This window comes from Xenopus laevis, chromosome 4S (assembly GCF_017654675.1).
Source record: "Xenopus laevis strain J_2021 chromosome 4S, Xenopus_laevis_v10.1, whole genome shotgun sequence".
Classification (NCBI taxonomy): domain Eukaryota; kingdom Metazoa; phylum Chordata; class Amphibia; order Anura; family Pipidae; genus Xenopus; species Xenopus laevis.
The window spans coordinates 2764587-2834641 of record NC_054378.1 but is presented as its reverse complement, the minus strand read 5'-3'; the positions used below and the strand labels follow the sequence as shown (position 1 = coordinate 2834641).

Sequence of the window (70055 nt, the reverse complement as noted above, 5' to 3'; positions counted from 1 at the left end):
ACGGCTTGTGCTAGGGCAAGGCAACGGTACATTATCTTTAGATGACGAATATGTTTGGATTCAAGCCCACCCCCCCCCGCTCAATTGCTTCATGCACTGCATTGTCCCACACGGTTTACCTTTTAGTTGCTTTTACAAAGACCTCAAGATACCAACCACAAGAGACGCCAAGTATTCGTACTGGAATGAAGTCTTGCACATGCAGTTCGGGACAGAGTTATGTTCTTGAGGAATTTTAAACCAGAGAGACCAGAAAGAGAAAGCATAATTGTATTGGAGGGCACTTTTTACACAAATGTGTTGAATTTGTTTTGTTTGTCAAGTGCTTGGTTACACTATTCATGCAAGCTTACGCTAAACCTCGGCAGGCATGGTCCAGTTATATATGCATACAAATTCAAGCACTGCTATAAAACAAAGCAGTAGTAAAAACTGTCAAATATACACTATTGGCTAGGGAGAGGCCCGATAGGTTTACAGCCAGACTATTGTGCTCAGACCATGACTATAGCACACATGCAGGTATGCATATAACAAAAACTTTCAGCTACAAATAGAGCATTCCCTGTGTGACATGTATGTATCCCATGTGCAGGGCGGAGAGACCTTACTTAGCAAAGGAACCGCTAGCACACTGAGGCCAAACCCTGACAAAGAAAAGTCATAACCTTCCTGGAATAGGACGTACGGAAAATGAATTTGAGCGACTGTTCATTCGGGTTCAGCCCACTTTAGTGCTTTGGGAGTTTTCATCTCCATTTAGGATGTGCAACCTGCCCAAGGAAATGAAAGTAATGTTCAAATATTACTACTTTCCCCTGTAGAATAGGCTATGCCAGAGCCATTATGTAACCCACCCTGTATTAGTGATCCCGTTACAAAATGAGAAGCTTACAGTAACAATGGGGTGACGCTGTATTAAGCATTGCTTACTAGAACCATATTTGAGTACTTAGCATTCAACAGGAACAGCGAGTCAGAGTAAGAAGCTGAGAGAAGAGGCCGTTTTTTTCCAGGGCACTTCATTCCCATCTGAAACACAGTTACTAAAAAGTGTTCATAACCAAACCATAAAAGAATGAGACAGTGAAACATAAAATCAATCTGTAAATTTAATTCAGAAAAATTGTTACACATCACACATGATAGTCTTACTTGCAAACATTGTTAAAAACTTTGCAGATGTCACAAGAGCCACTCAATCTCTCACTTATCTGAAAAATAAAATAAACTTCCTATGGAAACATTGAAAATATTAATATTCCTTCATTTCATTAACTGTTCCGGGTGGATCCATTTATTGTTTTAAGGCAGTGACAAATACATTGATGACAACCTAAAGAACTATTCTGCTTTTCAGTAAAAAACAGAAAGTAATTGTATGAGCCTGTAAAAATGGCATTAATCTAAAAGGGAGACAACAGTAGGTTTGTAAGATAGTAACAACGTGCCACATTTCCCCAAGGGACTACAATACTCTCCTTCAAGGAATAATACCAAATATTTCCCATTAGTTTGATAGTTATGAGCCGTGTGGGTCCTACAAAGGAGGGGTTACATAAAAAAAGTTATATGGTCAGGCTGGTTTAATTTTTAAAGTCACCTACTACAGGTTTAAATGGGTAAAGGTTAGGGGGGCTTTATTGCTTACCACAGAACTGTACACTGCCATCAGAGGGTTCAAACGCCAGTGATATCAAAAGAAGCTATCCAATGACAACTGAACAAAATGGAAGTAAACTTGGTTAAAATCTGAAATATAATTCCATTTCTTGGGAGTAAAGGCTGAGCTGTGGATTAACATGATAAAAAGGTGGGGGAAGTATGCATTAAATCACAAGTGTCCTGCCTCCTCGAGGGTGGAGCTTAAACCCCATCGTTCTGTCTCCCCCTAAAGACAACAGAATTATTGTTATATAGCAACATGAGCTGATCTTGTTACTTGAAATAGCTCTTGCTGCACGCCTTTGTCAGACTGCTTTATGGTTGTGGAAGATTGTTATACATTTTATTTATGTAATCTTCGTGGTAATTAAATCAAATAATTTAACACAATGCCATGTTTTACCAAACATATCAAGCAACAAATGCTTGTAATAAATTTTCTGGTCTAGGATAAAAGGGGAGATTAAGTACTAGAGAGCCCATAAGCAACGCAAGTCTTCTACAGACAAGGGCTTATTTATATAAAACATTGTAGGGCTGGTGGGTTTTTTTTAAAATAAGGACATCGGCAACACCTTTGAATGTGCCCATAACAACATCAGCTGAACAAGACTGCAACAATTATATATTTCATTAAAAAAATGCAAGACAAAAATACATTGTATAAATAAAATATTTAAAAAAAAATAAAATAGGAATAAAAGAAATTGAGATATGGTCAGTCCATAGATGGGTATTTGGTTTTGGTTCTGCTTAATGAAGTCCAGTGAGGCATTACATTGCTTGAGTCTTTTCCATCCATTCTGAATCCAGCGGCGTTGGAAGGAGAGATACTTGAAAAAAAATTCTGTCAGCTACTTTAACAGGACTTGTTTGTCAAGGTAAATAACTATGCGATTGTGCCTTGGGAGCCCCGACCCTATGTAAACCTATCCATAAAATGTTTAAGCTCATCATAATATATAGTTCAAGCTTCACGTTATAGCTTTGCAGCATATTCTAGCCCCACCCACAAAAGAGTCTGTGGCGGCCATTTTGAATTCAAGAGCTATGCCATCTAAAATGGTGAACAGTTCCCTAACCACACCCATCTAAGCAGCAGGAGCCGCCATTTTGTGTAGTATTGACAGTCCTCGTTATAGGTAGCACATAAGCCCACACTAATATAGCATTTGGCTTGAAAAAAGTAACAATCACACTGGCTCTCGCTCTATATTTACTAGGGGAAAACGTTATATAAAAGGTTTAAGCCCATCTTAATATAAATATATAGAATGAGCTTCACTACATTTTTATATTACAGATTTCCAGCACATTCTAGCCCCACCCACAAAAAAGGCTGTGGCAGCCATTTTGAGATCATCTAAAATGGCAAACAGCACCCTAACCACGCCTGTCTAAGCAGCATCAGCCGCCATCTTTAGTATTTTCAACAGCCCTTGTTATACGTAGCACATACCCCCACTCTAAGGGTGGTGACACACGGCAAGATTTAGGGAGAAATAGTAGCCTGGCAAATCTTTTAACGAGTAATGTCACTGAAATGCCTTCCCGTCGGCTAGAATCTAAATCACCAATGGGATGGAACTCTGTGCACTTCATTTCTCAAAATTGCCTCAAGAGGAAACTTCGGAAAACGAAGCGCTCAGAGTGCCATCCCGCAGGCAATTTAGATTCTAGCCGACGGGAATGCATTTCAGTGAGATTACTCGTCCAAGAAGGAGATTTGTCAGGCTACTAAATCTCCCCAAATCTTAACGAGTGTCATTATCCTTATGCATTACAGAAAGATAACATTTGGCTTGAAAAAAGTAACAATTACCACAGCCCTCACGCTATATTTACTAGCGGAAGACATCCACAAAATGTTTAAACCCATTATAAAATATATAGTTTGAGCTTCACTAGTTACACTACAGCTTTCCAGCATATTCTAGCCCCACCCAAAAAAAGAGGCTGTGGCGGCCATCTTGAATTCAAGAAATGTCGTCATCTAAAATGGTGAACAGCTCCCTAACCACACCCATCTAAGCAGCAGGAGCCGCCATTTTGTGTAGTATCTAGTCCTTGTTATACGTGGCACATAACCACACTAACATTACAGTAAGACAGCATTTGCCTAGAAAAAAAAGGTATCACGCTAGCTCTCTATATTTACTAGTGGAATCCACTCCATAAAATGTTAAAGCCCAATATAATATATAGTTTGAGCTTCTCTAGTTACACTAGATTCTTTTATACTACAGCTTTCCAGCATATTCTAGCCCCACCCACAAAAGGCTGTGGTGGCCACCTTGAATTCAAGAAAAATGCCAGTCATCTAAAATGGCGATCAGCTCCCTAACCACGCCCATTTAAGCTTCATCAGCCGCCATCTTGTGTATTATCCACAGCCCTTGTTATACGTGGCACATAATCCCACACTAATCCATTAAAGCAAGATCGTATTCAGGCTTGAAAACAGTCACAAATCACCCCCTAAAACTGTCTCTATACCGTTAATTACCAAATACCAATTTTAAAGGTACTGGTCAGACATAATCAAGTCTAAAGCCGAAATAGAACTAAAAGGAAAACTCTACGATCTTCACTGAGAGAAGACCCAGTAGTTTACCACAGAGACAGGGAGGCACAAAAGCAAAGTTTGTTGTAGTCAATTATAAATACCTTCAGGTAATTGCAGATTCGCAAAACGCGTTAAAAGAGCTGACAGAACGGGGTGCGATGAGTTTGAGAGAAACAATGCTGAAAACAAACAAAAAATATATATCAGTGGAAAATTCTGGCTGCGTTGCTCCTCGAAGTCTTCGATGTTTCCCTCAGCAAACTTCTACGAGAACTGAGCGAACGACGTCTCACAGAGGTTTATAAACCCCCTCCTCCGTGACGTACACGAAGTGACGCAGGTATTCCTCCGCGCGAACTATCAGACTAATAATTCGCACTATTTGACTTCATATCCGTATGGCTTATGTGATTCCATACATATATTATGTTTGCGTTGATGCGTCGTGGTTTATTTGTGTATTTATTTTTAATTTATGGACACGTCCTCCTCCGCGGCGCATTGATATCACCATCGCTGAGGTAAAAAATGAGGTCCGTTTGGAATACTTGTTTCATCCGGTCCTAACTGGTTTCAGTGACGCTCATGTTGGAATGTTGCCGCCTATTTACCGTCATTAAACTCGTGAATCTGTTTGTTTTCGATGATTTTATCCCATTTTAGAAGTCCTACCTTGCTTTGCTCTGAAATATGACACAAAGGCATCTCTTTACCTCTGTTCTGTGGCAGCCAGTCACGTGGGAGTGTTTGATGAAACAATACAGTTTATGATTATAAAATAGTTACTATCATTTCAGACCTTGTCATTGGTTTTGCACATATGGGTTATTAGAAGACATTAGGGCAGAGACACGCTGCTATTTACGGAAATTAGTCGCTCAGCGATAAATCGCTTCTTCCTGTCGGCTACAATGGAAATCGCCGGCGGGATGGCACTGGGATCGTTTCAGCTTTCTGAAGTCGCACGAACTTTCCTTGTGAGGCAACTTCGGAAAAGGAATCGTTCCTCCCGTGCCATCCCGCCGGTGATTTACATTTTAACCAGCAGGAAGGCAGTTGGAGATTAGTCGCCCGAAGAAGAATCAATTTGTCCCCGAACGACTAATCTCCCTGAATCTGATCATGTGTCTCAACACACGCGAAGATTCGGGGGAAATTTAGTTGTCCGGTGACTAATCGCCTCTTCTTTGGGCGATAAATCTCCTCGAAAAGCCTTCCCGCCGGCTAGAATGTAAATCCCAGGCGGGATTGCACTAGGGTTGCCACCTGGCCGGTATTTTACCGGCTGGCCGTTAAAAATGATGGTTGATCCCGATGTTATAGATAGGGAAAAAAGATAAAATATAGGAAAGCCGGTATTTTTTTCCAGAAAAGGTGGCAACCCTAGATTGAACGCTGATCACTTTGTTTTTCCAAAGTTGCCTCCCGAGGAAACTTCGGGCGACTTCGGAAAGCCAAAGAGATCCGAGTGCCATCCCGCCGGCGATTTACATTCTAGCCAGCGAGAAGAAGGCAGTTCGAGGAGATTAGTTGCCCGAAGAAGAGGAAATTAGTCGCTGGGTGACTAATCTCCCGAAATAGCAGCGTGTGTCTCTGCCCTTAGAGGGAATGTTTTCTGTCCTAAAACCCACGACTATATTTCCACACAGTATTAGAGTAAATAGCACAGCGCTAAAATCTTTGGTTATTGTTGAAAAGGTAGATATTTGCCAGCACAGAGCAATGTTCTCAGACAAGAATTGTTTTTCAGTTTGTATTTTTTTTTACAGTTCAATTACTTGCCTTCATCATATGACTCTTTTCAGCTGTAAAATCGGGGGTCGCTGAACCTCGTAGCAGCCAAAAACCTATAGCTCTGTGAGGCTACAGTTTTAATATTCCTACTTCAAGGGGCAGATTTATCAAAATGAGAGATTAGAACTCACCACAGAAAACCCCACGTTCTATTCATTCCACAGGAAATTTTTAGGATCGTATTTATCAATGGAGTTCACATTTTGATAAATATGCTTTTAAAAATCCCATTGGAATGACTAGAAAGCGGGTGAGTTATTCTGTGGTCAATTCTAATCTCACATTTTGATAAATCTGACCCCTAAAACGAAGGTGTCTATCTCACACTAAACCTCAATGTAAAGGAAAATACTTTTTTTAAAAAAAAAATGTACAGTTAATGTAACGGAAATAAATGTTCAGGTGGTGGCACTGTTGCTACAGAAAAGGCAAGGCCTTATGTAAATATCCAGTTTTTTCTAGTGCAAACAGGATGACTGACGTCACTTAGAACTGAAGACGAGGCTCCACAGGGGCATTCAGACATCCCATTCATTAGAACTTTATTAAAACTGGTTCCAATGTCTGATGTGATTGGCTGCCCTTCTACAAAGTTGAGGTACATAGCAAACTAAAAGTAATAAATTGAATCTGTCTTCCGTGCAAGTCAGTCATTTTTCGTTTTTTTGAAGGCCCCTACATGCTCTCACATCTGACATCTTTATACGAGCAGTGGTTCTCATTGAAACTATATGAATCAGAAATGTGCACAAATTCGACATATATTTTTAAAAAAATGGCCTCTGGCAAAGTGACAATGGAATTTACTGTAGTTGAAAGAGCAACAACATATCCGGGTTTGCAGGAAGTCTTGTAGCGTAGCCAAAATCAAACAGAAATCTCGCTTGGTTTGAGGCTGAAGGCCGTTACTGCCCCAAACATCTTAATTTCACTTAGCTGTAAAATGACTGGTGATGCTCAATACAGAATTTTCTTGTTAAAAACAGCCAGTACTAGTCTAGCTCTGTCAGGAGTTTCTCGGCTATGTGAGGTACTAAAAATACTCCATGTACCTTTGCTATAAAGGCTAATGCCACACACAGCTAATTTTTGGCCACTGGCGTGTGTGAGACAGCCTTGATGTAGACAACAAAGCATACTCACGCAGTTTTATGCCGAAATCTGCTCTGTGTGTCTTCACCCAGGTCAACACAGTGACTCTGGGTGCAGATAGACAAGTAAGCAAATGCCAGCAGAGGGGTTGTTTCTTGACCTGTGTGATATCAGGCCTGGATTTGTGGAAAGGCCACCAAGGCTCGGGCCTAGGGTGGCAGGATTTTAGGGGGCGGCATGCTGCCCAACCACACCCACATTGCTTCAGAAACACTGAGGATGAGCAGGAGATAAAGTCGTTTTTGAAATTTCCAGTGTGTCAATCCCCATTGCTCCGGTCCCGATGGTGAAAATTTGCGCGAATAAAAGGGAGGGGACGGTGGTGACAAACGTCAGCGGGTGCCTGTTATGTAAATCCGGCCCTGGGTATTAGCACAGCCTTGTGCATTGGCGGAACTACTGAGGGTCCAGCACCCCATCAATCAGGGGCATAACTATAGATGAAGCAGACCCTGCGGTGCAGGGGGCCCAGGAGGTATAGGGGCCCATGAGGCCCTAATTCATATACACTCAATAAATATTGGTAAAACAAGTCAACCTTTTGGGTGCCTGAAAATTAATTTGCTGTGGGGCCCAGTAATATCTAGTTACTCCTATGCCCTCAGGCCCGCCACGGTTCACAAGAATGCAAATCTGCCACAAATATCTATATTTCGGAGGGGGGCCCAGCTGCATGGCTTGCACCCAGGCCCGGACTGAGAATTAAAAAAGGCCCTGGCATTTCAGGTACACAGAGGCCCAATCAGCCCACAAAGAGGCCCAAACAGCTCCCACCAGCCCACTAAATACTGACTTTCTATGGGACCTTATAGCAGCCCCTCTGGCATTTGCCAGAACCCACAGATTGCCAGTCCGGGCCTGCTTGCACCCAGGCACCGGACTCTGTAGTTACGTTATTGGCCCCGTGTGGCAGTACCCTAAGGGAGAGTCCTGGTTTCTCATAACTATCACTTGGATCTCACTATCAGACAACCTATAGTTCCCTAGGTACTAGAAAAATAAAGTTGAGGGAGCCACTCACAACTACACGTGTATCCCTGTCCCTCAACAGGCTGCCACACGCATAAAATTATAGAAAACACGGAGCACCAAGAAAAAGCAATAAAAATACAATTTCACCTTTAATAGTCAATATTAAAATCCATCACAGCGCAAGAGCGTATTATGTCTTGAACCACACGCTTTACTTGTTTTGTGGCATCTCACCACTTCTACAGAACCTATAGTTCCCTGTTCTGGAATTATCAGAGCATCGATTCACTCCTGATTTGTTTATCCCTTCATTCTGAGAGATTTCAGCTTTTGTACATACAATGTCTATTGTACCTGCTGTGCTGAAAGCTTTGTGTCTCACACTCTCATGGGCGGGAGATTCTTGGTGGAGCTGCCGTTTTACATTTTTACAATGGAGCACATCTTGAATCCACTTTGTACATAACAATCTGCTAACACTGCTCACGAGCAGTTTGTTTAGATGCACAATAGGTGGTTGCTATTTAGACTGTAAATGAAATTCAGTTGCTAATTAGGCAAGTGTGATGTAGTCAGGCAGTCATTGTCTTGTATGTACAGGAATTTACACCTACAACCAGGGCTAGGCCAAGGTAGTTTGGCACCCTAGGCAAGGACTTCAATTAGCGCCCCCCCCCCATCCTGTATTACCATTTCCCTCCTTATCATTACAGTTTTTTAATAAACAAACCTTACAACACATTGATGACACTTTTAATTTATATAAATATTGTACCTGTTGTGCCAGCAATAAACATTTCCCCCATGTACCTGTGCCAGCAGGAACCAGGAAGCATCAAAAAATAAGGCCAGCCCAGTCGTCTGATTTTCTCCAGCTCCAGTTCTCTTCATTTGTTAATAAACAAACCTTACAACACATTGATGACACTTTTAATTTATATAAATATTGCCCCCAAATCTGTACCTGTGCCAGCAGTCAGCCATAAATATGCCCCCAAATCTGTACATGTGCCAGCAGTCAGCCATAAATATGCCCCAAATCTGTACCTGTGCCAGCAGTCAGCCTTAAATATGCCCCCAAATCTGTAATTGTGCCAGTAGTCAGCCTTAAATATGCCCCCAAATCTGTAATTGTGCCAGCAGTCAGCCTTAAATATGCCCCCAAATCTGTAATTGTGCCAGTAGTCAGCCTTAAATATGCCCCCAAATCTAATTGTGCCAGCAGTCAGCCTTAAATATGCCCCCAAATCTGTAATTGTGCCAGTAGTCAGCCTTAAATATGCCCCCAAATCTGTAATTGTGCCAGTAGTCAGCCTTAAATATGCCCCCAAATCTGTAATTGTGCCAGTAGTCAGCCTTAAATATGCCCCCAAATCTGTAATTGTGCCAGTAGTCAGCCTTAAATATACCCCAAAATCTGTACCTGTTGTGCCAGCAATAAACATTGCCCCCATGTACCTGTGCCAGTTCTCTTCATTGCGCGCCGGCGCCACACCAACGCGCCAGCCCAGCTCTCCTCCTTACTGTTGGTGGTGACGTCGACTGGATGCACCGCTTCCAACAGCGCATACACCACCGCTCGTTGAAAAGAAGTACGCCGCTGGAAGCCAGCACGTTAGAGGGAGGTTGGGGATCTCTGCAGGAGCCGGAGCACTTGCACTAACCTTCCGGAACCAATCGTGTGCAGCGCAGCACCATACAAAAGTCACACACGTAGATCAAATTGCATAATGCAACTTTTATAAAAAAAAAAGTTTAAAAAAAAAAAAAATTAAAAATGCACCCCCTTATGAATGCGCCTACTCTGCCTACCCCTAGTTCTGGCCCTGCCCACAACCATTGCCATGTGAATCATTTATGTACCATGAGTTCCATGACCTGTATAAAAATACTCTGCCTTCGGCCTCGTACTTTTATATGGTCATGAAACTCCTCAGTGACTTAAGGATAATATCCTTATATTTTACAAGAGGGGGTATTTTATTCACTATATAACACACACACACCTTTCTGTTAGGGACACTCTGAGGTGAAATAAAACAAAATGGAGCCGTTTGTGCCACTTGACAGCAGGCAGGCGTTGGAGAGGAATGTAAACTGACCCTCGTGGGATTCTTTATGCGGCAACTTATGTGTAACTTGTATAATTCATGTGTATGAACTTCTTTATAAACATATGATTGTGATGAAAATGAAACCCACTGAATTGCATTGCCCGTAAAACTATAAATGTCCGTGGCAACCACAAAAGTGATGATGGGAGTTGTAGTTCATCTCCACAACTGATATTTAAGAAAAGTATGAGATGAAAAAGAGGAGCTAGTGTGGTATTAAGCGTCACGGCTGTATTTTTAACCAGCATTACTTTCCCTGCCCCCGCGCATCACATGTCACAAACACCACATACACACGACTAGAGTGCAAGCTCCACTTCAACAGAGGAAAAAAAATACTAGGCAGGAGGCGTTGCACATGTGCATTCTCTCTATCTCTCTCGCTCTCTCCTCTTTCTCTCTCTCGCTCTCTCTCACTCGCTCTCTCACTCTTGCTCTCTCTCTCTCTCCCCCAGTGAATTTTCAGCTGCGACATAAGGCCTTCCGACTGGGTTGAACTGGTTTGAGCACAGGAATGAAAGAAGAATATTCATCCACAGAGAAGCCGGATCTTTGTTTACTAACACTAGTCGGTGGGGTTATGGCTGTGGCTGAGGAAAATGACAGGACTGTGCACGTATTTAACAAACAAGCAGTGCGTTACGTGACACAAATAGAGCCGGATCAGGGTTGTCAGGTTGGCAGTTTTCCTGCCAAATTGGGCTACTGATTTAAAGCCCAGGCGAGTTATGATAGTACCAACTAGCCAAGGTACAGATTTGGGCTACTTTTTGGGCCTTTGGTTGGTTTATACTTTGGAAACCAGTCAATGTTTTCCTTTCCCTAATGTGCCAAGCCTGTGTGTCCCAATGCATGTTGGGTAATGTGGTTTTTGTGGCAAGTTGAATGTAAGACTACAATACCCAGCATGCAATGGGACTGACTTGTGTAGAAGTCGGGAGTTCCCACATTTTGGCCTCTGTACCCCAGTCTCCCGTCACTCTTAAGCATTCTCACATTTTCCACTCACTTTCCTCCATTTCAGACAATTTTGGGGCAAAACTCTGCTGCTGGCCACTGAAATGTCTAGAGGTTGATTTTTTACCAATATTTAATGAAATTGTCTATGTATTAGGGACCCCTATACCTCCTGGGCCCCCTCTGTACTTACCCCCCTGGTGACGGGCAAATCTGTCCCATTTTACTTCATGGCAATATTAGAAAAAGGAGTATTTCACATATATTCATTTATTTATTAGACTTATTTCTCACTGCACATATTAGGCTATTTTTTGGCTACCTTTGAAATGACTCTTGCCGTTTTGTAGCCGACTTTGGCTGGTTTTAGAAATTTGACCTGCCACCCCTGAGCCGGATGTACACGAGGCACGTTGTAGGTCCATGATTTATTGGTTACACTCACGGGTGACTTTCATCTCGTGTATACAAAGGAGAAGTAAACACCAGAATGACACGCAGATATAGATAAATAGGAAAAATCAAGGTTCACTGCTAATTGTGACGTACAAACACTCGCTAGAACGCATTCAGCTAAAATGTACAGACTCTTACCTGTCTGGCTCATACAATGCTGTGCTGACTGACGGCTATTAGGGAATGCTGGGACTTAAGTTATTATTTTTAGTTAGGGTTGCCACCTGGCCAGTAAAAATTATGACTGATCCCAATGTTATTAATAGGGAATAAAGATAAATATATAGGAAGGTCAGTGATCCCAATGTTATTAATAGGGAATAAAGATAAATATATAGGAAGGTCAGTGATCCCAATGTTATTAATAGGGAATAAAGATAAATATATAGGAAGGTCAGTGATCCCAATGTTATTAATAGGGAATAAAGATAAATATATAGGAAGGTCAGTGATCCCAATGTTATTAATAGGGAATAAAGATAAATATATAGGAAGGTCAGTGATCCCAATGTTATTAATAGGGAATAAAGATAAATATATAGGAAGGTCAGTGATCCCAATGTTATTAATAGGGAATAAAGATAAATATATAGGAAGGCCGATAATTTTTTTTCCAGAAAAGGTGCAACCCTATTTACAGTGGGGCTTTCGCCAAGGGTATGAGCCATTAAACACATCAGTTAATAGAGCTGCTCCAGCAGAATTCTGCACTGAAATCCCTTTCTCAAAAGAGCAAACACATTTTATTTCGATCCAACAAATCAGTCAAATCATCGCACAGAAAGATTGTGCATCTAACGATTTTCCACCCGACATTGGTTAGAAAATCGGTTGGGCAGGTTAGAAGATTTTCATCGTTCGCCGTGAAATGTATCCGCTGTCCCAATTGTTTGCAGGGCCAAGCAGGCAGCTACACACCGTTTTCCTGGCTTCAACTAGACGATAATCGCTTGAAATGGTCTTTTTATTTAATGGACAAATCATACATTTAAACAATCGTTTTTGGATAAGCTTGGTCTTACGATAACGAAAAGATCTTCTAAAATCTTAACACCTTAAGTCTCAGCAGATTATCTTATTAAAGCATTATGTACAAACAAGCAGAGATACTGCAGGGATTTGAACCCCATCCTGATTATCAGGAGTGCCGACCACCAGTGCCTTTTGCTCAGTTTGTTTTTGTTTAAATTTTTATACTTGCAGGTCAAAAGTAAAACCTAAGGAATAACTGGGATTAAGATCAGACCTGAGGCTCTCCTGCACTCCATCCAGCCTCTAAGACTTGCTAGTTTTGTATAACAGCCAGATGCTTATACAGGTATGAGACCGGTTCTCCAGAACGCTCGGGACCTGGGGTTTTCTGCATAAGGGATCCCAGATTGCAGTGCTCCTCCTCAGGAAAAAGAAAACCTGCAGGTGATTAAATCCAACATCAGCAAGTCATCTAGAGAAATATAGATAAGTTGGGGGCCCTAAAATAAATTTGCTGTTGGGCCCAAGTAACATCTAGTTCTAAATATAGAGCCAGCATCCAAAACAGACAAATTAGCAGAAAAATAGTTTCCTTTGAATGGTAGCGCAGCAGTTTGCTTACATCAGCCATGTGCCTCATACTTGCAAAAAACCTATACACACACACACATATATACATATATATATATAAAAAAGGGACCTTTATATAACATATATATTAAAAATATTTATATTTAAAGAGCAAGGAATATCTTAATCACTAGGCTTTGGCAATTTGTTAAGCACACAGTGAATTTTATTCCTAGCCTCAGACTCTGCATTGTCACCCCTCAGGGTGTCCAGTAATCTTTTCAGCCATGCACATCTATCTTTGTCTTACCCCTGCAATCAGTTGTGGCTGCTCGGGGCCACATACACTGGCAGATAATCTGCCAAATCAGTCTAAAGGACCCTTATCCAAATCTGCTAGTGTATGGCCACCTTTACTTGGCCCTTTAACAAGCAGGAACCGGGTTAACACAACGTTTAGCTGTAGACACCTTCCCATCAGGGTCTCATGCACATATGACTTGCTTTCACAACAAGGTGCACACAAATGGCTGCTAGGAAACTACTGCTAGGTTCAAGGTTATAAATAAAAACAGAATTAGGCACCCTTATTAAAAATTACCCTCTGCTCTCCCCAGGGATTTCACCCACTTTCCCTCCTGGCCCCTGCAAAGGCCTTTTAGCAGCCACAGGCTGAACTTCTTACCCACACAAGTCATCCACAATATCTCGACTTCAGACACTATGGGGCAGATTTATCAAGGCTTGAATTGAAATTTAGAAATCAAATATAAATTATACAATTTTTTTATGGTCAAATCGCAAATTCGACTAGGGAGTCATTCAAATTCTATTCTTTTTTTTAAAAAAAAAATTTGAATTCGATATACTACTCTGGCCCTTAAGAACTAAAATTTGACTATTTGCCACCTAAAATCTGGCGAATTGCTGTTTAAGTCAATGGGAGACATCTAGGGATCAATTTGGAGTGGTTTGCAGCCTTCCTGACATTCGAATTGAGTTTTTGAAGCAAACACACCAGTTTTACCAGTATAGTATGACAGTACCAGTTTTACCAGTATAGCATGACAGTACATTAAATGGTAGTTCTTTTAATACAGTTCTGTTTGTTGGTGTTACAGTTCCTTTAAGACATGAAAAATATTTATTTAACTGTGGGGTGCCTCTTATTTTGGCACTCCCAGATTTAGATCAGATAAACCTACAATACATCTGAAACTACTTTATCAACAAATTCAAGCAAATCCTGAAGTATTGCAAGAAATTTCAGTTGACATTCCAGATATGATCCAACAGCACAAATATAACTTTTTCAATCGAAATGAACAGTAATTTTCATTAATGGCAGTTTTGTAAGCCACTACCATCATCTACAACCTGCTAAAACATTGTTAATGAATTAAACAGCATGGCATACGTTAACCAAGCAATATAGGAATAAAAATAAACAGTAAACACACTTACCGATTAAATCCAATCAGCTACATCAGAAATGGTTACAAAAATATTGCCAAACAACTTTTAATCAGAAACTAGACTTTTATTATGGCCGTGCTGCAATACATTAAACTTCAAATCTCAAGCTTCAGTTGACACTTTGAAAGTATGAATATTGGGTATTAAACCTCATAAAAGCAGTGTAGTAGACAACTCTATCCTTTGTTAGTTTTATTCATTGCAATTATACTGAGGCACTTAGTTAATGCCGAGGAATTAGTTTTTGCCCATAAATTCAACCTTCAATACAGTGTTTAAACAATACTGACCCACACATCAGGCCCTCTTTTAACATGCTGTTTAACAAAATGTCGATTCAGAAATATACACGGATACCAATAATCATCTTGTTAGAAACGTGGTTTATACACTTCACCCTAGTTGCATTAATGGTCTGTGCTTCATTTGCTTTCACCGCTCTCATCAGTTATGCGGGTGTATCTCTGTAAAGCAGACCAGATTGATGAACAAGGTATTAAGTGATGGTAAATGCTTTCATAGAGTATTGAATAAAAAAATACTCTCATACTGTATTGAATGAAAAAATACCCTCATAGGGTATTGAATTGAGAGAACACCCCCATAAGACACCAAATGATAAATACCCTCAATCTCTCCCTGAGCTTTTCAATACCATCAGAGCTTATAGGTTGTAAGGTTTTTAGACCAAAACACTAAACGCTGCTTATTAGGTTTATAACGGATTTTACACTCTGCTGACCGTGGTTTAGGTCCATACTGGAGAACGTGTAGGTGTGTTTTATATTGCGCTCCCAGAATAACGACCAATTGATAAAGAAGCCAATGTAGCAACGCATCACTGTAACAAGTTGGTCCTTTCCTTCCACAGATGATCACCATAACCGCCTTTTGCAGATGGCTTTTCTCAGCAGAGTCCAATCCTTGAGGTGAGGCGACACTGCATTTTTAAGTGGTTTATGTGTTGTACTATATATCATTTGATACCTCATTCACCAATAATTATTATTATTATTATTATCCCCATACCCACCCCATATCATTAGGCCAAAGCAGTTTAGGAACAAGACACAGACTAAAATGCCCCAGCTACAGGGCAAAAAGGCCTAGAATTAAACACAGGAGGCATGTGCAGTACACAGAGATCTGAACATAAAGACATGGCACTTCGATAAGCAAACCCTAAACACATACAAATATTAGATTACTGCATAGTATAGGAGTGCACAGCATAATATTAAATATACGTACAACACCTTACAAGCAAAAAAACAAACAAAAACGAAATGTATAATTACTGAAGCACAATTTTCAGCACACGGCTTGTACCATCGTCCAGGTTGTTATTATTCTGCAACACTTTATGTAGAAATAAACGACATAAGTTCAGTAAAGGGGCCATACTTCTGTTATACTTAGTTCATTTTTTTTCCTCAACTAACGCCTTTCCAAGAACAAAGGGCCTCCACACCTATGTCCATCTTTATTAGGAATGAAGAACTAAGGCAACTTGGTGGCAAGCAGGAAAGATGATCTGTCCTTTATGGGAGGAAGAACTGATAATGGGGCTTTTTATGATGAAGTAACACCAGACGTACGCATATGTTAGGCAAAAGGAGGGACTCCTGATCCTAAAGGGACACTGCAGCCAGACGTACATCTCAGGCTATGGGGACGCATCAAGTAAAGGTTCCACTGTAGCCATCTGCTGGAGACGCATGAGCACTCTGAAAAGGATCTAAAAACATATCCATTTTATAAAATCCCCTCCCCCTTCAGTAAATTAAACCCCAAAACATAGGCAAGATCAAGTTACAAGGTGTCATGTTAATTGAATATTAGTTTCACCCCTTCCCCCCCAGGCATCACTGAAAAAAACAGTGTTTATTGCAATATTTCCAAAGTACACATCACATTTAGCTCAAAAACCTATATAAAGTAATAGATTGGACGATGAAGCCTAGGCAACTTCATTTAAAGTGATCTCAAGGCTCAGCCATACCTGGAAAATAAAATCAGAGGAGTCTCATTGCCCTCCCATCAAACCCAGAAATAGATCTTGTCATTACTGCCTTATATAACAGTGCAGTTAACTAAACCACACTCAGTACACCACCTAGTGGTTATTCATAAGCACTGTTCTTACTAAGGAACTAGATATGCCTCAATCTAAGATACTGGACACACCCCTTGCCTCCCACATTCTAAAATACTGGACACACCCCTTTCCTCCCATATCTAAATGTAGCATATACGTCATATGCGTCATATACTACACCCTACCCAAAGGGAATAATCATGTCTGATATCCGCTGCAGTCCTAAAAGGCTATAGTCGCTAGTATCTCTGAGCTTGCCTGACCAACCCTAAACTCCACGATACATGTGCGTACACCCAAAATACTGCGGTTTTCACACTGTTCTTCAGTTTAGGTGTTATGTAGTCCATGGAAGTGAAATGAATCTTCACAAAGACGCGTCTTCCCTTTCAAGGTACTCTCTTGCTCTTTTTAGAGGCCTGAGAATTATAAGACCCAGAGAAACAGACAGCAACCCCAAAAGCCAAGAGCATGTGCCTATAGCTTTATGTGTTGCACATTGACAGGTTTAAACATGCTGTCGCCAATGAAACGCAGCATTGTACTTAATTCTGGTTAACGGCTAGTAAGGGGTTTAAAATAAATGAGCTGCATTGAAATATCGTTACATTTTACATAGCCTACAGAACCAAGTTTTATCACGTGTGCCTTTAAGAAAGGACTCCATTTAGAATTTATACAGGGGAAAATGTTCTATTATAGTAGCAGCTCTTGTGGCTCCTTAGGGAACCCATAATGCACAGGGAATCTATAAATACAATAAGTCGTGGACATAAGATCGTCCAATAAAACTTGTTTTGGGTGCAGACTTTGTATTATTAATATTACAAATGTAAAGTAATGTGCACATCAAACGATGAAAATGTTCATCAGGATATTTGATCAAATAACATTTTTTGTATGGGATAATTGCTATATAATACATAGAATATTGCTAATACAATTAGTGTAAGCCATTAGCCCGAGGATTGCAGTAAACTTACCACAAGGCTTAGCCATTATACATACCACAAACCAGTTCTGTCCTGTGCCTATATCTCTACCTTCTTCTCTTCTCGCGTCCAGCCGATTAGTCACGTTAGCCGTGGTCCCCTCTTTTTATAGACTTGAACACATAACACCTTGGTGACGAACGAATCCTTCCGCTGTATGAAGTTAGTCCCAGCACCGCCCATTTCGAACGACCAGGGCTTTATGTAAAAACCACAAACTGTAGTCTGGCGTTGTATTTCATAAAGAGAATCTATTTTATAAAGGCTTTCGCAAAGTTAGTTACAGAGTAGTTGCAAGCTCACAAATAAAGGAACGTTGAACATCACGCATGCGCACAATGACTTACACGACTGAAAATGAAGTCCATTAACAAGTAAAAAGGGATCAAACTGCTCCGTGATTTAGAGCTTCTTCTTATAAAATAAACGCAACAGAACGACACCAGGGATTGAATACGCGGCCAATTAAAACTGACGGTTATTTTATTCAAAGACAATCGGCGGAATGATACTAAAACACGTAACTAGCGGATTGATCTCATTCGGTCTTCCTAGACATTACGTCGGTGCTTGGGGTGCTGCGGAATGATTTCTGTCGTGTAGGTCCGGCCAAAGCCGGTTAGAACCGCATTATGACGAATGTTTAATAATAAACAAAGGAAGGCGCGGTCGAGCGCGTTCTAGAATCTCATGGAAAGTCTGAGTCAAATACTTTTTCAAGGCGGTTTGTGAAAGGAATTTTTTTCTGACTCCATGTTGGATATTAAGGTTCAGTGAGAGAAGATGCAAAGCAGACAATATAATTCCCTTGTGAGGAAAATCTAATAAATAAAAACCCCAGGAAACAGTTGTGACAGGGAAATTAGTAGGAATCAATTATATGAGACTTTTAATGCCAATAACTGGGATATCAGGCATTTAGCTGCTGTGGTAGGGGTAGGGTTGCCGCCTTTTCTGGAAAAAAATACCCGCTTTCCTATATTTTTATAGCATCAAATAACATTGGCATCAAGCAACATTATTACCGGCCAGGTGGCAACTAGTGTTACCAGCCGGGGCCCGTATTACAATTTTACCGGCAATGTAGCTAGGGTTGCCACCCGGCCAGTGTTTTACATGCCTAGCCGGTAAAATACCTGCAAAGGCCGCGGCCGGTATTACAAATTTACCGGTAATGTAGCTGCCGGTAAATTTGTAATACGATCAGAAGGAGCCCTCGGCCTGCCCCCAATCCCCTGCAACTTACCTTTTCTTTTGCCTCTTCTAGCGTCCGCGGGTCTCCGTTGCGTGGCCCCGCCCCTTTTGACGTCACGCCCGCCCCTTTCGACATCACGTCCCGCCCGTTTGAGGCCCCGCCCCCAGCAGCCGGTAAAATTTTTTATAAAAGGTGGCAACCCTAAATGTAGCTGCCGGTATATTTGTAATACACCTAAAAAAAGCCAGTGGCCTGCCCCCAGCCTGCTCAAAACTAACCTTTTTTTCCTGGGCTTCTTTCCAAACGAGCGCATTGGCTCCGCCCTCCTTTGATGTCCCGCCCAGCCAATATCGCATCACGGCACCGCCCCCTTTAGCGTCACAACCCACCCTTTTAACCCCGCCCCCTCCACCTGCCGGTCAAGATTTTTTTAGAAGGTGGTAACCCTAGTGGCAACCCTAGCTGTGTGGCCTGTTTAGGCCTCTGTGTGCCTGAAACGCCAGGGACTATTTTGAATCTCAGTCCAGGCTTGCCGGTATTTCACCGGCCTAGCCAGTAAAATACCAGCCAAGGCCGGGTCCGGAATTACAAATTTACCGCCAATCAGGGTTGTCGGGTCTAGTTTTGAAAACCAGCCAAGTCGGCTACAAAACCAGCCCAAGAGGCACTTCAAAAGTAGCCCAAAAATAGCACAATACATGGGGTGAAAAAAATAATATATATGTGAAAATATGCCTTTTTCAAATTTTCATTGTTTCGCTCGTTTTTCCGTGTAGTAAAATGGGACAGATTTGTCCCTCACCAGGGGTGTATGTACAGAGAGGGGCCCAGGAGGTATAGGGGCCCCATAAGGCCTAATACATATACACAGGGTTGCCACCTTTTCTGGAAAAAAATATCAGCCTTCCTTTATTCTTGCCAATTTTTCCTATTAATAACATTGGCATCAAGCATCGTTTTTACCAGCCAGGCTGGTAAAAAACCGGCCAGGTGGCAACCCTATGTATACAATTTCAATAAATATTGGTAAAACAGCTCAACCTCTAAGCTGGCCATAGACGCAAAGACCTTGTGAGGCAACTTTGGGCGACTTCGGAAAACGATCGAACGATTGTGTGAAAACTTAGAAAAATGGTCTAGAAGGTCCCCATAGGCTAACATAGCACTTCGGCAGGTTTAATTTGGTTTGGATTGCTGAAACTGCAAACTGGTGTGCTGCTGAATAAAAAGCTAAATAACTCAAAAACCAGAAATAATAAAAAATGAAAACCAACTGCAAATTGTCTCAGAATATCACTCTCTATATCATACTAACAGTAAATTTGAAGGTGAACAACCCCTTAAAGTTATATAAAGGCCTGTGCAGGACTAAGGAAGTCATAATGGCAGAGGTACAGGCAGGATCTTTATTGTGCTCACATTACGCAAGTTGTTTTCAAAGCCGAAGCCTGTGGAAAATTCCATCTTGCCCGAATTCCTCTGCTGCCTCTCTCCCCCAACAGCCCCACCTCCAACTTTCACTGCAGCAAAAACAAGATTAGATTACAATGCGACTCCTGCTAAAGGCAAACATGGGGGTGGGTGAGCTAAAAACGCTGTTTGTGCTCAAATAAAGTGAATAGAATGTAAAGAGTAGAATTATAGAACGATTAGTTATCTGTATTTTTAGGGCAGAGACACATGCCGGGGGAAAACTAGTCACCCGAAGAACAGGCGATTTGTCGATGGACGACTATATCTCCCCAAACTGCCTTACCGGCTGCTAGAATCTAAATTGCAGGCGGGATGGCACTCGGATCGCTTCGCTTTCCGATATCACCCGAAGTTGCCTCACGAGGAAACTTTGGATAAAAGTAGAATTAAAGAACAATTAGTTATCTGCATTTTTAGGGCAGAGACATACGCAAAGATTCGGGGAGATTTAGTGGCCCAGCAACTTCGGGCAACTAATCTCCCCGGACTGCCTTGCCGCCGTAATGTAAATCGCTGGCAGGATGGCACTCGGAGCGATTCGTTTTCCAAAGTTACCTTGCGAAGAATCTTCAGACGACTTTGGAAAATGAAGCGATCTGCCATTCTGCCGACCGGTTTACATTCTAGCCAGGCGGGATGGCACTCGGATCGCTTCGCGTTCCAATGTCACCTGAAGTTGCCTCACGAGGAAACTTTGGGTGACTTTGGAAAACGAAGCAATCTGAGTACCATCCCGCCGACAATTTAGATTCTAGCCGGCGGGAAGGCTTTTTGGGGAGATTATTTGCCTGAAGAAGAGGCGACTAAATCTCCCCGAAATGCTGGAATCTAAATCGCCAGCGGAATGGCACTCGGATTGCTTCATTTCCAAAGTCGGCCGAAGTTGCCTCAGTGTAGATGTGCAATGCATCGCCATCCAGTCATCTGAGCTATTTCTAAAGTGTGATGAGGTTATGTTAATTTTATAAAGGTGTTTATTTGTTCTACATGGTACTGCATGAAAAAAAAGCTAAATACGGACATCTAGTGGTATTCCTGCACATGACAATTAATATATGTAATGCACACATTCAACATTATAGTTTACTTTTGAATTTCTTTGTTTTTACATATATTAGTAAACATTTAGGGGATTATTTACTAAAACTTATTTTTTTCTCAAATTTTACCAGAAACAAACTCTACCCAACTACCAATTTAAGGCTTAAATACCTCAAATTTTTCAAGTTTAAAGGCTTAAAACCCTCAAATACATCTAACTTATCACGTTTTTGAGCAAAAACCAGCATCAAACACCCCAAAACACCCAAAAATCGTGAAGACAACAATCTTCATGTGGCTTGGTTTCATAGTGTAGTGGTTATCACGTCTGCTTTACACGCAGAAGGTCCTGGGTTCGATCCCCAGTGAAACCAGCTCTTTGTTTACACCCGTGATTTAAAAAAATGGGCGGATCTTTTCCCAATATGCCCGCATTGATGTCGGCGATATCGGGCTGATCTGATCATGTGCCATAGGGCCCAACAATCGGATCAAAATGCAGTCGGTTCGCAGTACCACGTCAACGAACAGATGCAGCAGACGGGATTTTTAATTCTGGCTGACTCGGTCTGTCGGCAGCTTTTATCAGCCCGTGTATGACCAGCTCAACAACCCCTTGCATGTTGCTCCCAGTGGCCTCAAAGCAGGTGCTTATTTGGAAGCAAGTTTTGGTTGCATAAAAAGCAGGTGTACTGTCAGAGTCTCCTGTAGGCTACCAATCCCTATAGGGGGTGCCAAATAGCCAATCACAGCCATCATTTGGCATCCAAGGAATTTTTTTCATGCCTGTGTTGCTCCCTAACTCTTTTTACATGTGAATGTGGCTCACGACAAGTAAAAAAGTTGGGGACCCCTGATTTACACACCATCCCTTCTTTGGAATCATTTGTCCTGTCCTATGAAAGTGTCAACTACACTACATTACCTGTCTATAGATGTTTATCACATGTGTAGAAAGCCTATAACAGCATATAAAAACATATATAAACATATATAAATAATAGTTGTAAACTATGCTCCCTGTGTGTGCCATACACTGCTTGTCCTACTCCGCCTGTGTGTGCCATACCTTGCTGGCTCTGCTTGTGGAAGGTGAACCTGGTTGGGTTCCCCAACGTGTTTAATTGTGTGCTAGGGGTTGCAGCATTAATGTGCTACCAACACAACATGGATCAGGCCGAGAATCAACTGCCCCATTGTTTCTTCTGCTGAGCTGCCTGAGCTGCAATTTTTCTGGCCGTCTTTGCAAAAATGAAAGATCTTGCATATTGGTGTCATAACTAGCCTGCACCCGAGTGATGGTAATTATTCTGGGCATGGGCAGCACAGGAGAAGAAGAGCAATGGATAATCGGCCTGTGTTTTTTATATGCAGGTCGAGATATATGTAGTGTGACCCTAGCCAAAGAGTTTGTCTTAATATGACAAACTTTTTTCACATAAGTAGTGAGCATTAACATTTGGATTTGGTTGGTATGGCCTGAACATTTCTTGTGATAACATGGGTGTAGTTTTAAAAGGGATCGGATGAAGAGGCGATTTTTCACCGGGTGACTAAATCTCCCACGAATCTCCACGTGTCTCTGCCCTTATAATAAACAAATTTCAATAGCTCACCTGATGTACAGGCTATTCACAGCTCATGTGTATTTTATATATATATATATATATATATATATATATATATATATATATATATATATATATATAAAAATAATATAAAAAAGATATATAGCTATAGATATATACACACTCAAATGAACCAGCAACACAGGGATATTTTTCAAAAGTAGAAAAGTGTATTAAGTGAAGCATGTTTCAGCCATATATATAAATATTTGTATTTTTCAAATGAGAGATACCAAACTGCTATTTTACGCATTATTATACTTTTTATTATATTATATTTTTACTCATTACTGTGCAGCGTTTGCCAGTGGTTTCACAATGTAGTGGTTATCATTTTCATTTCTGCTTAATATGCAGAAGGTCCTGGTTCAATCCCCAGTAAAATCATTTTGCCAGTCCTATGAATGTGTCACTACATTGCTGGCTTATAGATGTTTATCACTGGCATGTGAAGAAAGACTACAAACTAAAGATAGCAGATTTCTGTGTCGAAATGCGAATTCTTGTGTTATGACTCCCAAATTCGCTATATGTGCTGTACAATGGATCCAGGTGGAGGCAAGGAAGGGACTAATTCTCGTCAATAGGAGTTGATTATCGGCCTATGTCCAAGCATGAAGGCTGAGTGCTTTTATACAGTACATGGACCTCTAAGGTTAATTTTAACATCTTCATATTTTATTTTAACAGGCAGTACATTATTTATTATAGAACACACATTTCAATGAATCATGTGACAGAAATGACATCACCGAGCACCGATCATAACTGATGACATCACTAAGGATAGTCAAGGCTCTTGTGTTTTACATTAAGAGTCAGAGATCTACAAGCCTATTAACAGTTTGCTACAGTTTGAACCAAAAGTTCTGCAGCATGGTTACGGTATCTGCTACCAGAAGGCAAATGATGTGGAAGCCGAAGGAAAACCAAAAACTGGTTTCATTGGGGGACGAACCCAGGACCGTTTGCGTGTAAAGGAGACGTGATAACTACTACACTACGAAATCAAGTTATTGCCAGCTGTATAATATCGTAATGAGTAGGTATGCACCAAATTCAGCATTCAGTTTGGGATTTGACCAAGATTTGGCCTTTTGCAGCAGGATTTCGATACAGATGAATCAAGTGCTTTAAAACAAAATAAGCACCTGCTTTGAGGCCACTGGGAGCAACATGCAAGCGGTTGATAAGTAACATGTTACTTATGAGCCACTGGTCAGGGATCACTGGTGTAAACAAAGATCTGGTTTCACTGGGGATCGAACCCAGGACCTTCTGCGTGTAAAGCAGACGTGATAACCACTACACTATGAAACCAAGTGATATCCAGTGCCATGGCATCATAATTAGTAGGTATGCACCAAATTCAGGATTCAGTTTGTAATTTGACCAAGATTTGGCTTTTGCAGCAGGATTTGGATACGGATGAATCAAGTGCCTTAAAACCAAATAAGCACCTGCTTTGAGGCCACTGGGAGCAACATGCAGGTATTTGATAAGTAACATGTTACTTATGAGCAACAGGTCGGGGTTCACTGGTGTAAACAAAGATCTGGTTTCACTGGGGATCGAACCCAGGACCTTCTGCGTGTAAAGCAGACGTGATAACCACTACACTATGAAACCAAGTGATAACCGTGGCCATGGCATCATAATTAGTAGGTATGCACCAAATTCAGTATTCAGTTTGTAATTTGACCAAGATTTGGCTTTTGCAGCAGGATTTGGATACGGATGAATCAAGTGCCTTAAAACAAAAAAGCACCTGCTTTGAGGCCACTGGGAGCAACATGCAAGAGGTTGATAAGTAACATGCTACTTATGAGCCACTGGTCAGGGATCACTGGTATAAACAAAGATCTGGTTTCACTGGGGATCGAACCCAGGACCTTCTGCGTGTAAAGCAGACGTGATAACCACTACACTATGAAACCAAGTGATAAACGCCACCATGACATCATAATTAGTAGGTATGCACCAAATTCAGGATTCAGTTTGGGATTTGACCAAGATTTGGCTTTTGCAGCAGGATTTGGATACGGATGAATCAAGTGCCTTAAAACAAAATAAGCACCTGCTTTGAGGCCACTGGGAGCAACATGCAAGCGGTTGATAAGTAACATGTTACTTATGAGCCACTGGTCGGGGATCACTGGTGTAAACAAAGATCTGGTTTCACTGGGGATCGAACCCAGGACCTTCTGCGTGTAAAGCAGACGTGATAACCACTACACTATGAAACCAAGTGATAGCCAGTGCCATGACATCATAATGAGTAGGTATGCACCAAATTCAGGATTCAGATTGAGTAGGAAGACAGAGCAACCCAACAAGCCCAACACCAACCCAATACCTGACCCCCCACACTCCATACCACCACTATTCATCTACATACCCTAGCCTCCTGTCACCACCCTGCCCCCAGTGCTATGGCCCTAAGGCTAATGGCACATGGGTAATTTCATCCTTCCTTAAAAGTAATCATGGGTTTGTAGTCTCACTACACATTGCCAAAAATTGTCTACAAGCACATAATGTAGTGTAGATGACACTTTCTAAGAACTTGCCAAATCATTTCATGGGGGTTTTCTCAATGAAAACTTTGGTTTCACTGGGGATCGAACCCAGGACCTTCTGCGTGTAAAGCAGACGTGATAACCACTACACTATGAAACCAAGCCACAGGGAGCCTTGAACATAGTAATGAGTAAAATATATTTTAAAAAAAGTTTAATCTCTCTAATTTGAAAAATACCTATCACACTGTTAATAGGCAAGTAGATCTCTGACTCATATAATCTTTTGTATATACAATACACAAGAGCTGTGTCTATCCAGTAAATTATATCCTTATAATACACAAAAGCCATGAATATCCTGTCAATTATATCCTTATAAACGGTGATTAGTGATGTCATCATAAACGATGAGCAGTGATGTCATTTTTGTCACTAAAACTTGTGTATTATAATAAATAAAGTACCCCTTATTGGAAAATATGAGGATATTAGAAGTAACCTCGGAGTTCCATCACCTGTATATAGGGTTGCCACCTTTTTTGGAAAAAAATACCGGCCTTCCTATATTCTTGCCGTTTTTTCCTACTAATAACATTGGCATCAAGCATAATTTTTGCCGGCCAAGCCGATGGCAACCCTACCTACTTTTATATGGCCGTGGAACTCCTCGGTGACTTATATTTTAGAATAAGGGGTACTTTATTCACTATATAAATGTGATTAATGATTTTATCACTTATAAACAGTGCTTAGTGATGACATTTCACAAGCGACATTAAAACGTATGTATTATAATAAATAATGTACTCTCTGTTGTGAAAGATGAGGATATAGAAAGATATGGATATGGTCATGGAACGAGGATAGGGAATGTACTTTGGACTTCAGAAGGAACTGCATTCCTCAGCAAGCTGAAATATGGACATATAGAAGAGCAGTGAGACCCAAACCACTGTGCCTCTTTTCCCTACCCCTAGTTCTGGCCCTGGAGTCACATATAAATGCCAGTTTGTATATATTTATGTCACTGCATTACTTAAAGATTAAGAAGAGATAAATACGATTTCAAAGCTCCATAAAGGGCTCCCTAATTAAATAGTAGTAGTTACAAAGAAATTCAAGCTGGTGTTTTATTAACTAAGCCCTTGTTAAACATCTTGTCCGGTGCTTATAGTGATTCAAAGTTCAAACAGTGCAGTCTAAATATGGTTCTTTAGTAAAGGCTTTAACTGGATTTAGCTGGATTTGCAGAGATGCCGGTTGCTGAATTCATCGCGGGATGGATTTCAGGTAATATTCCTTAATGTATTATTATTTCACTGCTAGGAATGGTCTGAATATAATTACACAGTGCCGGATATATGTGCAAAAAGATGGTTAAAACATCTGGAATTGGATTAGATATAGAAAATTATCCAAGATACAATGTTCCTTCTAAGCCATGTGCTAGTCTGTGTGCACACATGTTTTCAGGCCAGTGCATCAAATTTTGGTGCACACAAAGAATTTGGTGCAAAAACACAACATTTTGTATATATTCTGACCTGAGCACACACACAAGTTTAAAATGTGCACACAAAATATTTTTTAGGGTTGCCACGCGGCCGGTATTTTACCGGCCTAGTCGGTAAAATACCTGCCAGGGCCGGGGCCGGTATTACAAATTTACCAGCAATGTAGCTGCCGGTAATTTGTAATACCTATAACAAAAGCCCTCGGCCCTCAGGCAGAAACTTACCCCTCCTTCGTCTTCTGCCTATCTTGGGATGGGGCCCCGCCCCCTTTTGCGGCACGCTGCACGTGGCTCCGCCCCTTTTGTGTCAGACTCCACCCATTTACCCGTGACCCGCCCCTTTTTTCATCACGGCATAACCGCCCCCCCATCACTGGCCGGTAAATTTTTTTAAAATAGGTGGCAACTCTAGCACATAGCCAAGAAGGAATCAGAGGGAACATTGCTAAGAATTCCTTGTTTTTCAGGATGAGTGTATTTGGTGGAGGAGCAGAAGGAACAAGCGCTAAAGGCCCTTAGGGACAAGTTTTTGGGTAGATCTGAGGAGCTCCGGCAAAACGCAGGCGTCAAGTCGGATGTGCCCGAAATAAGGTAAGAGAAAGAAATGTCAGATGAAGTTGCAGCATGCAGCGTCTGCATCCGACAGACATGTAGTAACAGATGCACGCTGCGACTTCAGCCCACATTTCTTTCTCTTACCTTATTTTGGGCGCATCCGACTTGCGCGTTTTGCTGGAGTGTGTCGGATTGGACTGAAAACGCTTGTTTAGTTCTATCCTTTAACATACTTCACCAAAGCCCAAGGGCGCTTGAGACAAAGGGGGTTGTTAACTTAACTCCGGTCCGGGCTTCTTGGGACAAAACTCAAATTTTTCAAGATTTATTAAAGGAGAACCAAACTGTTAATTATAAAAAACCCTACCCCCCCTACCCTACATAGACCCCCCTCCCTGCTCCCCCCAGCATAGGTGTTACCCCTGGTAAATGACCCTACCTCTTTACTTACCCCTCGATGCAGAGTCTGTGCAGCAGAGTTCACGGGCACCATCTTCTCTTCGGCAATCTTCAGGAAGAGAGCGGCGTAACGGGGCATTTGGAGCAATCCTCCAGTTTGTTATTGAGTTTTTACCCAAACCGATTAAATCAAGCTTTTTTTTAATAATAAATAAGGTCAAATCTTGGATTCTAGTTTGGTCCGACTTTTTTCGTTTAAAAAATCTGAAAATGTCCGATTTTGATAAATAACCTAATTGAACAACTATTTAAAGTGATGTTTTTTTTAATCAATATCTTTGGTTATGGCTTGCCTCCATTGCGTTCTGACTACTGTAATACTCCCTGAAACTCTAACAAGGGTGAAATATATTTGAACCTAAATTGAGTTTTAGGAAAAGATCCAAGGCAATGGTCTTATTGATGAGCTCTACATTCATGTAGGACCATCGTTTTCTGAATGGGTGTCCATGGGCTGCATTACAGAAGCGGCATAACTCAGGATAAGATAAAAACAATTATATAACCAGGTTTTAATATTTAATAAAGTGCTATAGATGTTTTTTTTCTTTATTTCCTTAGGAGCACTTGGCCTGGTTGTTGGACATCCAGTAGACACGGTTAAGGTGACTCGACTGGTGGAAATGAAGATGGGGCAGATTTACAAACATAGATGGCTAAATTGCAGCAGTGCAGTTGTCAATAGCTACCAATAAGCAATTGGCTTTGAGTGGCAGAATAATGACTTGGGGCCCCTAGGCTACATTCACAAGCCCCACTTCTAGGCTACTGTTGCAGATACAGGCATGCATGAACCCATCATAGACAAATCACTCTGCAAAGTGGCAGCATCCTGCATGGAACCTATAGTTCTGCACAATTTAGTCTCATCTGCAAAAATAGAAACAGTACTTTCAATTAATAATAATTAATAAACAAGTTGAAAAGCAAAGGAGCAAGTACAAAGCCCTGCGGTACTCCACTAACAACACTGGTCTAATTAGAAAATGTTCCATTTACCACCACTCTTTGTAGTCTATCTTTTAGCCAGTTCTCTATCCAGGTACAAATACTATGTTCCAGGCCAATATTCCTTCTGTATGGCATGGTATCGAATGCTTTAGCAAAGTCTAAGTAAATCATATCCACTGCCATCCCAGAATCGAGGTCCCTGCTCACCTTCTCATAATAAGAAATCAAGTTAGTCTGGCAAGATCTATTACGCATAAAACCATGCTGGCAAAACTCAAACTACTGGTAGACCTTTTGAGAAAATAAAACATGTACTACAAAAAAAAGAACAATCATCATCAGTGAACAAACCCATATACTGTATGTCCTAACTATACTAATATATCCCCAATTCTGCTAAAGGTACGCCTGCAGACCCAATCAAGGTACCGAGGAATTCTGGACTGTGTCTTTCAAACATACAAGAATGAAACGGTTAGATGCATTTTATTATAATACAGTACTACTGAAATGGCAGGTTTAAATCTAAATTCTTTGTACTAATAGGTAAGAGTTTATATCACCTTTCTCTTACTGGTGTGTAATCATTTACACAAGATATATTTGTAAAGTAAAACTGTTAAGAGATTGTATTTTTTAACATTTGTTTAATTTCATTGATCAACATTAGTCTGTGTATGGGGGAAATATAATTGACTTGCCTATTCAAGATCAATTCAAGGCCAGTGTGTATGAATGGACTGAAGTGTAGCTAGCATTAGGTTTTTAAATAATGATGCTATAATGTACTGACACCAACTGATTCATTTAGTTTTTGGGTTTGTGGTCTGACCCCTGAACTTATTCCAACATGTATTTGAGGCCCGTGTACCCATATTTTTTGGCATTCCATTAAATAAACCCTATGTTTGCTAGAGGTAGCATTTAAGATAAAACTTTATGGTTAATCTGTCCTTTTATTCTTTTTTAATGACATCACTGTATATGTCATCTGTGACTTCACCTTCAATTTTGTTCTTTTTAATTTCAGATTTTTGGATTTTTTAAAGGTATGAGTTTTCCAGTAGGGAGTGTGGCAATTAGTAACTCGCTAGCATTTGGATCATATACTAATGCATTGCTGTACCTAAGTGAGAAAGAGTTTAAAGACTGGAAGGATCCCCCTCTTAATTTCCATATTTTTGTGGCAGGATGCTTTTCTGGAATGGTACAAGTAAGTATTTATTGAACTTTGCTGAGTATTGACTATGCCATTAGATACTGTCCTTTGCAGTCTATCCAGTTGAATAATTGGTTATTGATCCCTAATTTTGTTTGTTTGTCTTTCACTGCCTGGACCTTGCATATTAGGGCAGAGATTCGGGGAGATTAGTCTCCAAGTGACAAATCTCCTCTTTTTCAGGGCAACTAATCTCCCTGAACTGCCTCCCGCAAGATAGAATGTAAATCGCCAGCGGGATGGCACTTTTAGCGCTTTGTTTCCTGAAGTCGCCTGAATTTTCCTGGTGAGGCAACAAGAAAGATAGTGGATTACAGTCCATGGTCCTAGTTCCTTACTTGTTTTCCTAATATTAAAGTCACAAACACCAGGCTGCTGCCTTTACTATGAAGGCTTCTATTGTTGCTATAACCATTAGAACATTGCTGATCCTCTTCTTCAGGGGTCCCCAACCTTTTTTACTCATGAGCAACATTAAAGTGTAAAAAGAGTAAAAAAGTAAAGGAGAGCAACACAAGCATGATAAAGTCCATGGGGATGTCAAATAAGGGCTGTGATTGGCTGTTTGGTAGCCCATATGAGGACTGGCAGCCTATAGGAGTCTCTGTTTGGCAGAACACTTGGTTTTGATGAAACCAAAACTTTCCTCTAAGCCAGGAATTCAAAAATAAGCACCTGCTTTGAGGCCATTGGGAGCAACATCCAAAGGCTTGGCGAGCAACATGTTACTCAAAAGCTACTGGTTGGGGATCACTGTAACTAACTTCACCATGGGAAATTGACAATATGTCTAGCCCCATGTCAGATTTCAAAATTGAATATAAAAAAATCTGTTTGCTCTTTTGAAAAATGGATTTCAGTGCAGAATTCTGCTGGAGCAGCACTATTAACCCATTCATTTTGAGAAAAATGTTTTTCCCATGACAGTATCCCTTTAACACCCACAAAGGAAGCATTAATGCTGCCACAACGATGGCTTTGTGCTCTAGTGTCTTATTTGCAAGGGGTCTTCCTGGTTGTTGAAGCTCGAGAACAAATGATTTATAAAAAGAATCCCACGAAAGTATATGAACAGGCTCTTAATTTGAATGAAAATGAAAAAACAGCAAATAAATTGTTAGAAATAAATTGTTAAATCAGTTTATGTTTACTATTACAGCTTTCTTTTTCGGCTCCAGTTGATCTTGTGAAAGTAAGGCTTCAGAACCAGACTGAATCATTTGGGAGCCTAGCAAGGCCTGGCAATTTACAAGCTCGATACCAAGGTCCTGTTCACTGTGCTGTTTGTATCCTCCGAGAAGAAGGCATTTGTGGCCTCTACAGAGGATTTCTAGCATTGGCATTAAGAGATATACCTAGTATGGGTCTTTATTTCCTAACCTATGAAGTTCTTTGCAAATGGATGACCAAAACTTGTGACGAACCAAGTACGTTTTGCAAAATCCTTCACCTGATGTGGGAAAACAGGGGCTTAAAATAGGCAAAGAGATGCTGTGACTGCCATTGGGCCAGATCACTCAGAGGGGATATGTATGATGAGCAATATTACAATATGTTTGAGAAACATGTCGTTTATCTGAATATTGATTTTGTTGAGACTCATGGTGAGCTCCGAATGTGCTGCCTCAAGGGCACAATTATATGATAAATGATATTATTTTTCCATTTACTTAACACAAATTCCAGAATCATGTTTTCCTGAATTTAAAAAAACGTGTCCCCTAATCCATTATGTAATTTTGAACTTAGAAACAGAAAATGCTAATTAGTATTATGGTTCATTCTTACTGTATCCACTTCTTAGAATAAAATATTCTTTGCTTAATTTGCAAAGCCTACTTTTAAAATATAATTGCCTGCATTCTCTCTCTCTTGTTTCCAGGTGCATGGACAATGCTCCTTGCTGGAGGCTGTGCAGGGACAGTTGGATGGGCTTTTGCCAATCCAATGGATGTTATAAAGTCTCGACTCCAGATGGATGGAATGCACGGGGTGCAGTATTTAGGAATGTTGGACTGTATCAGGAAAAGCATCAGACAGGAAGGGGTGAAAGTGTTCTTGAAAGGTCTTACTATCAACAGCCTTCGAGCTTTCCCCGTTAATGCAGTTACTTTTTTAAGCTATGAGATGCTTCTAAAGGTCTTCAGGTGAACTATAACCTTACTTGGACACATACAAATTGACAAATATCTTTTGGACCTTGGGAAACACTTTTTGAGCTTGAGCTTTCTGATGAGCTTGAGCTTTCTGATGACAAAAACAGAAAAAAATAGCAGAATCATATTATATCTCTATTTGAAGGGATTGCTTTGAACTTTTTAAAATATGTATAAAACTATGTGCAGTGGTCTAAATGGAACCAACAAAACTGAAAGTACTACTCGAATAATAAAAAAAACTTCAACCAAACATTATTTTTGGGCTTTAACCATGATTGTGGAAAGTTCATGTTTTTGAAAACTTCTTCTTTGTGTAGATAACTGAAAAGTTTAATTTAAGAACAAAGTGGGAAGGTAGGGGAAGGCAGTTCGGGGAGGTTGTCACTCCGAAGAAGAGGAGATTTGTCGCTGGGGCGATTAATCTCCCCGAATCTGCCTGTGCGCCCTTACCCTTTAAAAGGTTGTGATGTGGAAAAGAAACTGTCCAAAGCAGCTGTTATCATCAGGGAAGAAGAGGGAATGAGCCACTTTATAGGGTGTTCCTCTGGTACCTGAATGCTTGGTTACATTTATTGGTGTCTCGTGCATTTGCAACTTTATGACTACTTGCAACTAAAAACATGTTTTTGAAAATCTTTGCCCCTCCCATGACAGTTGTATAGTGATTGCAAATTTGAAAGTTTGTGATAGTGTGCAGTGTATGTGATAAAACGTCTTAATGAAAAAGTTGTTACGTTTCTGCCAAAAGTTTACACCACGGTCAAGCCGGTATTAAAGGTTCACAATGCACAATTAAGCTTTGTAATGCAATAAAAAGTCTTTAAAAAGAGAAGAAGATGGCGCCCGTGAGCTCCGCTCCATTTCTAGAGGGGTCAGAATTCAGGGGTAAGACTGTGCAGGGGGAAGGGAGGGAGGGGGTCCAGCGGAGGGGGGCAGTGGGGACTTATCACCATGGGGGGGCATAGTTCTTCTTTAGGGTGGTGTCACACGCTAAGATTTGGGGAGATTAGTCGACCAGCAACAAATCACCTTCTCTTCAGGTGATTTATATCCCCAATATGCTTTCCCACAAGCTAGAATGTAAATTGGCAGCAGGATGGCACTCAGAATGCTTCATTTTCCAAGGTTGCCCAAAGTTTTCTCATGAGGCCATCCCACCAGTGATTTACATTCTAGCCAGCGTTAAGGCTTTCGGGGAGATTAGTTGCCCCGAAGAAGAGGAGATTTGTCACTGGGCTACTTATCTTCCCCGAATCTTAGTGTGTCACCACCATTAAACCTCAACATTGATAAATTAAACCTCAGCTTGAGATATATTTCTGCAAGTTCCACAGTGTTTTGAAAGGACTCTGGCCCCTTGCCTGCCCTCCTAAATTTTACAGTACTCTGTATTCGCTTGATCCCCAAACTGCTTGAAACTTTTGACGGTGGGTGGTGCTGGCTCAACTATACTCTGGTGTGATATTCAGTGATATTACTTTTTTCTTTCAATCTGTCTGCAAAATCTATTTTTTGAAAATTAGATTTTGAAAATATACATTGTCACTTTTATATTCTAATTTTCTTTTTGCTTGATAAATCTCGAAAATTCAAATTAGAAAAACTCAAATTCATGGTTGAGTTTTTTGCTGCAGAAACCTTGAAACATGGAGGAAAAAAACTTTTTGCTCCATATAATCTGCCCAAGATGGGTTTCAATGCACTTAGATACAGAAAATTGACAGCTTTCAAGCTTCAGTATCAGGTATAGTGGGAGCCATTTTGGGCAGAGATTTGGAGACTATTAATCATTTATTTTCAGTGGGAATGGGACTGTATACTAGTTACATTTCCAGCCCTTACATGTGAATATTTGGTGATTCAATAGAGCCACATTTTTGTTTTCAAAAAAGTTTTGACCCCGACGTGATTTGAACACGCAACCTTCTGATCTGGAGTCAGACGCGCTACCGTTGCGCCACGAGGTCCTGTACAGACCTTCATGATATTGCTATTAATGGTAACTATCGAATTGTATTTCCATTGTAAATATATTTCTTGGCCTGCTGTAATACTTGTTAATTTTCAAGGATTAATTTCTACTTCCAGCTGTCCCAAATTGTCCGCCAATTTGTCTGCAAAATCTATTTTTTTTAATTCGAATTTTAGTTTTGAAAATATACATTGCCACATTTTTCTATTCTGATTTTATTTTGCTTGATCAATCTCAAAAATTACAAAACCTCTAATTCGTGGTTGAGTTGAAACCTTGAATCATGGAGAAAAACTTTGTTTGTAATGTTGATAAATAGTCTCCAAGGTGTTTGAGTCTATAGGCTGGGAATGTAAATTAAGCCAAAAACAAATATTTTCCCAGATAGGTAAATGTAGGCAGTATTATGATAAACTACTGGCCAAACAAAAACGACACCTTTGCTCCTTATGATCTGCCCAAAATGGGGTTCAATACAATAGATATAGAAAATTGACAGCTTTTAAGCTTCAGTGTCAGTTGTAGTGGGAGCCATTTTGATTAATTATAAAAACTCTAATTTGTGGTTGAGTTAAAACCTTGAATCATGGGGAAAAAAAACTTTTTCTGTAATGTTAGTAAATAGTCTCGAAGGTGTTTGAGTCTATGGGCTGGGAATGTAAATTTAGACAAAAACAAATATTTTCCCAGATAGGTTAGTGTAGGCAGTATTGTGATAATCTACTGGCCAAACAACAATGACACCTTTGCTCCATATAATCTGCCCAAGATGGGGTTCAATACACTAGATATAGAAAACTGACCACTTTCAAGCTTCAATATCAGGTGTAGTGGGAGCCATTTTGGGTAGAGATTTAGAGACTATTAATCATTTATTTTTTACAGAGAACAAAGAAACCTTTCTATCAGTGGGAATGGGACTGTATACTAGTTATATTCCCAGCACTTACATATGAATATTTTGTGATTTAATTGAGCCACATTTATTTTTTCAAAAACAAATTGACCCCGACGTGATTTGAACACGCAACCTTCTGATCTGGAGTCAGACGCGCTACCGTTGCGCCACGAGGTCCTGTACAGAAAGTGGTTATATTGCTATTAATGGTAACTATATAATTGTATTTCCTTTGTAAATATATTTCTTGGCCTGCTGTAATACTTTTTAATTTTCAAGAATTAATTTCTACTTCCAGCTGTCCCAAATTATCCCCCAATTTGTCTGCAAAATCTATTTTTTTTAATTCGAATTTTAGTTTTGAAAATATACATTGCCACATTTTTCTATTCTGATTTTATTTTGCTTGATCAATCTCAAAAATTAGAAAAACTCTAATTTGTGGTTGAGTTGAAACCTTGAATCATGGAGAAAAACCTTTTTTGTAATGTTGATAAATAGTCTCCAAGGTGTTTGAGTCTATAGGCTGGGAATGTCAATTAAGCCAAAAACAAATATTTTCCCAGATGTAAATGTAGGCAGTATTATGATAAACTACTGGCCAAACAAAAATGACACCTTTGCTCCTTATGATCTGCCCAAAATGGGGTTCAATACACTAGATATAGAAAATTGTCAGCTTTCAAGCTTCAGTGTCAGTTGTAGTGGGAGCCATTTTGATTAATTACAAAAACTCTAATTCGTGGTTGAGTTGAAACCTTGAATCATGGGAAAAAAACTTTTTCTGAAATGTTAGTAAATAGTCTCGAAGGTGTTTGAGTCTATGGGCTGGGAATGTAAATTTAGACAAAAACAAATATTTTCCCAGATAGGTCAGTGTAGGCAGTATTGTGATAATCTACTGGCCAAACAACAAAGACACCTTTGCTCCATATAATCTGCCCAAGATGGGGTTCAATACACTAGATATAGAAAACTGACCACTTTCCGTATCAGGTGTAGTGGGAGCCATTTTGGGCAGAGATTTAGAGACTATTAATCATTTACTCTTTACAGAGAAGAAAGAAACCTTACTATCAGTGGGAATGGGACTGTATACTAGTTATATTCCCAGCACTTACATATGAATATTTTGTGATTTGATTGATTGAAATTTATTTTTTCAAAAAACATGTTGACCCTGCATGATTTGAACACGCAACCTTCTGATCTGAAGTCAGACGCGCTACCGTTGCGCCACGAGGTCCTGGACAGAAAGTGGTTATATTGCTATTAATGGTAACTATATAATTGTATTTCCTTTGTAAATATATTTCTTGGCCTGCTGTAATACTTTTTAATTTTCAAGAATTAATTTCTACTTCCAGCTGTCCCAAATTGTCCTCCAATTTGTCTGCAAAATCTATTTTTTTTAATTCGAATTTTAGTTTTGAAAATATACATTGCCACATTTTTCTATTCTGATTTTATTTTGCTTGATCAATCTCAAAAATTAGAAAAACTCTAATTCGTGGTTGAGTTGAAACCTTGAATCATGGAGAAAAACTTTTTTTGTAATGTTGATAAATAGTCTCCAAGGTGTTTGAGTCTATAGGCTGGGAATGTCAATTAAGCCAAAAACAAATATTTTCCCAGATGTAAATGTAGGCAGTATTATGATAAACTACTGGCCAAACAAAAATGACACCTTTGCTCCTTATGATCTGCCCAAAATGGGGTTCAATACAATAGATATAGAAAATTGACAGCTTTCAAGCTTCAGTGTCAGTTGTAGTGGGAGCCATTTTGATTAATTACAAAAACTCTAATTCGTGGTTGAGTTGAAACCTTGAATCATGGGGAAAAAACTTTTTCTGTAATGTTAGTAAATAGTCTCGAAGGTGTTTGAGTCTATGGGCTGGGAATGTAAATTTAGACAAAAACAAATATTTTCCCAGATAGGTCAGTGTAGGCAGTATTGTGATAATCTACTGGCCAAACAACAATGACACCTTTGCTCCATATAATCTGCCCAAGATGGGGTTCAATACACTAGATATAGAAAACTGACCACTTTCCGTATCAGGTGTAGTGGGAGCCATTTTGGGCAGAGATTTAGAGACTATTAATCATTTACTCTTTACAGAGAAGAAAGAAACCTTACTATCAGTGGGAATGGGACTGTATACTAGTTATATTCCCAGCACTTACATATGAATATTTTGTGATTTGATTGATTGAAATTTATTTTTTCAAAAAACATGTTGACACCAACGTGATTTGAACACGCAACCTTCTGATCTGGAGTCAGACGCGCTACCGTTGCGCCACGAGGTCCTGTATGTCATCAGTGTATTTCTATTAATCTGAACTATATAATTCTGTTTCCTTTGTAAATATATTTCTTGAGGTAGCCTTTATTGGCCTGCTGTAATACTTATTAATTTTCAAGGATTAATTATCAATGAATGTGCACTAAACTAAAGAATTGTTCTACTTCCAGCTGTCCCCAGCTGTCTCTGGTGTGATATTCAGCGATTTTACTCTTCTCTTTCAATTTGTCTGGAATATCTATTTTTTTCTTATTAGAGTTTTAAAATAACTTTAATTTTAAAAATTTACATTGCCGGTTTTTTATTATAATTTTCTTTTGCTTGATAATTCTCAAAAATGAAAAAAATTGAAAAACTGTAATTCGTGGTTGAGTTGAAACTAGGGATGCACCGAATCCAGGATTCGGTTCGGGATTCGGCCAGGATTCGGCCTTTTTCAGCAGGATTCGGATTCGGCCGAATCCTTCTGCCCGGCCGAACCGAATCCGAATCCTAATTTGCATATGCAAATTAGGGCAGGGAGGGAAATTGCGTGACTTTTTGTCAGAAAACAAGGAAGTAAAAAATGTTTTCCCCTTCCCACCCCTAATTTGCATATGCAAATTAGGGTTCGGATTCGGTTCGGTATTCGGCCGAATCCTTCGTGAAGGATTCGGGGGTTCGGCCGAATCCAAAAAAGTGGATTCGGTGCATCCCTAGTTGAAACCTTGAATCGTGGGGGGAAAAAACTTTTTTGTAATGTTGATAAATAGGCTCCAAGGTGTTTAGAGTCTATAGGCTGTAAATGCAAATTTAGCCAAAAACAAACCTTTTTTCAGGTAGGCAGTATTGTGATAATCTTCTGGCCAAACAAAAACGACACCTTTGCTCCATATAATCTGCCCAAGATGGGGTTCAACACACTAGATATAGAAAATTGACCACTTTCAAGCTTCAGTATCATGCGTAGTGGGAGATATTTTGAGCAGAGATTTGGAGACAATTAATCATTTACTCTTTACAGAGAAGAAAGAAACCTTACTATCAGTGGGAATGGGACTGTATACTAGTTATATTCCCAGCACTTACATATGAATATTTTGTGATTTAATTGAGCCACGTTTATTTTTTCAAAAAACAATTTGACCCCGACGTGATTTGAACACGCAACCTTCTGATCTGGAGTCAGACGCGCTACCGTTGCGCCACGAGGTCCTGTAGGAGTCATAGCAGTCTTTATATTAATGGAAACTATATAATTCAGTTTGCTTTGTAAATCTATTTCTTGAGGTAGCCTTTATTGGCCTGCTGTAATACTTTTTAATTTTCAAGGATTAATTATCAATGAATGTGTACTAAACTGAAGAATTGTTCTACTTCCAGCTGTCCCCAGATGTCTCTGGTGTGATATTCAGCGATTTTACTCTTCTCTTTCACTTTGTCTGCAATATCTATTTTTTTCTTATTAGAGTTTTAAAATAACTTTAATTTTAAAAATATACATTGCCACTTTTTTAATATAATTTTCTTTTGCTTGATAAATCTCAAAAATGAAAAAAATTTAAAAACTGTAATTCGTGGTTGAGTTGAAACCTTGAATCGTGGGAGGAAAAAACTTTTTTGTAATGTTGATAAATAGGCTCCAAGGTGTTTAGAGTCTATAGGCTGTAAATGCAAATTTAGCCAAAAACAAACCTTTTTTCAGGTAGGCAGTATTGTGATAATCTTCTGGCCAAACAAAAACGACACCTTTGCTCCATATAATCTGCCCAAGATGGGGTTCAATACACTAGATACAGAAAATTGACCACTTTCAAGCTTCAGTAACAAGTGTAGTGGGAGATATTTTGAGCAGAGATTTGGAGACTATTAATCATTTACTCTTTACAGAGAAGAAAGAAACCTTACTATCAGTGGGAATGGGACTGTATATTAGTTATATTCCCAGCACTTACATATGAATATTTTGTGATTTAATTGAACCGCATTTATTTTTTCAAAAAAAGTTTGACCCCGACGTGATTTGAACACGCAACCTTCTGATCTGGAGTCAGACGCGCTACCGTTGCGCCACGAGGTCCTGTATGGCTACTGACAGTATTTCTATCAATGGAAACTATATAATTCTGTTTCCTTTGTAAATATATTTCTTGAGGTAGCCTTTATTGGCTTGCTGTAGTGGGAGCCAGGTGTAGTTGGAGCCATTTTGGGCTGAGATTTGGAGATTATTAATAATTTATCTTTTACAAAGAAACCTTTCTATCAGTGGAAATGGGACTGTATACTAGTTAAATTCCCAGCCCTTACTTATGAATATTTTGTGATTTCATTGAAGCACATTTTTTTTTTTCAAAAATGTTTTGACCCCGACGTGATTTGAAAACGCAACCTTCTGATCTGGAGTCAGACGCGCTACCGTTGCGCCACGAGGTCCCATGGAATGCAATCAATATATATACATTTTGGGCAGAGAATTGGAGACTATTAATTATTTATTTTATAAAGAGAACAAAGAAACCTTACTATCAATTGGAATGGTATTCCCAGCACTTACTTACATATGAATGTTTTGTGATTGAACAACATTTTTTTTCAAAAACAATTTGTTCCAGACGAGATTTAAAAACGCAACCTTGTGATCTGGAGTCAGACGTGCGACCATTGCACCACGAGGTCCCGCGTGATCTCTGCGGTTCTGGTATGATTAGCAAACATATTTATAAAATATATGTCCCATGATTTAATGTCAGTTAAAATTCAAAAATGTGTTCAATATCACATTAAAATGGTACATGCTGACCCCATATGGCCCAAGGTGCACTTGGATATTAAGGGTGAACTTTGAAAATAGAGAAGGATATAAAACAATATAAGGAACAAACACATTTTGATAATTTATATGAATCTATTAAAAAGAATAATAAGAATCTGGAGAATGAAATAATGGATAACAAAAGGAGGACGTTTAACCATGATAGCATGGATTACGAGAATTGGTCAGTAAATAGTTGGAAGGTAAGGAGAAAACATAATGGTTAGAGCTCAATTCTAAAAAATATAGTTCCCTTGCTGGCTCTTCTCCTATTTCTTCACAGAGCAACAGAAGTGAGAAAGCAAAAGATGTATTTCAAGGAGAACACCATTTTTTAAAGAACGGACATATGAGCACAGGACAATGGACTCGGAGAAAAAAAAACCAGGGAACTCCGGAAACGACAGTTAGACTAGCCAATCAGAGAGCAAGAGGACAGGTGGGCCATATGGGGTCAGTATTTACCATTTTAATGTGATATTGAATAAATCAAGGGACATATACTTTATATATAGGTTTGATTGTTGATGCCCTGGGAACTGAGGCGAGTCCCTACCATGACATTTTTATAGACTCCCCTACCATTTGATATATATCTGTTATGATTATATTTATTATAGTAGGCTAATGTTCCTGTAATATTTTCTTTTCAATTTTTAGGGATAAAACTGGCCATAGACATATAGACTTCACCCTTGTATCGGATGAACGATCAGATATCCCAATCTTCTGACCTGCCACTAACCATTCAGATTAAATATAGTAGTAAAAGAACAAATGTCAGGATGTATCACATGGTCCGAAAATTGTACAAAACGTTGATTTGTACAACGATATCTTTGCCTCTATGGCCAGCTTTATTTACCAATGCATCAGTAATATCCTAAAGCAATGTTGCATGGTGTTCCAACCTACTTCAGATCAAATTGAAAACCTGCTTCACCAGACAGTTTCTGTAGTGTAGTGGTTATCACGTTCGCCTCACACGCGAAAGGTCCCCGGTTCGAAACCGGGCAGAAACAATTTTTTTTTATTTATAAAAACTTTTGATGCATTTAGATTCTAAAAGTGTTTTGCCTGCATTGTCAATTTTTTTTTTATCCCTGTAACATTACTTGATTTTTTTGAAAAACGAAAATAAGTTAAAACACAATGGGATATATGTGGCAGTAGCTTTAGATACAGGAATGAGCCAGCAGATTACAAAAAACAAAGTACTTCGGAGCAAAAAGTAACAAAAATAACCCATTTGCATGAATAATGGACCTAGAACTAGAAAGAAAACAATTATTATGTAAAGTCAGCATTCAAGAGCGGCTTTTGTTTCTGGGTCAACTAAAAGAATAGACCCATTGAACTCATGACCCTTGAGTTACAAGACTAGAGCTCTAAGCCCTGAGCAATGGAGTGAAATTGCTTGCCGGCTTATATTTCAATTTACCATTTTAGTGAATGCGTCCTGCACAATGACTCGTCTGTTAGCTTTGTTCATCATCACAATGAGGAATTGTATTTCCCTGCTGCCTTACTGCCATCTGTTTTCACTCTGAGCTACAAGTCATCGGAAAATCTATATGTACTGTGAACTTGCTTTCAAACGACTAATGATTTCTGTGTAGTCGTGGCCGAGTGGTTAAGGCGATGGACTTGAAATCCATTGGGGTTTCCCCGCGCAGGTTCGAATCCTGCCGACTACGCGTAATTTATTTTTCAATTTTTTAAATGAATATCCTGCCAATACCTGTACAATGAAATGTGAATAGGATAAGCCATATTCTAGATAACCTAAATAACCACAAGGTATTGTAGTCATAAATAATTTGTTTTGATAATGCAATTTTTTCTTAGTTCAACATAAATTGCTTATGCACATGTGTTATCATGGCTTGAGGGTATCACTGCTTTTATTTAAAAATGTATGTCCCATAGCAAATGCTTACTTGAATCTGGACAAAAAAAAAAAAGAGTCAGGCACTGCTGAGATTCGAACTCAGGATCTCCTGTTTACTAGACAGGCGCTTTAACCAACTAAGCCACAGCGCCAGCTGAATGCATAGTATTCATTATAGGAATACATTTGTGGTGCAGGAAATTAACCAATAACAGAACAAATATATAGTTGTCTATTCTACTGTATCCCACAAACCAGAAGTAAGAACCTCATTCTGGGGACATGACAAAACAATATATAACATGTCCAACTTGTTTATTTTCTTCTGGATTTTCAGGACAGGTATGGGACCTGTTATCCAGAATGCTCGGAACCTGGGGCTTTCTGGATAATGGGTCTTTCCATAATTTGGATGTTCATACCTTAAGTCTACTAGAAAATCATGAAAACATTAAATAAACCCAATAGGCTGGTTCTAACTCCAATAAGGATTAATTATATATTATTTTGAATCAAGTACAAGCTACTGTTTTAATATTACAGAGAAAAAGGAAATTATTTTTATTGATTATAATGGAGTCTATGGAAGACGGCCTTTCTGTAATTCTAAAATTTCTGGATGATGTTAAAAAGACCAGATTATTTTGCATGTTCAGTATCATTTAAAGGTCAAGTCAACCCCAAAATAAAAATTTGCCTAATAAAAGAAAACATTATTTTAAGCAACTTTGCAATATACATGCATTGCAAATTTTCTATGGTTGTTAAGTTATTTGTATATGTATTGCTACTTAAAGCAGTGTTTGTCCCTTTCTATTCTCTGCCCTGATGTCTAAGACTGTTGATACAATGTAAGACAAGGCGGCTAATTAACAGACCAGTCTTTGCTGGGGAACCAAGACTTTTGCATTATTGTTTAAAAAGTAGCAACTGGGAGTTAAACAAATGCTGCTTTCAATATCAATTGTTTTTACAAATAACTTTAAAAACACTGGTAATTTGTAATGAATGTATATTGGAAAGTTACTCAGAATTGTGTTTTCTTTTATTAGGCAAATTTTTATTTTGGGGTTGACTTGCCCTTTAAGCAGCTCTATGAAGGGTTAACAGCCCAATTTTTTTTCGTGTGTGAATCCTGCCACCTAGTGGAATATGTGGATGTGTGTGTTTGGTTCTAAAATGCTGGGTGTTTGGAGAACACATTATACATGTAAGTGCAGTAGCACATGGTTTCCTTTCGGAAGGAAGATGAGGCGGAAAGACCCGATTCATTGCCGATGAAAAGACCTGAAATCTGTAATTAGCAAAAGTGATCACTTCATCAAATAAATGGCCAGAAATGTATCCCAGCATTGAGAAATGCATGTTAAATGCCCAAAGTGTGGTGGGGATGTAGCTCAGTGGTAGAGCGCACGCTTCGCATGTGTGAGGCCCCGGGTTCAATCCCCGGCATCTCCAATTTAAGTTTAAAGAATTTTCTAGAAGTGCCACATGCATAAATGTATCTTCAATGGGAACAGAATATTATTATGGAGAAATTTGACAATTACACAGACATCATTTGTTTGGCAATCATGCATGGGCAAATATGAGGTGTGTACCCAAATTAAGTAAAAAGTGGAAAGTGTAGCTAGGGGCCTCAGTTATTATTAATCCGCCACTGACTGTATTTACTTCAGGTAAGAATTATTCTACAAAAAACGCATTTGTGATACAGCTCACACTTTTTCAGAATAGAAAAATGCCTAGTCAACAGGTAGGGGATGTAGCTCAGTGGTAGAGCGCATGCTTTGCATGTATGAGGCCCCGGGTTCAATCCCCGGCATCTCCACACTTTTGATAGGTCAATAGTGCACCATAAGCAGCCTTAAAGTATTAGAATACATAATGTTATATCTACCTTTGAATCAGACATTTTTTTACAATCCCAAAATACTGAAGGGTTTGTAAACTCCATCCTCCCAATATACTGCCATGACTTCCACAACTGATACTTCCAGTCAGTTGTACTGTTCCTCTGTATACATATTTATTGTAATTATCATGTTAATGGTCTTCCGTGTGTTCTTTTATATATTGTACAGAGTTGTCCTTACAGCACTTTATATTTTAATACAGTCATACCCACATAGATTATGGATCTTAACTGACAGATCACTATAAGCGATGAGCAAAGCTGCCCATTTTACATTGCTGAAAACTGTACAAAACTCCAGCACGATATTGCCAAATGCATTGGAGTCAACAGGCTTTATTTTATTTTGCAACATTTTGCCATGTTTTGTCAAGCCAAATGCATTAGTCAGTGGGCGGTTTTTAATTGCTTTTAGATTACCATGTGATAGCCAGGTGTAAAAAGTGTATTTGTCAAGCTAGAAACAAATTTAAAAATTAAAAGTAGCTAAAAAGGCCTCCAGGAGTGGTGAAAAAAAAAAGTTTTTGTACAGCATTTTTTTATTGCAGGAATTACACGTGTTCTTTGGTAAAATACAAGAGCTGTGGAGTTGTGGAGTCGGCAGCAATTTTGGGTATCTGGAGTCGGAGTCCCCAAAAATGACTCCAAATCCTAATAACATTAAATACAAGCATTTAAAATAGTCAAATCAGATTTAGGAGCCTCTATGAAGGAGGATATGGCAAAATGAACAACAGTTGGAGCCTTTGTGCCCATAGTAGCAAAACTGAGTCATGCAGGGGCTTTAAGGACCTCACACTGGGATGGAAATCCAGAGACGTATTGAATTACAATGGGAAGGAGAGAAACAACAGCAATTTCAATCTGAATTGCTGGCTCCTTCTCCAAGTTCAGAATCAGGCATAATGCCTGTTCTGCCTTCACACCAATATTACAGATAAAAAAATACATTTGTTGGTTCAAGAAAAACATATTAAATGGTAGAGTGAATTATTTGCAGTGTAATTTAGAATTAAAACCTACAGCATAAACAGAATCCCTATAAATATATTATCTGGCCAGAGTTAAATTATTACCTATATTATTATATTATTAATTTATAATATCTAAAGTAGCGCCACTGTCTGTGCTATCATAGTCGGTTCATATCCTGTTGCTTATCTGACTGTTTCTTTTGCTTTCCTGGCATTACAGGATGTATTTATCTCACAATGCAGAGCCAGATCCAATACCCCTTATCTGAATATCTTACAGTTGCCTGGTTTAGTTATTATAGTATAAGGGTCACGGCACAAGCTCAGATTCGGGGAGATTAGTCGCCCATGACAATTCTCCTCTTCTTCAGGGGGTGACTTATCTCCCCGAACTGCCTTCCACTGGCTAGAATGTAAATTGCCGGCGGGATGGCACTCGAGTCGGAATGCTTTGTTTTTCTGAAGTTGCCTAACGGGAAGCTTTGGGCGACTTCGGAAAACAAAGTGCTCTGAGTGCCATCTCGCCGGAGATCTACATTCTAGCCAGCGGGAGGCAGTTCTGGGAGATTAGTCACCCTGAAGAAGAGGAGATTTGCTGCCGAGCGACTAATCTCCCCGAATCTGAGCGTCTGCCCTGACCCTAAAAGGTAAGCTCAATGCCTGCAGTAAAACAACCAGTCTTTAGGGACAGACAATTTCGTATTAATAAGAGACTGAGTGCAGAGACCCATAAGGGCTTTGTGTTGGAACCTGCCAAATGGAACTAGTATGGACCTTTTGTTGATTGGAAACAATGGGCTACCAGAAAAGCAAAGCCAGTGAAACCAAGTTTGGGAGTTTGTTAATGGAAAAAATACTGGCCTTCCTATATATGGCAACTTCGGGCGACTTTGGAAAACGAAGCGCCATGTGTGCTTTAGCGCAGGCGACTTTTCATTATAGCCCTTGAGAAGACATGCGGAGGCAGTTCGGGGAGATTGTCGCCCAGGAGAAGATGCGATTAGTCACCAGGTGATAAAATCTCCCCGAATCTCCTCATGTGAACTAACCCTTAATAACATTGGGATCAGCCATCATTTTTACCGGCCAGGCCAATAAAATACCGGCCAGGTGGAAACCCTATCCAGGGGTGAGAGGGGTTAGTGCAGAGGGAACTTTGTGGCCGGAAAGAGATAAGCTTGCGTGCGCTCCAAGGGTGGGAGGGGGATAGTGCAGAGGCAACTTTGTGGCTTGGGGGCCTGGTGGATGGTGTCGACCCCGGTCCGACGCTGTCCTTAAATTCCTCTGAATGCCAAAATCTGCATTGTCTGTCCTTAGCCATAGAACTATGACACATGAATCTCCCTGTGATTAATCTCCTGTAGAGCGGCCAACTAATCTCCAAATGCTTTCCCGCTGGCTACGTGCTGGTCAGGAGGCGGTGTGGAGGTTGGTTGCAGGGGGCTGCTGAATGGGGGCCCTGAAGTTGACCCCCCAGTCCAAAATAGGGTTGCCACCTGGCCTGTATTTTACTGGCCTGGCCCAATGTTATTAATACGGAAAAAAGATAAATACATAAAGGAAGGCCGGTATTTTTTTCTTGAAAAGGTGGCAACCATAGTCCAACACCATCGATAAGCATTTAATCTCTTCATGTGTAATCACCCTCAGGCCAGGAGTACACTGAAAGGCATATTTATTATGCTGTGTAAAACTAAATTTGCCAAAAAAAAGTGTGAAAAGCTGTCCAAAATAAATCAAAATAAATCAAAATAAAGCATAAAATGGATCCATATTTGTAGAGGAACAGCAAGTGTATTGGAAATGCAGCTTATCTGTTTGGGCAGTAGGCAAAGCTGCTTTTGTAATTAACAGCCCAACCAAAAATCAAAAAGTAGTAAAATCAGTCTGGAGAAATGTGATCATAACTGAAATGTATAAATGGATGGCTGATGTTCCAATATTGTTTAAAAAATTTAAGGCACTGCTGAGATTCGAACTCAGGATCTCCTGTTTACTAGACAGGCGCTTTAACCAACTAAGCCACAGCGCCCTTCATGTATGCAGTTATATGCTTTTGGATTTTCTCATGCTCTGCTGTTGTTTAATGCAATATTATTGTGACTATATAAACTTTCAATTTCCATTTTAGAAACCAATTAGTTTTCCATTTCGATCATTTTTTAAAAATTTACTTTTTCCAATCATACTGCATATTAAATAAAATAAAAAATGTGCACTCACATTTGCTGTATCTTGTATATATGTGAATTCAAATTTTTTGGAAGCAATTTCCTATACAATTAAAAAATGTATTCATTATAAACATTTTTGTTTATCCCATTATAATCAACATGATGAAGTGTGAGGGGATGCAGCTCCGCGGTAGAGCGCGTGCTTTGCAAGTAATAGGCTCTTGATTATGAATTCTCATTGCTGTTTGAGTGTTTGTTTTGTGATGATACTGTTGATTTTTGAACGTCAAAGATTGAGTTTTGATTAAACATAAATCTAAGGCCCCAGCGAGAATTGAACTCGCGACCCCTGGTTTACAAGACCAGTGCTCTAACCACTGAGCTATGGAGCCAGATAACTGACTATTTCAGCATGTGCCTGGGAGTCTTTTGCACAGGAGGGTCTCTAGCTCAAAGGTAGGGCGCATATGTTGCATTTAAGAGGCTCTGGTTTCAATCCCTGCCATCTTCATCTTTTCTCCAATAACTCTTCAGTCTAAAAGCTCTACGAACCCTATACTATGTACCCATCAATACCCAAGTTGCTAAGGAATAAGGAGCAACTCAAACCAACAATAATTGGACCAGATGGACATGTAGTGGCTTGAAATCTGAAAGCTTTCAGTATCTTCACGTTTGCAAATAAAGTCCTATTGCTGGAGAGAAAGCTGTGAAGAAATCAGCAGTAGCGGCATTGTGTGTATTTCCATGAGACAACAATGGAAGAAAACATGGAGTTTCCAGGGATTCATCACAGGGCCTCCTACACATACTATAAAGGAATAAAGAAGAGAATCGTAGGATGACAAGTACCCCATTATAAACATAATTCAAAGAAGCAAGCCACCTGTATAAATTACATTGAAAAACAAATAGTGACCCCGACGTGATTTGAACACGCAACCTTCTGATCTGGAGTCAGACGCGCTACCGTTGCGCCACGAGGTCTTGCATTCTAGCTATTGCTGGGTCCTTCTATAGCTGTGGTAATTTTGACAAAATCTTAGACGAAGAGGAAAAGTCACCATTCGGTTTCTACCAGAAAGCTATGCCATGCTCAAACCACATTTCAGAAGCGATAAAAAAGCAGTTAATATAGCGGTACCACATTTGCATGGAAGTGTTTTGCACAGGAGGGTCGTTAGCTCAAAGTTCGAGGGCATGTGTTGCATGTATGAGGTATCCTGACATCTCCACCTTTTTTCCAATAATTGTTCAATCTAAAAGCTCTACAAACCCTAAATACTGTGGACCCATCACTACCCAAGTTGCTAAGGAATAAGGAAAAACAGTAATTGGACCAGATGGACATCTAGCCACTTGCTACATGTAAGTGTTCAGGATCTTCACCTCTGTAAATCATGTCCTATTGCTGGAGGGAAAGCTGTGAAGAAGTCAGCAGTCCCGGTGGGCGTTGTTGTGTGTATTTCCATGAGGCAGTGGTAGACTCGGTGTTTGTGAGTGGTTTTTACCTAACGCTTTTTATCTTGTGTTTTTACAGTATCACATGGACTTCACCCTATCTTCTAGAATCACAGCTGCACTTTAAAGTTGTGAGGATGAACAACTGGTGATATTTCCATTTTATACTTGTTAATGGTGTAAATGTTGATGGTGACACTTAATCAGAGGCTGAGTGCAGTGACTACAAGTGAAGGCCAATAAGGGCTGTGTGTAGTAACATGCCAAACGACAACAGTCTGAGTGGTTTTGTGGAAACAATGGGCTGCTGGAAAAGGCAATGAAATCAGTCTGGTGGTTTCTTGTTTGTAAGCAATGGGCTGGCTGCTGGGGGAGGCGGTGAGACAAGTCTGGGGGGTTTTCTGTTGGAAAACAATAGGCTGCTAGAGGGGGAGGGAAAATCTGTGGGTGGGACTAGGATAGCAAGGGTACTTAGAGTGGTAGTAAACAGAGAGGCATCATTACTAAAATGTGATTTTCTCCCACCCTCCGTCCCATAGACGCAAAGATCATCGTACGATCGACTTTCCCTTCTCCCAACCTGCCACTAACCATTCCGATCAAATAAAGTAGTAAAAGAACAGATCAACCGATGTTCTGCCCCTGACAACAACCGTACGAAAGTTATGTCCGACCAAAAGCTAGTGACAGTCTCCCACTGAAAATCGTACGATCGGCAATACACGCAGAGATATTACCCGCAGCCGACAGAAATCTGTTAACCTGTCCGATCGACCAAACGACCGATCTCCGCCGGACGAAAAATGTCGGGACTCTCCACACACGGTCCGAAAATCGTATGAATCCTCGATTCGTACGATCAGATCTTTGTGTCTATGGCCAGCTTAAGTTTTTTCTAGGATTGACAAGCCAGTACAAGTATTAAAACTGAGAATCTGTGGAGAGTGGCGGCAATGCTGGTCCTATGTGGTGATTGGCAGGCCCTGGAATTTTGTGGGGGCAACTACTGGGAATCCACCTGGCACTGATTTTGCTTTCTGGCCTTGTGGGTAAACCAGGCAAAGCCCATTCTAATGGCAACCACTGAGGTGCTCACTGGCACTGGTTTTGCTTTTGGGTCAAGGAGTCACCTACAGTAGAAGCCCCTTAAGTGTCTATTATGGTAACTGGTGGTGGGCCTGGCCATTTGCAATGGTGCAAAGTGTGTTATCCCTTAAATGGGAATGTCGATCTATTTTGCAAGCGGCAATGCGGGCCCCATATAGGGTTGTCACCTTTTCCAGAAAAAAATACCGGCCTTCCTATACATTTATCTTTTTTCCCCATTAATAACATTGAAATCAACCATCATTTTTACCGGCCAGGCTGGTAAAATACCGGCCAGATGGCAACCCTAGCCCCATGTGATGCTTGTCAGGCCCTGGAACTGTGGCAACCACTGGGAATCCACCTGGCACTGAGTTTTGCTTTCAGGCCTCGGGGGTAAACCAGGTGAAGCCTATTTTAATGGCAACCACTGATTGGCTCACTGGCATTGGTTTTTACTTCTGGGTCAGAGAGTTTCCCTACAGGAGAAGCCCATACATGTTTATTATGACAACTGGTGGTGGGCCTGCCCATTTGCAATGGTGCTAAGTGTTTTATCCTATAAATGAGAATGATTTGGGGGCCCGTATTTTTTTTGTTGGAAAATTATTCACTAAGATTTTTTTAATAAGTATGACCTCCCCTTTATTTTCCAAAACTAATTATGTTGTCTGAGTAGTTATTTGGATTACTGTTTTATGGCAAAATTTGGTCATGTGGGATTTATCTTTGATTTAAAGGAGGCAGATTACACACTACAGACCTTATTGCGCTTAGTGGTTTCTGTACTGTTAATTCGCTATACAGACTGCACTATATATCACACATGTATAGGTTTATGGACCATAAATATTCTCTCTATTTTCGGAGCCAGCAAACAAAATATGGCCATCATGTATGGTCTAAAGCAGTGGTCCCCAACCAGTGGCGTGTGAGCAACATGTTGTTCACCAACTCCCTTGGATATTGTTCCCAGTGGTCCCAAAGCTGGTGCTTACTTTTGAATTCCTGCTTTGGGGGCAAGTTTTGGTTGCATACAAACCAGGTGCACTGCCAAACAGATCCTCCTGCAGGCGGCTAGTCAACATAGGGGCTACCAATAGTCAATCACAGCCCATAATTGGCACCCCAGTAACTTTTTTCATGCTTGCGTTGCTCTCTAACTTTTTTTTTTTTTTACATTTGAATGCGGCTCATGGGTAAAAAAATGGTTGGACATCCCTGGTCTAAAGGGAATCTAACCATAAAATAACACCTTATCTGTTGCCGTCTATGATTTAAATATATATAACGTTGCTATTTCTAATGCATTGAAGCTCATTGGTATAGTCTTTTGTCTTCATCCCTGGTATCTCCATGCTTTTACAGCACCAAGATTCACAATCACATGTATGGTGACTGGCATATTAAAACCGGCCATAGACACCTTCGGTGGAATAATCATCCCAACCTTTTTTTGTACAATAGTCGATCTGATAGGTTAAACAATTTCTATTGGATAACAATAATTTTTTTGCATGTATTGCCTATCTAATGATATCCATAGGCGATTGTCACCACTATTGCCGGGACATAACTTTCGTACGTTGTCTGTCAATTAATGGCCAGAATAGCGTCTTATTTGTTATTTTTCCTCCTGGATCCTGCAATTAAAATCTTAATGGTTGGTTTAAGATGGTGCCATTGACACAGATGATCGAGATCTGCATGTTCGTCATACACAGAATAAAGTCTGAATGCCTGTGGACATCTTTAGTCCTTTTATTACAATAGAGTGTAGAGTCCTTCATTGGGTACCCGCGGGTTACCCGCAAACAAAACGGTCACCCTGCGGAATGAGGGGAGGATTTTCAGGTGCGGGTGAAGATGCGGGTCTGCGGATTGAGGGTCTCATCTAAATTTCTTAAACTATGTAATACTGTCTATATTTTACTCCTTTTAAAGTTTTTAAAAAAGTCTTTCTGTCCCGCCCACTTTTGATGATGTCACTTCAGGTTTGATGGCATTCAGCACGTTTACTCCTTTTTTTACAAACGTTTGCAAGAGCAATTTTTATTACTAATAGGGATGGGCGAATTTTTTCCCTCGTTTCGCCGAAAAAATTACGCCCATAGACTTGTATGGAGACACGCGACAAAATAATTTTGCCGCGCGACAATTTTTTTTGACGCACATAGACTTTAATGGGCGTCTGTGACATTTCGCCGGCGGCAAATTTATGGCGAAACGGGTCAAATTCGCACATCCCTGATTACTAATTCTCATGTCTGTTTCACAATGAATCAATCGAGTATTGATTGAACATAAATCTGAGGCCCCAGCGAGAATTGAACTCACGACCCCTGGTTTACGAGACCAGTGCTCTAACCACTGAGCTATGGAGCCAGACATGTATATGCCCTGGAGCCTTTTGTGTAGTAGGGTCTTTAGTTCAAAGGTAGAGCTCGAGTTTCAATCTATGGCTTCTCCACCTTTTCTCCAATAACCCTTCAGTCTAAAAGCTCTTTACTACTTATTTATTATATGTGTCTAGTGACTGAGTAGTGATTCAGAGATATAGCCATGACTTGAAAGCCACCAAGACAGACAATGGTTCCATGTTGTTATGGTTATCACTCTTGACTATGAATACAGTGATCTATGTTCAAATATCAGTGATTTTTGTTCTCATCTGAGACTATGAAAGAACTTATTGAACTCTACCCTTACTTACAAAAGGTCACTGGTACAAGGCATATAGAAGGGGATGTAGCTCAGTGGTAGAGCGCATGCTTTGCATGTATGAGGCCCCGGGTTCAATCCCCGGCATCTCCATGTTTTTTTCCCATAATTAAGTTTGTGATAAAGTTATGTTTGTAGAATCTCGCAAAGGTTTACAAAAGCTGCAACTTGAAGATTATAGTCACACTCAGTGAAGTTTCCTTAAATGGAAACTACACCCCTAAAAAGGTCTCTTTAGAAACATATCACACAAGGGGAAACGTTTAAAAAAAAATACCACAAGCAAAATTTGCACTGTCACCCACTGGTTTATAACTCTAAACCCTGAGATAAGGAGCCAGGTTGAGCAGAATTCTGGAACATTATCCAAGCCCATGTTACAGGAAAAGTTATATCATATTTTATTATTTTATTTTATATCATGTTTTATTTACACAAAACATACTTCCAGTTCCAGCCATTTTAGAGCCATGTATGAGGAGGAAACAGACCTAAGCTTAGTGTCTCTTCAGAACTGTCCACATTATGTACACAACACAATAAAATGTGTGTAAAAATGAAATAGAATTATAAAAATGTGCAAAACTAAGACAATATTTCTGTATTAAAGTTGAGTGGACAAGTTTATGAAAGCTGTGGGGACTTTTTCAAAAATGTCCTCTAACCCTATGGATTTAGTCTCGGCTTTTGGATTACTTTTGTGTGGTAAATATGTCCCCAGGCATATCTACTTTTACTGCTATGCCAAATAGCAAGGACTAAGCCAGATTTCAAGTGTATTGCCCTCTAGTGGTCAGGAGTTACATCACTGCAATGTGACCCGGAACAACAACTTTAAATGTTTATTATCAATTAACATATTTAAGAAGTAAATAAGGAAAATTTGAATTGTCATTACATCATTTTAGAATTGTATATTTAAAAAACAAAAAGTATTTAAAAAAAAAAAATATTGACCCCGACGTGATTTGAACACGCAACCTTCTGATCTGGAGTCAGACGCGCTACCGTTGCGCCACGAGGTCAGGTTAGTGCCACTTTAGATAAGCTCTTTCTTGAAAGAGTTGTTCAGCTCTTTTGGGACCTGAAGCTGTCTACAAATTTTTCAGACTCCTCGGGGCAGCCATTTATTTTTGGAGCTGAACTAAAATAAACACAAAGAGACCATGATTTTACTTATTTAAAAAGAGGTGCTAAAGAAAGGCACTGCTGAGATTTGAACTCAGGATCTCCTGTTTACTAGACAGGCGCTTTAACCAACTAAGCCACAGCACCCCTGATGAAACATGCTGTTACTCCACCCATTGATTTAGTTATAGCTACTAGCCAGGAGTATAAATGGGCAAATAAATTCGGCGGTGCGAATTTCTGTGTTTCGCCAACATCAAATGAGTTTGTGAAAATTTGCCGGCGAAAATTCCCTTGATGAAAAAAAATTTCACGTGCGCCAGAATAGTCATGCGCATAAAAATTTTCAAAATTATTTTGACACCCATTGACTTCAATGTATTTCGGGAATTTTTCGCCAAATTTCTCTGTAAATTCACCAATTTTTTCAAAAACCAGGACAAATTCGCCCATCACTAGTCAGGATAGTAAATAAAACATGCTTCCCTCTGTATTATACTTCTGTCATATTTTAATATTATCAATACATTGTACTTTAACTGTATGACAATTATTTATTTTGTATGACTTTCAATTATTTATTTAATGTATTAATTAACTCTCCTACCCTGCCTTTTTCCAGCTTGCAACCGGGACTGAAATTGCTATTTGGTTTTGGTGCACAGGCACGCCGAGGATTCTTGAGTAGTTGCCGGCTGTCGGGAACTGAAGAGCCCGAGCACAATCGCGTGTGCGCACAGAAGAGCGCAGAGACAAGAGGAGCTGCATGTGGTGGATAAAACTTCGGGGGGCTTAAAAAAATGAAGCGATTCAAGTGTCACCCCACAAGCAATATAGATTCTAGCCGGCAGGAAGGCTTTTCAGGGAGATTAGTCGCCGGAAGAAGACGCGATTTGTCGCCGGGTGACTATATCTCCCCGAATCTTCGCTTGTGTCACTGCCCTTAGCAACTATGTTCTAACTGCCATCATTTTGGTTCCTCTCAACAGCCTCAATAATCATGTATGTCCTATCCCTTAGTCCCTCTAGTCTCTCTCATTTCATTTTGGGTCAATACTTGGTGGATAAAACATGGTGCTTTTTGATTGCATAGATTTAGCCACCGATTCCTTCATACAAAATTGCTTTTCTTTCTAGCATTAAATATATTCACAACAACTGTCGCTTTAACTATAGCATTAAATATATACACAACTGTCGGATGAAGGCGCAACATGCAGCGTTCGCATCCGACAGTCTCGTCGTGTCTGATGCACGCTGCAACAACGTCCGACATTCCTATTACTTGCCTTAGATTCGGCTCATCCGACGTGACGCCTGCGCTTTCTCTCGACGCGTCGGAACGGAAGGTTTCGGATATCTAAAACGCCCGTATAGTTCTACCCTTACTGTAACAGGAAGACGAGTGGAAGCAAAAGACACAACTCTGTCTGTTAATTGGCTCATGTGACCTAACATGCTTGGTATGTTTGTGTGCACTGTGAATCGTACCATCCCAGGGGGCGGCCCTTATTTTTTTAAAATGGCAATTTTCTATTTATGATTACCCAATGCCACATTCTACTAAAAAATATATATTATTATGAAAATGGTTTATTTACATGAAGCAGGGTTTTACATATGAGCCGTTTTATGCAATATCTTTTTATAGAGACCTACATTATTTGAGGGGCATAGTTTTCCTTTAAGCAGCAGACTAAAACATTGGTGAGTTTCCATTAAAGGACCAGTAACATCAAATTTTTTTGTATTAAAAAAATTTGTTTGTATAGATCAAAAAAAAAAAACAACACAAATTAAACTTTAAAATTGCAAAGTCTTTATTAAGAAATAACTTACCGAATCTGCGCTTGCTCTCCTCTTCAGAAAAGGCGACACGGCAACGATCCATCTTGCGGCACTTGATTTCTTCTCCCTGGCTATCTCCTATAAGGAAGGCAGGGAGGAGAAATCGAGCGCCGCTCAAGAACAACACCTTGCTCACCAACCCCTTGGATGTTTCTCCAAGTGGCCTCAATAGGGTTGCCACCTTTATGTCTGGCTGAGACCGGGCGGGGGGGACGGGTCCGTGACGTCAGTGGGCGTGTATGTGACGTCAGTGGGCAAACCAGTGGCATCAGTGGGCGGGGCTATGCTGTCAGTGGGCGGACCCGCGCCATCACTGGGCGGGGCTATGACGCTGCGATCAGCGATTGGCCAATCACCGTGTCAATCAAGGGAATCCCGCCCGGTTTTCCTTATTTGGAAAACCGGGCAGGAAGTATAGACCCGGGCAGCCCCTCAAAATACTGGGCTGTCCGGGTCAAAACTGGACAGGTGGCAACCCTAGGCCTCAAAGCAAGTGATTATTTTTGAATTCCCGATTTGGAGGCAAGTTTTTGGTTTTTGGAATCTCCTGGCTGCCAGTCCACATAGGTGTCAGAATAGGCTCGGTAATTACTTACAGATTGACCAGTATAATATAGGATTGCCACCTTTTTTTTAAAAAATTTTTTACCGTCTAGTGGTGGGGGTGGAAACAAAAGAGGCGGACAGTAATGCAAAAAGGGGCGGAGCTGCAGGGGGTTGTGATGCTAAAGGGGCGGGGCCAGAAGACAAATAAAATGTAAGTTTCCACCGGAGGGCAAGGGCTTATGTTAAGGGTATTACAAATTATCGGCAGCTACATTGCTGGTAAATTTGTAATACCGGCCCTGGCAGGTGTTTTACCAGCTAGGCAGGTAAAATACCGGCCAGGTGGCAACCCTAGTACAATATAATTACTAGTACAAGTGCCTAGGGGTATGAGAACAATCCAAATAGCCAATTGTAGCCCTTTTTGACACCCCAGGAACTTTATTCATGCTTATGTTGCTCCCCAACTCTTTTTACATTTAAAGTGTCTCACGAGTAAGGATAGTACTACACGGACGTTTTTGGCATGATCCGACACGCTGCGACAAAACACCGGCGCAAATCACATGCAACGGAAATAAGGAAAGTGAATGCATTGTCGGATGAAGTTGCATGCAGATGCGTCTTCATCCGACAGTTGTGTCGCGTCAGATCAACGCTGCGACTTCACCGACATTTCTATCTCTTACCTTATTTCTGTCAAATGCGATTTGTCGCCTGCGTTTTGTCACAGCGTGTCGGATCGCGCCGAAAACGTCCGTTTAGCCTTACCCTAAAAAAAAAGGTTGGAGACCCCTGCTCTAAACCAAACGATTTCAGTTTGACATCTGTTCTGATTTCCAGCAAAAAAATTATTAGGGTGTTAATCTTTTATTCAGCATTTTTTTTTAATGAAAATGACATTTTACTAAACAACTAAACAAAAGTACAGGTGTTAGAAATACATTTGTGTTTAAACATTTGTTGGGATTTGTAACAGGGGCACATTTATCAAAGTCTGAGACCGGAGATTGTCTAATAAGTACGAATCATCAATGCTTCGAGTTTACGTGATCCTGAAATGCTGATTTTTCAGACTTATGAGATCATGAAGTTTCATCTTTCCAGCTCAGATCTATTGAGATACAACTGAAACCATGGGAAATGTTAGATTTGAATTGTTTTTGAAAATGTAGATATTCAAGCTGTTTTTGAGCTAATACTTGACTTTGGCCAACAAGTTATGATGGAATTAGAGAAAAGTACAGCAGATTTCCAAATATAATTTACTTGATTGAGTTTAACCCATTTGAGAAATTACTTATTAAACCTCACGGACATTCGAGGTGATCGGCGAATTGTAGATGATGCCATATTATACGAGATGACTAAACACAACAATTTTTGATAAATTTGACCCCAAATATCCACCTTTCCAGCATGTGCTATCAGCTGGCTTACAAAACGAAAACATAAGAAACTATCTCCACTTTTAGGGGTCACATGGATCCAAACCACAATGGGTTTTCAGATGTGCCTCCATATTAGCCCTTGTTGTTAAGGATTTGCCACACTCAGGGCAGGAGTAGGGTTTCTCTCCTGAGTGGACTCTGTAGTGGACATCTAGGAGTATCTTTTGAGAAAAGCATTTCCCACACTCAGGGCAAGGAAATGGTTTCTCCCCCGTGTGAATTCTTTGGTGCATGTTGCGATGTCCCCTCTGAGCAAAACATTTGCCGCATTCCCGGCAAGAATACGGTTTCTCTTTTGTATGAATTCGGTAGTGCGTTTCCATGCACGACCTCTGAGAAAAGCATTTGCCACATTCCGGGCACACATATGGCTTCTCTAGGGTGTGGCTTGTGAAGTGTTTCTCCAGCAATGTTCTTTTGTCAAAGTATTTGCCGCATTCAGGGCAGGCATGTTGGGTTACCTTTGCGTGAGTCCTAATGTGTTTATTTAGGTTGGACCTAAAAGGAAAGCCTTTGCCGCATTCAGGGCACACAAATGGCTTGTTGTGAATTCTCGAATGGGAAGAAGCCTTAGAAAGTGTGGGGAACTGCTTTCCGCAAACGTTACATTTATGGGGCTTTTCCTCGGAAGCTGTGCATTTGGGGGACAGTTGTCTCCTAACTTCAAGTTTATAAGGTTTTTCATCTTTGAGTTTTGCCTGGTGGTCATTCACTATGGACTCAATGTAGGATACGCTCCCGTTGCTCCCAGTGACAAAGTGGTCACGCAGATCCTGCGTTTTGTAGCCCCGTGGGCACGGTATTGAAATGGGAGTAAGAATGACTTTTCCAAACGGCTTTGGTTCATTAGATGGAATTCCGTAGTGTCTGCCCTGAAACTCTGTGCAAAAGCGACTATTTCCAAACACCATGTTATCGGACGGGTGTATTGCATTGTGGGAATTTGATACAATATCCCTTTTCATATGCATCCCTTCTGCTGATTTGCAAACTGCACTCGTGTAGCCTCCCAATATATTATTCTTCATATACATCACTTCCTTTGATGTGCTGCGGGGATCTGATAATTTGCTCTTGATGCGCATCATTTCCTCTGATGTGTTCATTAAACTGTAGGAATCCCCAACTGTATTCCTTTTCATACACGTCCTTTCATTGGATGTGCAGATTGCTTTCTGGGAATCCCCTAATATATTCCTTTTCATATACATTATTTCATCTGAAGTGCAGACGGCATTGCGGGAAACTTCTAATAAATTATTTTTTAAGAGCTTCGTTTCGTCTGATGTGCAGACTCCATTATGCGAATTCCCTGTTTAAAAGGGAGAGAGAAAACATTACAAATGTAAGTTCAAAGGGAAGTGACACACGCTCAGACTCGGGGAGATTTAATCGCCCTTCTACGGGCGACTAATTTCCCCGAACTGCCTCCCGATATTCGAAGTCGAAGGATTTTAGTTCCTAGTCGAATATCGAGGGTTAATTAACCCTCGATATTCGACCCTTAGTGAATCGGCCCCTGAATATCATGTAGAAAGTGCAGCTGTGGTTGCGCTAAATTGTCTGCACATGTTACATGTCAAAAATCCCATTCAGTGAAGAGAAGCACTTAAATAGTAACGTTTCAGTATGCCATTAAATACTAAAGGAAGTTCTGCTCGGAAAAGTAGGAAGGATACCTAGAAGTGGTGTAACTATAGAGAAAGCAGACCCCTCCTCCCCAGCCGTTTTCTACCTGCGTCGAGGAAGGGGACACAAGTGGGGTCGGGAGTGGGCAGAGTCGGGACAGGGAGTGGGCTGGGCAGGGCGGGATGGGAAATGGGCAGCAGGATTGGTATCAGAGTGCGCGGGGTCCCCGCAGAAGATTTTTTTGCAGGGGGGCCCGGCAAACTCTAGTTATGCCACTGATACCTTCGAAGGATTTAACTTCGAAGGTCGAATATCAAGGGTTAATTAACCCTCGATATTCGACCATTAGTAAATGTGCCCCTTAGTGTATTATATATGTTTAGGTTATGGGCCGAAGAAGCATTGGCTCTGCTGCTCTCAATCTGCGCAATATTTCAGGCTAAAAGAAGCGGGTCAGCTCTATGGCCCAGCTACAGTATTAGTTTGAACCGCTTGCAGTCACACGCAGCACAGAAGACGTTGCCTGGAAATGCCTCAGTTCACATATTTGGGCCAACATCTGCCGCATATACCTGCATGCCAGCAAATTAAATTTGCTCAATTAATCAAATTAAAATTTATAGGAGAAGGAAAGTCTTTTTGCACTTGGGGTGCCAAATGTTAGACACCCCCAAGTGATTGTGTTGACTTACCTGAAACCCCAGGCTGGTGCTCCTATCAGCAGAAAACTGCACCGGCCCGAGGTTATACCAGTGAGCACCACGGAGCCATCCTCTTCTGACTTCTTCTTTCTTCAAATTTCCCGGGGCAGACGCATGCGCAGTTGAACGAAATAGCGACTTTTTAGTTAAAGTTCGGCTTCTCACTCTAATGTGCATGCGCAGCCGCGGGAAGGAAAGATGGAAGAGGATGGCTCCGTGGTGCTCACTGGTATAACCTGCTGATAGGAGCCCCAGCCCGGGGTTTCAGGTAAGTCAATACAATCACTTGGGGTGCCTAACATTTGCCACCACCAAGTGCACCAAGTCTTTCCTTCTTCTTTAAATCAGCACAGGTGGGCATAAGGTGGATCCACTTATCTCAGCCTGAAAAGAAAATATGTAGGATGAGAGCAACTAGGGCCACACGGGGCTGATGAAGCACTTTCTCTGCCTTTGTATTGAACACAGGTTGAAAAAACAAAAACAAATTTTCTCCTTCATGTAACGTCACTGGTGTCAGACCGGGTGCAGCTACACTGAGCAGATTTTGGTGCAACAAAGTAGCTGCTCTGGTTGGTGTGACTACACCCAAAAGCACTGTCTCTGCTTGGGTGCAGGTTTTGAGCTGCAATTACATTTACAAATAACTTTAGAACCACCAAAAATGTTTAATTTAACAAACTTGCTTAGAATTAATTTTTTTGGGGAGAAATTCTTTTGAAAGGTAGCTTTATTTATTAAAGGGATACTGTCGCGGGAAAGCATGTTTTTTTCAAAACACATCGGTTAATAGTGCTGCTTCAGCAGAATTCCATTTATCAAAAGATAATTTCATTTTGAAATCTGACATGGGGCTAGAAATATTTTCAATTTCCCAGCTGCCCACAGTCATGTGACTTGTGCTCCCATAAACTTCAGTCTCTCTTTACTGCAAAGTTGGATGCACCTACACACCAATATTACAACTAAATACACTTGCTGCTTCAGGAATGAAATTTTATATTGTACAGTCAATTATTTGCAGTGTAAACTGTGTCATTTAGAAATAAAAACGACATCAGAAAAATCATGACAGAATCCCTTTAAGCAAAATACATCCACACATTGTTTAGGATTAACACCATTATCATCTCTCACCTTTATCAAAGGAAGAATGGACTCCAGGTTGATTTCTGTTTAAATCATTAATCTCTTCTTTCTCCTCCTTAGCAATAAGCACATTGTCTGGAGCTTTGTTCTGGGTATATGCTAGAATAAATACAGAGCCATACTGCAATCATTACTGCAGGACATTTTTTCATTTTTAATACTAATACAATACAAAAAAAAACAGGCATATACAAAACTAGGGCTGTGCCAAATCCAGGATTCTGTTCAGAATTTGGCCTTTTTCAGCAGGATTTGGCTGAATCCAAGTGCCTGGCCAAACCAAATCCAAATCCTTAAAATCACATGACTTTTCTGAACAGTTCTTCTCTACCCTTTCTTATGGATTACAAGTTCTGCATTTGTCTGAATCCCAGAATAACATATTTGGTGCATCTCTCTTAAAAGGGGATATTAAGGCTAAAAAATAAAATCCCACTTTTACTTTCTTTAATGAAAAAGTAATCTATCTCCAATATAATTTCATTAAAAAATGCCTACCGTTTTTATAAGAAACCTGACTGTATGCAGTGAAATTCCCCCTTCGCTCTGACTGCTGTGGATAGGAAACTTCAGACGGTCCCTAACTGCTCTGCAGGAAAATAAACATACTTTCACCCCACCTTACTTCCCAGAACTTGAGCAGCTTTGTTTGTTTCCCTGTAGAGCAGCCGGTGACTCTGTCGAGATTTGTATCCACAGACCCAGTCAGTCTGTATATTCTGATTATTAATCAGTCTTGCTGTATCGGCTTCTGTCAGATATTATTTGACTTGTGCTGTTTTGATCATTTATGACAATCCCTAAGCAGCCCAGATCACACTGAGCATGTGCACAGTCTTGGTTTTGCAAAGATGTATAACAAAGTTACAAGATGGTGACCCCCTGTGGCCAACTTTGAAAACATAAATCATTTTTTGATTAGGCTTCTGGTGCAGTAAGTTCATGTTTATATTTAGTATACAAAATACAGCATTTCTAACATTATTCTCAACCCAGACCCAACCGCGACCCGAAGATTTTGTGCAGGAGTTGGCCTGAACTCACCCGACCCGCAGGTAAACCCATGGGTCCCGCAGGTTTCGGCCCGGCCCGCAGATCACTAGTTCCCTGGTGCTCATTTCATTTGATACAAAAATACCCCAGCAAAATAATTCGGATTTTATTACCCACCTGGGCCAGTGTCTGAAGCAACAGGTCCCTGCTGAACAGGATTTCCATCTTCCTCCATTTTGTCCACATGATTAGTAGCCACAATTTTTTGATTTTTGTCACAAAGGTCTGTAAATTAGATACATTTTACCGATATGACCCAATAAGGGGTTTGCATTCAACATACACTAGCCTAGAATAGTTTGGCTCAGCCTTGCAGATATCTCCAGTAGACTATAAGGGGGTTATTTATTAAAGTCTGATTGTCGGACTTTTAAAGGAAAAACTAGATTTTTTTTCCGAGATTTATTAAACTCCGGTGATGTTAAAAGTCTGAATAAAAAAGTGCTCCAACTCAGACCTGCAGAGTTCATGTAGAATGCAATGGCAGATGTCCCGTTGACATTTTTAAGATATCCTGATGTGCCCTGGGTTTCGTACCATCATCCAAAGATTTCTTGGTTTTCGGACGATTTTTCAGGCGTCAAATCAGAAAAATCATAGGGTTCTAATTTTTTTCACAATTTTATTGAGATTTTTCCTACACAATAAATTGATTGATAAATAGGGTGAAAACGTCCATGCAAATTTGCAACACTTAGGCTGGGGGGTGAAGGGAGGGGGTCTAAGTAGGGGTTTTTTAACTTTAGGGTTGAACTCTCCTTTAAGGCACACGATATCCAGGGGCGCTCCACCAATGAGGCGAGTTGAGACACTCGCCTCAGGCGGCAGCGCCCCCCTGGTTGCCAGGGGCGGCAAAAATGCCGCTCCTGGTAACTAAGAGCCGAATTTCCAGTTTTCAAACCGGAAATTCGGCTCTTCTATTGCGCTCTCTGCACTAAGCGTCGCGGACCGCCCCTGCCCTCTCCGGCGCTATAAAGGTTAGTGCCGTGGGGAGGGAAGGGGGCGGCGAATGAAGGCCGCCTCAGGCGGCATTATAGCAAGAATGGCCCCTGACGATATCTCAATGTCTTAAATATATTGATAATGGGTTGAGTGCAGAGGACTCTTGTATTTGTCTATATGTATTTTGTGGTCACGGCCTGATTGCACAACTTTCCCTTGTTTGTTATCAGTAAATATATGTTCAACTTAACTCATAGAAACTAAATCAATAGTTCTGTTTAGCCAGTTTTACTGAATAGTAATTGTCAAGTCAAACACCGTGGCCTGCCTGTAATCACCACAGGCAAAGTGTTTGTCGTATATTTATAGCTGAAGCAGTAAAAGGTGGATAGAAACATTTAGACCGCCAATGTTTTCCTCCTGCGCACAGAGGTGGTCAAAACTCCCTACATGCCATAGACCTCATAAGAAAGTGTTACCAGAGTTTTGTTGTGCTGGAACCTCCGAAGACTTTTGCTCCTCTGTTCCAACATCCTTGTAAAGTTTCTTGTGTCCTTCTAAGTATTCCCATTCCTCCATGGAGAAATAGACTGCAACATCTCCACACTTTATTGGAACCTATAAACAAACACATTTATAATCCAGCACTCCAAACATCACCTAAGGGCTATAGGTGGCCATAAACGTAACAATTACGACCTTTATTGGAAAAGATGTTTCCAAGAAAGATCGTTGGTTTCAATACACACGTGTAGAGCTGAATGGTCAGATTTACCTATAGACAGGACCGCCATCAGATATCGCAGGGCCCCGTACAACAAAATTTCCTGGGCCCCCTGGGCTGCGCCCACCGCAAGCCGCAACTACAGGTCCGCCCTCCCCACCACACAGTAAAAAAAAAATTGGTGGCTAGGGTTCCCACATGTTAATAAAAAATAAAAAGATATTGGTGGTCAGGGGCCCCCCATAAAAAAATATTGGTGGCTTGGACCCCACATGAGAAAAAAAATTGGTGGCCAGGGCCCCCCCCCACATTATAAGAAAATTGGTGTCCAGAGCCCCTTAAACGTCCATGCCTTCCCGAAGTCAGCAGCTATCAGAAAGATGGGTGGCCCGGCTAATTAAGTAAGTGTGCCTATAGAAACAATAGAATTCTACCTGCATCTGATGATTCAGCACTAACAATGGCCGATGTTCAGTTGCCTTCAAAGGCACCCGATCAAAATTTTTCCATCCAGCCCGATCACTGAGCCGACCGACCATTGGTTTCAGAATGAGATATTGGTCAGGAAGGCGTCTGAACACATTTACCAACACAGTGTATTTTTAAAAAAAAGGGGGGGGGTAGATAGCCTATAAGAACTCACCTCTCCAGTAAGCAGCTGAATGCTACTGTGGGGATAATTCTTCTTCACAATGATGTATTCCTGGTACACGAGAGAGGAGCAGAATCACCTTACTGCAACGGTTTTTTTTAAAAAATGTTATAGTTCAAGTCCCACTTGAAGGTCCGGCCTTGGCCAGGACCTCATTTAGCCCATGAAATGGGCACATATGTAGGGAAATCTTAGTCAGTCATACTTTTAAAAATATCTATGACAACAAATACTTCACCCTAGACTTTACCCCAACAGACCTTCAAGTTGGGTCTAGGGGAGAAAATGACTATTCACCCTATTTCCCCCTTGCTACTTCTAAGCCATATGCCTATAATACTCAATTAACACTTCTAAGATCAAGGGAAGCTCAGACTTGTAGAACAGTGAAAGCTGTAGGTCTGTATATTGGAGATCTTTGATAAAGACTACTTTAGCCCATAACTCATTAATAAGATTTAACTAAACAATTAGAAACATAATCCCACTGGGTTGGTTAATGCACAGTCCCTCAAACGGAAACCCTGGAATGTCATCTTACTCCAAGAATTATTGATGGGTATCAGGCAACACTGGGAGTGACATAATACTAACACCGCCATCATTAACTATACTTTGCATTAGGTTCTTCTGGTTAGAAGACATCACCTGCATTTTCAATGAAAACAGGTTTAGACTGTCCCACTGGATACCAGGGAATATTATGGTGGGTCCTGTTCTGGTTCACTGGACCCATTTTACCAAGATGAACCATCACCTACAGTATCTGCCTTTGCCTCACTTGCTTTTATTGTTACAGGCAGGAACTGGTTGCCGCAATAATTATCGGGCCCTACAGGTCAGGATCTCTGCCAGGCGTCAGGAGCACCAGTACAGCAATGAATGGAAAACTGTTTCATAGACTTATGGAAGTGAGTACCAAGGATCAGATGCATGCATTATGGATACATTATGGGGACCATTTACTTAGCTCGAGTGAAGGAATAGAGGAAAAAAACGTAGAATTTGGAATGTTTTTTTTGGCTACTTCAAACATCGAATGGGCTACTTCGACTTCGAAACGAACGATTTGAACGTAAAATCGTTCGACTATTCGACCATTCGATAGTCGAAGTACTGTCTCATTAAGAAAAAACTTCGACCCCCTAGTTCGCACCCTAAAAGCTACCGAAGTCAATGTTAGCCTATGGGGAAGGTGATGCACTGAATCCACTATTTGGGATTCAGCCGAATCCCTGAATCCTTCATGAAAGATTTGGCTGAAATGTTCGATCGATGGATTAGAATCCTTCGAATCGAATGATTCGAAGGATTTAATCGTTCAATCGAACAATTTTGCGTTAGGATTTAACTTCGACAGTCGAATATCAAGATTTAATTAACCCTCGATATTCGACCTTAAGTAAATTTGCCCCCTAGAATATAAATTAAAGTAAAATAAAGATGGATGCCCTTGAAAGAGGGGGTACAATGAATTACATTAATTATATGATGACTAAATACAGGAAACAATATAGAAGAAGAAATATGGAATTAATTCAGTATTTCATTAGGGATATAATAGATATATATATATATATATATATATATAAATCCTGATATTCTTCTATAGCTCTTACCTCTCCAGTAAGCAAGAATATAATACCCAGGGCATGATTCAATATCTTCTCAGTCATTTGCTTCTTATCTTTATTCATTGTGTTTAGTATTATTGGGTTCAATAGGTGCTGCATGAGTGTGACCCACTGAAAAGGAAGAAGACGCCAACACAATATCATTAGTAGGAAATATCGTTTGTAAACAAATAATTAGGGATGCACCGAATCCACTATTTGGGATTCGGCCGAATCTCTGAATCCTTCATGAAAGATTTGGCTGAATACCGAACCAAATCCGAATCCTAATTTGCATATGCAAATTAGAGGTGGGAAAGGAAAAAGTGGAAAAAGAATATTTTACTTCCTTGTTTTAAGATGAAAAGTCACGTGATTTCCCTTCCCACACCTAATTTACATATGCAAATTAGGATTTAGATTCGGTTCGGCCACGCACAAGGATTCGGCCGAATCGAGTCCTGCTGAAAATGGCCGAATCCTGGTCGAATCCCAAACCGAATCCTGGATTCGGTGCACCCCTTTAAATAATGTGTTCAGAGATCTTGCTTTTACACCAGCCTCTAATGAAATTCAAGCATATGATTATAATATTCAATTATATAAATATTCCTTCTTTTTTCACATGCTCTTAGGGTCAGGCCACACTTGGCGTTTTGGGGAGATTTGGTCGCCTGGCGACTAATCGCCTAATTTTTGCGGCGACCAACCTCCCCAAACGCCTTCCCTCACTCTACGCCGACTAAAATGAAAAAAACGCCGGTGCTAATCACACGCGGCGGTTCGTTTTCCAAAGTCGCCCGAAGTTTCCTCCAAGCATTCCGGATAATAGATCCAATACCTGCACTTTGAATTGGCCAAACAGATATAAATTGCTGTCCCTGTAGAAAGGCTAAAGTAAAAGGCCAGATGAAAGTCTGTCTGGAGTGTATATGTACCAACATGTGGATAAACCCACCAGGCACCCCTTGTACCTTCATACAGAGCTACTAATACACAATACTAATATATAATACTAATATATAATACTAATACACAATACTAATATATAATACTAATATATAATACTAACACATAATACTTATATATAATACTAATATATAATACTAATACATAATACTAATATATAATACTAATATATAATACTAACACATAATACTTATATATAATACTAATATATAATACTAATACATAATACTAATATATAATACTAATATATAATACTAACACATAATACTTATATATAATACTAATATATAATACTAATACATAATACTAATATATAATACTAATATATAATACTAACACATAATGCTAACACTTAATACTAATATATAATACTAATACACAATACTAATATATAATACTAATATATAATACTAACACTTAATACTAATATATAATACTAATATATAATACTAATATATAATACTAACACATAATGCTAACACTTAATACTAATATATAATACTAATACACAATACTAATATATAATACTAATATATAATACTAACACTTAATACTAATATATAATACTAATATATAATACTAATATATAATACTAACACATAATACTAACACTTAATACTAATATATAATACTAATACACAATACTAATATATAATACTAATATATAATACTAACACATAATACTTATATATAATACTAATATATAATACTAATACATAATACTAATATATAATACTAACACATAATACTAACACTTAATACTAATATATAATACTAATACACAATACTAACATACAATACTAATATATAATACTAATACACAATACTAATATATAATACTAATATATAATACTAATACACAATACTAATATATAATACTAATACACAATACTAATATACAATACTAATATATAATACTAATAAACAATACTAATATATTATACTAATATATAATGCAAATACACAATACTAATATATAATACTAATACACAATACTAATATATACTACAAATATGTAATACTAATATATAATACTAATACACAATACTAATATATAATACTAATATATAATACTAATACACAATGCTAATGCACAACGCAAATACACAACGTGAATGCTCAACATCAATACACAATACTAATACATAATACTAATATATAATACTAACACTTTATACTAATATATCATAATAATATATAACCCATGTGATAACAATAAGAGAGCAGACAAGCACATACCTACCTACTGCCTGACTCCCGTCTGTCACAGGAAATGAGCTCAGGGGTGGGATTATTCCTGAAGGGAATTCTGGGATTTGTTGTTTTTCTCTCAGTACGATTTACAGACATGGCTCACTTTTTTGCATATGATTCTTTAGGGGAGCCCTTCCCCCAGATTTCTAGGTTAATTCCAAGTAGAGCCCATTGGGCACAAGTCTATATATTATACAAATTTTGATTTTACTGCAGAAAATAAGCAGCGTTTGAAACCACTCAGAGCTCTCTAACAAACTACAGGTTCACCAGCGAGTCCCGTACACTTCCTTTTATCAGCTCTGCTGCAGCGCCATCTTGTGTACATCATTGGTAATACACATGTAAAGGGGAACTAGCCTGAAAATAGAAAATGTAATATGAGCTTCAACTCATGGCGATAAGGAACTTTTTAAATATAAGTAATTTAAATAACTGAAATAATCCAGATCATCTTCAGTGTTTCGCCTCTCAGCAATCTGTCTCTGCCAGTTGAAGTAAGTATTTGACTGACAGTTAGGTCACCATAGAGCAGGCCCAGATTAGCAATCTGTGGATTCTGGCAAATGCCAGAGGGGCTGCTGTAAATTGCCATAGACACTCACTATTTATTGGTCTGGCGGGGGGGCTGTTTGGACCTCTGTGTGCTTAAAATGCCAGGGTCTAATAAGGACCACTCTAAGATGAACCTACTTACAGTGAACCATGGTGATCAGTTTAGACTTTAGTCATTCGTCCCCTGACCTGCGGGTAATGGGATATTTAGTGTAGTGATGGGCAAATGTATTGGCAGGCGCAAATTTGTGGCGAATCTCCGTGTTTTGTCACTGGCGAAACAAAAAAGCAAAATTGCAGCGAAAATTCGCCGGCGTCAAAGGTTTTTTTATGACAATTCCGAAGCCGGTGACAATTCCGACGCGGCGACAGAATATCGGATGCCCGTCTTTTTCGCCAATTTCAGGGCTAATCGAAGCGAGACTAATTCGCCCATCACTAATCAAGTGCTAATTGGTTGGGTCAAACTGTATATATATATCCAGCCCAGCTGCCCTCATGATGATCAACGATGCAGAAAATTCACTGGCCCAAGTGGCAAATGCAAACAGGGTCAATATTTCGGGGTAGGAACCCCTTTGTTTCTGCTCCCTGAAACGTTGCACTTACGAATAAACACGCAAGGGTTTGACCCTGCTTGGATTTGCCACTTGTGCCAGTGAATTTTCTGCATCGTTGACTGGGAGGGTGCCGATCCCTCCATCATTGAGCACCAGGCTCTCAATCCTTCCAGGCAAAAGGAGCCCCCCTATAAGATATATTGGATCTAACTGTGAATATCTGACACCCAACTGCTGCATGAAGAGAGAATGAAGAGAAACAGATGCTGAGAGAGGAATAGGGAACATAAACGTGATTATTTCAGAAACAATTCAGAATATTTAATTGATTGTATTTAGAAAGTTTCTTATTTCCGTATGATGAAGCTTATATTAAAATTTCATTTTGGCGATAGTTCCCCTTTAATAATCAAATGAAAAGTATCAGGGGAATGAGCACAGGACACCTCAGATTAGTGCTGGGTAGTGATGGGTGAATAAATTCACCAGACGCAAATTTGCGGCGAATTCCCACATTTCACCGCCAGCGAATACATTCGCGAAATTTTCTGGGAAACTCAAATTTTTTTTGGCGAGCTTGCGTCAAA

At 40.0% G+C, this 70055-nt stretch overlaps 2 protein-coding genes, 2 long non-coding RNA genes and 24 other non-coding genes across 36 annotated transcripts in view; 7 read left to right on the top strand and 21 right to left on the bottom strand.

Annotated features, from left to right (window-relative positions):
- Positions 1–5205, bottom strand: part of LOC108715172 — a 13697-nt gene extending 8492 nt beyond the window's left edge. Inside the window, exon 1 of one of the 4 annotated variants that reach the window (XR_005960775.1) lies at positions 1–5205. This exon is cut by the window's left edge and continues 6723 nt beyond it. This is a non-coding gene — a long non-coding RNA (uncharacterized LOC108715172). The other 3 variants (XR_005960778.1, XR_005960777.1, XR_005960776.1) reach the window with 3 other exon arrangements.
- A 9532-nt stretch (positions 5206–14737) lies between these two features.
- XB22064002.S lies at positions 14738–19237 on the bottom strand. 4 transcript variants are annotated; one of them, XR_001935466.2, is made up of 2 exons: positions 19031–19237; positions 14738–18035 (listed from the first exon to the last, which is right to left on the bottom strand). It is a non-coding gene; the product is annotated as an uncharacterized XB22064002 S homeolog (long non-coding RNA). The 4 variants fall into 4 exon arrangements; XR_005960770.1 differs by having other exon boundaries at positions 14738–17982; XR_001935464.2 differs by lacking the exon at positions 19031–19237 and adding an exon at positions 18132–18975.
- A 2557-nt stretch (positions 19238–21794) lies between these two features.
- On the top strand, positions 21795–21867 carry trnav-uac. The gene has a single exon. It is a non-coding gene; the product is annotated as a tRNA-Val (tRNA).
- Positions 21868–24368: 2501 nt separating this feature from the next.
- Positions 24369–24441, bottom strand: trnav-uac. The gene has a single exon. It is a non-coding gene; the product is annotated as a tRNA-Val (tRNA).
- Positions 24442–24677: 236 nt separating this feature from the next.
- On the bottom strand, positions 24678–24750 carry trnav-uac. The gene has a single exon. It is a non-coding gene; the product is annotated as a tRNA-Val (tRNA).
- A 235-nt stretch (positions 24751–24985) lies between these two features.
- On the bottom strand, positions 24986–25058 carry trnav-uac. The gene has a single exon. It is a non-coding gene; the product is annotated as a tRNA-Val (tRNA).
- Positions 25059–25294: 236 nt separating this feature from the next.
- On the bottom strand, positions 25295–25367 carry trnav-uac. Its single transcript has one exon. It is a non-coding gene; the product is annotated as a tRNA-Val (tRNA).
- A 360-nt stretch (positions 25368–25727) lies between these two features.
- Positions 25728–25800, bottom strand: trnav-uac. The gene has a single exon. It is a non-coding gene; the product is annotated as a tRNA-Val (tRNA).
- Positions 25801–26471: 671 nt separating this feature from the next.
- slc25a45.S (solute carrier family 25 member 45 S homeolog) lies at positions 26472–32692 on the top strand. The gene is made up of 6 exons (XM_018259791.2): positions 26472–26933; positions 28732–28775; positions 29524–29595; positions 30152–30334; positions 31500–31767; positions 32223–32692. Exons 1-6 carry the CDS (start codon positions 26897–26899, stop codon positions 32489–32491), a joined length of 873 nt encoding a protein of 290 aa, XP_018115280.1. The 5' UTR covers positions 26472–26896; the 3' UTR covers positions 32492–32692.
- Positions 32693–34394: 1702 nt separating this feature from the next.
- Positions 34395–34466, bottom strand: trnaw-cca. Its single transcript has one exon. It is a non-coding gene; the product is annotated as a tRNA-Trp (tRNA).
- A 1008-nt stretch (positions 34467–35474) lies between these two features.
- trnaw-cca lies at positions 35475–35546 on the bottom strand. Its single transcript has one exon. It is a non-coding gene; the product is annotated as a tRNA-Trp (tRNA).
- A 2067-nt stretch (positions 35547–37613) lies between these two features.
- Positions 37614–37685, bottom strand: trnaw-cca. The gene has a single exon. It is a non-coding gene; the product is annotated as a tRNA-Trp (tRNA).
- Positions 37686–38803: 1118 nt separating this feature from the next.
- Positions 38804–38875, bottom strand: trnaw-cca. Its single transcript has one exon. It is a non-coding gene; the product is annotated as a tRNA-Trp (tRNA).
- A 793-nt stretch (positions 38876–39668) lies between these two features.
- Positions 39669–39740, bottom strand: trnaw-cca. The gene has a single exon. It is a non-coding gene; the product is annotated as a tRNA-Trp (tRNA).
- A 281-nt stretch (positions 39741–40021) lies between these two features.
- Positions 40022–40093, bottom strand: trnaw-cca. Its single transcript has one exon. It is a non-coding gene; the product is annotated as a tRNA-Trp (tRNA).
- A 1328-nt stretch (positions 40094–41421) lies between these two features.
- Positions 41422–41494, top strand: trnav-cac. Its single transcript has one exon. It is a non-coding gene; the product is annotated as a tRNA-Val (tRNA).
- A 593-nt stretch (positions 41495–42087) lies between these two features.
- Positions 42088–42169, top strand: trnas-uga. The gene has a single exon. It is a non-coding gene; the product is annotated as a tRNA-Ser (tRNA).
- Positions 42170–42441: 272 nt separating this feature from the next.
- trnat-agu lies at positions 42442–42515 on the bottom strand. The gene has a single exon. It is a non-coding gene; the product is annotated as a tRNA-Thr (tRNA).
- A 1234-nt stretch (positions 42516–43749) lies between these two features.
- Positions 43750–43821, top strand: trnaa-cgc. The gene has a single exon. It is a non-coding gene; the product is annotated as a tRNA-Ala (tRNA).
- A 301-nt stretch (positions 43822–44122) lies between these two features.
- On the top strand, positions 44123–44194 carry trnaa-ugc. The gene has a single exon. It is a non-coding gene; the product is annotated as a tRNA-Ala (tRNA).
- Positions 44195–47210: 3016 nt separating this feature from the next.
- trnat-agu lies at positions 47211–47284 on the bottom strand. The gene has a single exon. It is a non-coding gene; the product is annotated as a tRNA-Thr (tRNA).
- Positions 47285–47745: 461 nt separating this feature from the next.
- trnat-ugu lies at positions 47746–47818 on the bottom strand. Its single transcript has one exon. It is a non-coding gene; the product is annotated as a tRNA-Thr (tRNA).
- A 523-nt stretch (positions 47819–48341) lies between these two features.
- On the bottom strand, positions 48342–48413 carry trnaw-cca. Its single transcript has one exon. It is a non-coding gene; the product is annotated as a tRNA-Trp (tRNA).
- Positions 48414–52285: 3872 nt separating this feature from the next.
- Positions 52286–52358, bottom strand: trnat-cgu. The gene has a single exon. It is a non-coding gene; the product is annotated as a tRNA-Thr (tRNA).
- Positions 52359–52715: 357 nt separating this feature from the next.
- trnaa-ugc lies at positions 52716–52787 on the top strand. Its single transcript has one exon. It is a non-coding gene; the product is annotated as a tRNA-Ala (tRNA).
- Positions 52788–53647: 860 nt separating this feature from the next.
- trnaw-cca lies at positions 53648–53719 on the bottom strand. Its single transcript has one exon. It is a non-coding gene; the product is annotated as a tRNA-Trp (tRNA).
- A 176-nt stretch (positions 53720–53895) lies between these two features.
- Positions 53896–53969, bottom strand: trnat-agu. Its single transcript has one exon. It is a non-coding gene; the product is annotated as a tRNA-Thr (tRNA).
- Positions 53970–57084: 3115 nt separating this feature from the next.
- Positions 57085–68610, bottom strand: znf81.S (zinc finger protein 81 S homeolog). 3 transcript variants are annotated; one of them, XM_018260067.2, is made up of 7 exons: positions 68339–68610; positions 66137–66262; positions 64509–64568; positions 63621–63759; positions 62317–62424; positions 61135–61245; positions 57085–58979 (listed from the first exon to the last, which is right to left on the bottom strand). In XM_018260067.2, exons 2-7 carry the CDS (start codon positions 66248–66250, stop codon positions 57688–57690), a joined length of 1824 nt encoding a protein of 607 aa, XP_018115556.1. In that variant the 5' UTR covers positions 66251–66262; positions 68339–68610; the 3' UTR covers positions 57085–57687. The 3 variants fall into 3 exon arrangements, with proteins under 3 accessions (XP_018115556.1, XP_018115555.1, XP_041416717.1); XM_018260066.2 differs by having other exon boundaries at positions 68343–68610; XM_041560783.1 differs by lacking the exon at positions 68339–68610 and having other exon boundaries at positions 66137–66392.
- Positions 68611–70055: the final 1445 nt, after the last annotated feature.

Bases quoted from the DNA above. Each gene is read 5' to 3' on its own strand.
- znf81.S (XM_041560783.1), bottom strand. From the start codon at position 66,295: ATGATATTGTGTTGGCGTCTTCTTCCTTTTCAGTGGGTCACACTCATG. The intron at 61,246-62,316 runs GTGGGTAATAAA...TATTTATTCTAG, and splicing joins TGCTTCAGACACTGGCCCAG to CATATACCCAGAACAAAGCT. The intron at 58,980-61,134 runs GTGAGAGATGAT...CCTTTTAAACAG, and splicing joins CCATTCTTCCTTTGATAAAG to GGAATTCGCATAATGGAGTC.
- slc25a45.S (XM_018259791.2), top strand. From the start codon at position 26,897: ATGCCGGTTGCTGAATTCATCGCGGGATGGATTTCAG. The intron at 28,776-29,523 runs GTGACTCGACTG...ATTCTGCTAAAG, and splicing joins ATCCAGTAGACACGGTTAAG to GTACGCCTGCAGACCCAATC. The intron at 31,768-32,222 runs GTACGTTTTGCA...TCTTGTTTCCAG, and splicing joins CAAAACTTGTGACGAACCAA to GTGCATGGACAATGCTCCTT.